The sequence below is a fragment of the Panthera uncia genome, chromosome B1 (assembly GCF_023721935.1).
Source record: "Panthera uncia isolate 11264 chromosome B1, Puncia_PCG_1.0, whole genome shotgun sequence".
In the NCBI taxonomy this organism is placed as follows: domain Eukaryota; kingdom Metazoa; phylum Chordata; class Mammalia; order Carnivora; family Felidae; genus Panthera; species Panthera uncia.
Window position 1 is genome coordinate 156,896,360 of NC_064811.1, and position 60,948 is coordinate 156,957,307.

The window sequence follows — 60,948 nt, forward strand, 5'->3', positions numbered from 1 at the left end:
CTGGCCCCAGAACCCGATATGCCCGGAAGTCCCCTGACATTCACCCACTGACGGTACTGCAACACCTAGCAATATCCCCTGGGGCCCCCTCAGCCTGGAAGGAGACCAGGACTACAGCATCTGCCCTGTGGCCCTCCGTGCCCTTGCCCTGTGGCCCTCTGAACCACGGCTGCAACACCTCAGAAAATAATCACTAAAAGCTAATGTTTCCTCTTGTGACTCTGTGCCTAGGGGTGCCCCTCCTGTGACCCGACCTTCCAAACCCTGTCCAGGAGCCACCAAATCTTCCCTGCCGAGGCCTCTCCTCTTTTCAGCAACAAACCGTTAGGGGCTTTTCCCACTAGCTGCTTCTTCTTCCCCCTCGCCAAATTAGGCTGTTCCCCCAGCTTCATTAAATGCTCCCATGACCTTCCATCCTGTAACTCGACCCCACGCTGACAGTGTAGGAGCGAGGGGAGCCTAGGGGAGCCAGGAGAACTGGGTCTCACTTCTGGCCCCTCTGGGCCCCCCACCCGGGGCAAAGCACTTCACACATCTGTGCCTCAGTTTCCTCCCAGTAGAGTGAAGGGATCGAAGGGATCGGATAAAAAGGGATGATCCTAAGGCCCTTTTTGACTGTAACAGTCCATGGTTTTATTTCAGAGAGTTATTGTGAGGGCCCAATGAAATGAGATAATAGATACTATGATAGACTGAAAAGTTTAAAATGATCCCCAAACAGCGTAACAAAGAGTCTCCTTTCCTCCAATCGCCAACCGGCATGTCTCTGCAAGTGTCCCATTGTTCTCGTGGTTCCAGTTTTTCTCCACAGATTGGGGGCAACGTGAGGGCAGAGCTGGCGGATTCGATTTCTTCTGTATGCTCTCTCAGTGACTAATGCTCACAGAGGCCACTCACCAGCATTGCTTACTGGGTGACAGACTGATTACCCTCCAGGCCGCTCATTCGCTTAAGTGGACTTGTAAGAAAATAACAGAAAAGTGGTCACCTTCGCTTTTTAGGAGGGGAAGGTAAAGGACCTTGAAATAGGCATGTCTCATTTCCCTTGAGGGAAAAAGGTAGTTTGCCCCCTTAAAATTAGTTGGATTTGGAAATTCAAGCGGAATTTTTAATAACGCCTTGCAAATTAGCACAAACCAGCATGCCAGCGGCTTAATTCCATTCTTACTAAGTATACTGTGCGCTGAGTGCCAAGCCCCCTCTCAGTAGTAGGGGAAATACAGAAGAAACACTATCAAGTCAGAGAACGTTTGCAACAAACGTAGCAGGAATTAGGTATCAGAATATATACCGTCCCATTCAAAACAGTTACTTTGGAAAGGATATATACTCATTCTAATACCTTATCTTGCTCTAACCAATTTGGCATTCTTTGAAAACCATCTCCAAACCCTGTTGCATTTTTTACTGACAATGACAAATCTTAATGTGTTGATTAGGTGAGAGAAATGTCTTTTGAAGCCAAGCCTGGTGAATAAGCTGGATGGTCAGGCTTATGCAGTCAGGTCAAAAATCTAAATAATGTGCATCTTCTAAAAAAAAAAAAAAAAAAAGCTTCTTCAAAAAAAAATTTTTTGAAGCCTATTATTTTGAGAGAGAGAGAGAGAGAGAGAGTATGAGCAGGGGACGGGCAGAGAGAGAGGGAGAGAGAGAGAGAGAGAGAGAGAGAGAGAGAGAGAGAGAATCCCAAGCAGCTAACAGTATAGAGCCCGATGCAGGGTTTGAACCCACCAACCACAAGATCATGACCTGAGCCAAAACCAAGAGTTGGACACTTAACCGAATGGGCCACCCAGGAGCCACATACAAAAAAAAAAAAGCTCTTAATGAGCATACAGGAATACTGTGCAGCCTTTGCCTGCGAATACTTTGAAGGTCTTTGACCAAGCTGTGTGCGTTTGGCTGTGTGGCTAACAATCAATCCCGCGGTAGACTTCCTGGCTTCTATCATTGCCCTACAGCCCACCCCAACCCCCATCCTCTACCCTCAACACAGCACCCAAGAGTCAGATCATGCCACTTGTCCACTTGAAACCCTGCAAAGGCTTCTGTCTCATCTAGAGTGGAGGCCAAAGTCCATAGGGTGGCTTCTGAGACCTCATGTGAGCCAGCTCCCATTCCCTCCTGGCTCCTCTCCCACCACTGTGGGCTCCAGTCAGGTGACCTCCCCGCCATCCCTCAAGCCTGTCAGGCAGGATTCCACTTAGGGGCTTTGCCCTAGCTGTCCCCTCTCTCTGGAAAGCTTCTCTCCCACAGATCCACGTGGCCAACTCCTTCATTTCCTTCAAGCCTTTGATCAACTCTCACTTTCTCCTGGAGACCTAGTCTAACCTTCTATTTTTTCTAAAAAAAAATTTTTAACTTTCATCTATTTTTGAGACAGAGAGAGACAGAGTGTGAGTGGGGGAGGGGCAGAGAGAGAAAGAAAGACACAGAATCTGAAGCAGGCTTCAGGGTCTGAGCTGTCGGCACAGAGCCCGACTTGGGGCTCAAACTCACAAGCCGTGAGATCATGACCTGAGCCGAAGTCGGACGCTTAACCAACTGAACCACCCAGGCGCCCCTAACCTTCTATTCAATACCTTCCAGGTGATAACTCTACACACATAGACACAGATGAAGACTCGGCTACACACATGTTCTCCTTATCCTACTCCTCTGTTTCTCTTTTCTGTGGTACATATCAGCTTTCACTAAAGTATGTAATTTACCTACATATTATTTATTATATTTATTGTTGTTTGTGTCCCCCTGCTAGAATCCAGGCCCAGGAAGGTCCAATGTCTTTGCCTATTTAGTTGAATCCCAAAAGCTTAGAACTGGCACTTAGTTGGTACTCACTAAATACATAGTGAATTGAATTGAGTTGAGTTGAATTCAACTGATTTCAACTGAATTGAATGACAGGTCCCAACTTACATGAAGTATAGTCCCTGCCTACCAGTTGCCGACAGATATGATGGAGAGAATGAGAGGCAGGCACATGAAAGCAGTTGAACAGTGCACATGGGATTCAGTCAGGCTGCAGGAGCAGTGGTCGGTGCAGGTGCAAGGAGGCTGAGGCTTCCATCTGGTCAAGCAAACCTTGTCCTTGTCCCCAACACCTGCCTGGATCATTTCAGCCTTGGGAATACTCTGCCTAAAGTCCTCTACCCTTGCTGCCCCCTTACCTATACCCTACCCGCCCATCAATGCTTAGCCCCAGTCCCCCTCCTCCATACCATCTTCCTTGATTATTCTAGCCCTCCCTGAAATCTCTGTCCTCTGAGCTCCCGTGGCACACATCTTTTGTATCAGACCATTTAGTCTTTAAATAGAAACGCTCTGTGTGATGGGTATTACTAAGGACGTCTTTGGCTGCTTCTCTGAACAACTCCAGCCCTGTCCGGTAGTGGCTCCTGACCCAAGTGGCTCCCATTGGTCGGTCAACAGTCAGAGAGAAAAGGGGAAGGTATTGCAGGCACGGGAAACCTCAGAAGCAAAGATAGAGTGGCGTGAATTGACATGATGAGCTTCAAGATATTACGCCAGTAGTTCTCAGCCTGGCTGAGATCTGAATCACCAAGAGGGCTTTTTACCAAGATCTCCAGGCGGAGGCCTGATCCCAGACAGTTTCATCAGAGTGTCAGGAAATGTGGCCGAGGCATCACTATTTTGCAGATGTCCTCAAGTGATTCTATTCTGGAGCAAGAGTTAAGAACAACCACACTATTGGGGCGGCGGGGGGTGGGGGTGGGGGAATGAGTAAAAGTAAAAGAGGTGTCAAGGAAACTGGAAAACAGACCAAAAAAAACCCTCTTGTTGTGCCTGTCCTTTTTTTTTTTTTTCTCTCGCTCTCTATTTTGTTTCTATTAATTTGTCATGGGAATTTGTCTTTGTCGGAGTAGTCCGGATGGATCAGCGCTGTGGCCAGATGATTCTGCCCCCTGCCCCGCAGAGAATAGGCAGCAGTGACATATGTGGGCCCAGCCAGGGTCCGTGGGTACCCATGGGAATCAGAAAAGCTTGGGGAAGCTAGAAACGTATTTTCGATCACTGAGAAATTTATACTGCAATGTCTCCCTTCCCAGGTTGTTAGAATTCAGTTTACTCTCTCGTGCCTGCCCATCCAAAGAGCCAAGAAGCACGCCAATTATATTCAGGCTGCCGGTTCAGAAATTCTTGCCTAATTCTTCACACTCCTCTTGCCCCCACATCCTCTGAAATCGAGCAGAAGTTACACCTCCTCACTCTAAAAGGCAGCCCGGCTCAAGGGCATTGAAGAGCATGCCAGGAACTTGGCGGCTATGTGAGTCCTCGCCCGTTCTGGTCTGTAGATGCTCTCTGGCACACCGCTTTTTCTCCTCTTTTCATTTCCTTGACCTACAAAACGCAGACCAGCAACCGAGGTGCACTTCCCGGGAGCTGCCTGCAGGGGCGCCAGTGCAGCCTGGGCCTGCCTTCCCACCCCAGTCCCGGACCCCAGTCCCCACCCACAAAATAGCACAGGGGCACCTGCGTGGCTCAGTGGATTGAGCCTCCGACTCTTGATTTCAGTTCAGGTCATGATCTCACCCTTCATGAGTGAGCTCCAGCCCCGAGTCAGGCTCTGTGCTGACAGCGTGGAGCCTGCTTGGGATTCTCTCCCTCTCTCTCTCTCCCTCTCTCTCAAAATAAATAAAACTTAAACAATTAAAAAAATTTTTTTAAAAGTTCCAGTCACTGGAAGTCACTATTCACCACCTGCCACTGTTAGGGATGAAGCTAACAATACCCATGCCTCTGGAAAAGGACGTGTGCTTACATTCAGGTAGGATGTAAAGGTCTTAGATGCAAACTTGTCCTGAGTGCTAGATCCGCTTATTCAGGAAGGGGGGGGGGGGGCAGGAAAGGGAGGGTAAAGGAACATGCACAGGGAAATATGTTGGCACTTAGTGGCTGAAGGAGGGAGGGAGGAGAGTGCCAGGGAACGAGGTGGAGGATGTAGAAAGACGAGGCTGGAGCTGGAGAGCTGATGACAAGCTTCCCCAACTCCGCAGTCTTGCCAAGGCCCAGCCCTGGATCCCACAGGGGTCACAGCCCAGGGCTGACCTCTGAGGCCACCTCCTTTCTCCTCCTCAGTCTTCCATCTCTGTGTAGAGCCATGGCCTGCCAGGCTCTGGCCAACCTGTGGCCTCTCCACACTGAAAAGGTTCCCTTGAAAAGCCAAAGGGGGAAGAAACCCGCCCCAGCAGCGAACCCCATATATACAGAGAGGTAACTCGAAACCCCGGAGCTGGGCCAGAGGAGGAGGGGAAGGGTAGAGGGGGATGAGGTTTTTCCACTTCCATTCGCAACTGTCAGGCGAGTGATTAATGACCAACAGGTTTGGAATCGCCTTTATTGCCAGATCAGTATTGTTGCCCGTGACAGCTAATGAGGTTGGACAGGCTTCTCCACGCTGAGCTTTATGGGGCCGGCTCCCTCCCCTGCAGAGCTCACAAGCCCTGCCAGCTTTTGTGCACAGGAATGTTCCAGCCCCCCCACCCCAACTTTGTTCCTCCATCACTACCTCCCCCCCCACAATGCCCTGAACCACCCATCTCACCCAGAACCTGCCCCATCCACAAAGGAAGCAGAGTAACGGGGGTTCCGATCTCCAGCCTGCTCACAGAGGTCCATCTATTATACCCATACCCCTAAGGGCCTCCTCCCCAGCCCTGCTAGAGCTGAGCGGTGGGACTGGGTAGAGGGAAGGGAAAGGAACAAAAGCAAACATTACAGCCCTTGGGTTTAAGACAAGGGGGAAGACGTTTCTGCATGCTTGCTCTGGACTGTCTGACCAGTAGCCTTCACAAGCCACTCCACAGTCAGCTGTAAAATTCAAAAATTTTACACACTTACCACTTCAATCCAGCAGACGTGTTGAGGAGGCCAGGATGGAGGGGTGAGGGAATTTAGGAAGAAGGGTTTAATAACAGTTAATAATGATTTTTAACCAACCGCCTCGAACCTAGATACACAAAGCCAGGTTTCAGAGAAGAAATCAACTTGGTCCGAGGTCTCAGGGTAAGGAAATATACTGGCTTTGTTTTCTGCTCTCTTACAAATAATCTTTACCTCTGTGCTAGTTCACATCTTGATACGGTTAAGCACGTGTTTGCCTGGGGTTTAATATTTGAAGGAGTAGGAGCAATGTAATAAGCAAACAGCTTAAAAGGCCCAGAAAGACCCCCTCAGCTTAAAACTCTATTACTTTTCAATGTGATATAAATGTATTTTGCTTCTGCTCAGAGCAATTTCCTAGTTTACTCTTATTAAACCAGGAGACGGCTTAGCAGAGTTCTTGATTTATGAAACACATACTAGATTCATTAAAACCTTAAAAGATTTAATACATTTTATCAGGACATTAAATCTGTGCAGGCTTTTTAAATCAAATACCTGCCATAATTCATCCCCCACACCCTGCACACTTACTTAAGAACACCAAAATGTGGACTGACAAACATTACGGGTGTTTCAGGCCTGATTTCTAAGTGGCATTAAAGTCCTCCCCTCTAGGATTTACAGCCCAGCCTCTCCCCAAGGCAGAGCTTCCCTCTTTGGAATTCGGTTCAGTAAGTCAGCTGAGACCTACATTTCCAACATCTACACAAATGTTTCCACCTCTCCCATCCCACAGCCAGCGGGGGTTATCCTGGTAGGTTCCCTAGGACCCCACCAGCAATACCTGCCCCCCATGCTTAACTCCTGGGCTCCACATTCATGACCTCTCCCTCCAGGCTCCGCTCCCCTGACTCTCTTAGCCCACACAGAACTGCATTGGCACATCTGTCGTGCCTGGAATGCCCGGAAAAGCTTGCTCTTTCATTCTCGAACCCCATTGCTATGTCTTGCTCTACAACAGTGGTTCTCAGCTAGGGGCAATTTTGTCACACCACCACCCCAGGGGACAGTTGGCAATGTCTGGAGATACATTTGGTTGTCACAACTGGGTATGGGGGAGGAAGAGGGCTGCTGCTGACCCCTAGGGGATAGAGGCCAGAGATGCCACTAAACATCCCACAATGCACAGGATAGCCCTCCCCCCCCACCAAGGAATCCCCAAAGAACCATCTGGCCTGCAATGTTAATAGCAGCAAGGCTGAGAAACCTGCCATTGGAACTTAGCAGGCACAGGTGGCCTCTCTCACTCTTCCATGCTTTCAACACTTAGGACTGTGGCTCATGGCTAGGAGGTGTTTAATAAAGGTTGATTGAATTGAACTAAATATTTGTCCTGGTGCATTGACATTTTCCACATTCACAAATATGGGGGAGAGGGGAAATACTGGATCAACAATCAGATGAGGAAGTGACTTACCCATCTAACCTGCGTGTCCTTGTTTGTAAAACGGGGTTATTGTCATAAAATCCTGGTGGACTGTCATAAGGATCACGTGAGCTCATGTATGTCCTAAAGGGACATACGATGTTTATTATTTTGTTCAACAAGCATTTATTGAGTGCAACTTATATACTAGGAATTATGTTAGACTCTCTGGGGTGGGTGTGGGAGACACAAAGACGGGTAAAAGAACTCCCTGCCCTCCCAAAGCTTACACTCCTGTGGCACATACTGACATAACCAGAATACTTCAGCATATTAAAGGGTGTGCCATACGAGAAAAGCGTGTGCGGGACAATGCACAAGACTCTGTGAAAACAGAGAAGAAGCATTGAGAAGGGTCTTAAGGGATGAGCAAGAGTTGGTCGAGCAAAACACAAACACACAATGGAATGGTATCATAAAAGCTGGAGGGGAAGGTAGGGGATCACATCATTGAAGGCCACGTATGACGAGGTAAGAGATGGGAAGTTGTTCCCCCGATATGATCAGGTTTCGAAGCAGAAAAGGTGCACAAAGGTCACACAGAGCACAGTGTGGATGATGCACTGATTTAAGGGTAAGCTTTTAGGCGGAGTAAGGAAGTCACTAACAGCAGACTCTCACAATAATCCAAGTGAGAAATGATAAAGCCCCAAACCAGGGCAATGCATAAAGAGGGTGGCAGCATAAAGGAACAATTAGAGCTTCGTATCTAAATGAAGGGGGCAGATTAAGATAGAGGCTGGGTGGCCTGCATAGTTGAGTGCATGGTGACACCTTTCACGGGAGGAGTATGTCTGGGGGGAACGTGTTTGCAACATGATTGGTTTGACCCCATCCCACATCCAAAGAGATGGTGGAGTGAGGAGGTCATGGAAGGCTCTTGGTCCCCGAGGAGAAAGGAGGGATGAATTTAGGAATCCAGGTGGAAACGGACTGGCTGAGAATGAAACATGGATTCCCTTATCCTTTGAGATGCACACACCAAGTATATAAGGTATCTCTGTCTATGCAAAAAGGAGTCTATCGGTGAAACAAAGAGATATCTAGAAAAATATATGCAGACAAAATTCTATAACGTCTTTTTCTTTAATTCCTAAAATTATTATGGATTCAGAGATGTCAAAAGAATGGTCATCCCAGCAAAACAGGCCAAGCCACACCTCCAACCATGAGGCATCTTGGCAGTTTCCCAGAGTAACAGGGCCTTTTTCTCACTCCCCGAATGCAGTGTGGACCTTGACCGAGTCCCTGCTCTGGAGACTTCCTCCCGTTTGCCTTCTGTTCTTCCAAGAGTGACATAGATGGGCTGTATTAAAATCACAGGCAACAACTGGGTCCATTGACAGATGAATGGGTAAACAAACTGTCTCATGGCACAATGGAGTGCTACACAACAGTAAAAAAGGGATGAGCTGTTGATATACTCAACAACGTGGATGAGTCTGTAAATATTCTGGGAAAAACAAAGCCAGCATTATGGCTCCCCCCATAAAAGAGCCTATACGGTATGCGTTCCATCTGTATAAAATTGTACAAAATGCAAACTAATCTATAGCGACAAGATCAGTTGCTGCTTGGGAATCAGGGCTGGAAGGTCACAGAGAGAGAGGGGTAAGAGGGAGAGTTGTAAAGAGGCATGAGGAAATTTGGGGGTATGATGCATGTGTTCATTATCTGGGTTGTGGTAATGGTTTCACAGGTGTAGACATATGTCAAAACTTATCAAGTTATACACTTTATATGCACTTTATTATACCCATTATACCTCAAGAAGGCTGTAAAAACACATCAGCACAACATGATCTTCAGGTGACTTCCAACCAACTCCCAACTCCCATTTTTTCATGACTCCCCTTTGATCCCTTTGATCCCTTTGTCCTTTGAAAAAAACTTTAGCCCCAAGCAAATATACTTTTGTTCTTAAAAGTCACCCAAATCCTGGAAGTGCAAGCTGGTGCAGCCACTCTGGAAAACAGTATGGAGATTCCTCAAGAAACTAAAAATAGAACTACCCCAGGACTCAGCAATTGCACTACTAGGCATTTATCCAAGGGATACAGGTGTGCTGTTTTGAAGGGACACATGCACCCCCATGTTTATAGCAGCACTATCGACAATAGCCAAAGAATGGAAAGAGCCCAAATGTCCATCGATGGATGAATGGATAAAGAAGATGTGGTAGATTTATACAAGGGAGTATTACTCGGCAATCAAAGAGAATGAAATCTTGCCATTTACAACTACGTGGATGGAACTGGAGGGTATTATGCTAAGTGAAATTAGTCATTCAGAGAAAGACAAAAATCATATGACTTCACTCATATGAGGACTTATAAGAGACAAAACAGATAAACATAAGGGAAGGGAAACAAAAATAATATAAAAATGGGGAGGGGACAAAACAGAAGAGACTCATAAATATGGAGAACAAACTGAGGGTTTCCGGAGGGGTTGTGGGGGGGGGGGCTAAATGGGTAAGGGGCTTTAAGGAATCTACTCCTGAAATCATTGTTGCACTATATGCTCACAAATTTGGATGTAAATTTTTAAAAAATAAAAATAAAACATGTTAATAAAAAAAAGTCACCCAGATCCTGGTTATTCCAACTGAAAATAAGAGGGGAATATTGTAACCCCCTTGATTATTATTAAGGATGTAGTTTTCCACTCCTCGTCTACCAACCTCACCCAAATCTTACTGGTATCAAATGTCTTGAAAGAAGACCTCTATTCCCTGTTTGAGGGCATGAGGAAGAAAATTTTTTTTAAAAGTTTTTTCCAGCAACTTCCAGTCTTGTGATGTAAATGCGGTGAAGCCAAGATTTTAAGACTTGCCTGGTTCCTTTGGGGCTAACCTGGTTATTAATAATTAGGGCTCTGACTGTGCACAAAGGGGGTCTCTTCTCTCATTGGAGTGGCTCTCTCACCAACAAGGAGCTTGGTAAGAGGACTAAACAAACAACAATCCAGAGATAGGGAGATGTGGGTGGCTGGGGTGGGAGCACCTTCTTATCCTGCTTCAACCTACAATTATAAAAGGAACTGGCCTGATGTAAAGTTTTGCAATTTCTGACCATTGGTCTACATTCCTGAAAGGTTATGTGCGAGAGATAAATGTGGTAACTCTGTATGTGTGTGTGTGTGTGTGTGTGTGTGTGTGTGTGAATGTGTTTTAGTTGAATCATTATGTTCTCATCATTTGCTGTAAGGAAGAAACAGACTTGGGATCACTTGAATTCTGCTTTGCAATTTACAAGCTTTGTGCTCCTGGGAAATCCCTTGACTTCTCTCAGCTTCAACTTCCTCCTCTAAAGTGGAGCTGAACTCAAAGGGCTGACCTGAGGATTAAATAAAAGGAGACTGGCATAGGGCCTGGTCCATGGAAAGCACTAGATCGTGCTTTATGAAATTTGTATTGTAAATAAATATCCGTTGAAGTGTAATTCCAGAGTCCCTTATCTCTCCTTCTGACAAGTCTTCATTTGGTTATTACTCAATGCCACATAACTTTAAGCTTATCCTTCTCAATTTCTGCCACATTAATAATCCAAACCCGCAAACAGACAAGAACACATTACAGGGATTTGTTATTTAAAACAGTGACAGCTAACACTATTGAACACTTAAAATGTGCCAAACGTTGTGTGTGCTTTTTTAATTGTCGTTGACATACAATGTTATATTAGTTTCAGGTACACAACACGGTGACTGGACAGGTCTATACATTACGCGGTGCTCCCCACAATAAGTGTGGTCACCATCTGTCACCATACAACATTATTACAATGTTATTGGCCATAGTCCCTGTGCTGTGCATTTCATCTCCGTGACTTAATTATTTTATAACTGGAAGTTTGTATGTCTTGATCCCCTTCACCTATTTTACCCGTCCCCCACCCACCCACCTCCCTTCTGGAAAGTTCCAGTTTGTTCTCTGTATTTAAAAGTCTGGTTGTTTGTTCATTTTTGTTTTTTAGATCCCACTTAGGAGTGAAATCATATGGGATTTGTCTTCTGTCCGACTTATTTCACTTAGCATAATGCCCACTTGGTCCAGCCATGTTGTCACAAATGGTAAGATTTCATTCTTTTTTTGGCTGAGTAATATTCCATTACTGAGTGTGTGTGTGTGTGTGTGTGTGTGTGTGTATATATATATACATACATATATATATATATATATATATATATACACATACATACACATACATACATACACACAGCCCCTTGGGCTGCTTCCATATCATGGCTATTATAAATAATGCTGCAGTAAACATAGAGGTGCATGTATCTTTTCAAATTAGTGTTTTCATTTTCTTGGGTAAATACCCAGTAGTGGATCATACGGCATTTCCACTTCTAATGTTTTGAGAAACCTCCACACTGCTTTCCACAGTGGTTTACCAACTTACACCCCTACCAACAGGGCACGAAGGTTCCCTTTGCACCACATCTTGGTCAGCACCTGTTATTTCTTGTCTTTTTTTTGTCTACCCATTCTGACAGTTGCAAGGTGTTACCTCATTGTGTGCGTGTGTGTGTGTGTGTGTGTGCTTTTCTTGATCTGTCATTTGATGCTCATGACAGTCCTGTAAGTCCTATAAGGGTCATACTATCATTACTCCCATTTCACAGATGAAGAAACTGAGGCACAGAATAAATCATTTTCCAAGGTCACACTGCTAACAAGAGGCAGGGTGGAGGGGGAGGGTGGTGAAAAGGCAGGATTTAAACCCAGGCAGTCTGACTGTGGAGTACCTGCACTTAACCACTACTCTACACTGCAAGGTTTTTTTAATGGATTTTTAATGTGCACCTGGGTGGCTCAGTCTGTTAAGTGTCCAACTTCAGCTCAGGTCATGATCTCCCGGTTCTTGAGTTCAAGCCCCACATCAGGGCTCTCTGCTGTCAGCATGGATTCTCTGTCCCCCCACCCCCTGCCCTTCCCCTGCTTGCTCTCTTCTCTCTCAAAAATAAATAAAATAAACATTTAAAAACTTTTTAAAAATGGATTTTTAAATACTTTCATTAAACAAATCATTACAGATGTACCTGCTTGATAATACTGGATATTGTCAGAAAAACCACAGAAGTCTTAAGAAAGGGATTTTTGGAAATGCTAGATCATCTGAAGTCCACCTGCTGCCTCTAGGCAGGGCTAAAGTTAAACTACTCAGGTCTGGCAAAAAAAACTTCCTGAGAACAGAATCCCAAAGCTTTCACTCATAGTTCATTCCAAAACTTAACAGTCAAGATATTCTTAAATTACAACAAATTCAAATCCTTTATACTACAGGCTAAGCCCCATTCCTTGGGCTGATAAACCCCAATATTTCTATTTCTCTGACTCATCCACTCAACCATTTAATAAACTTACTAAGTGTGCCCTGGTGAATTATTTCACTGAAGGTGGAGATAAAAAGCTCTTAAGTTCTGATAGGATCCATCAGGAGACTGACCAGCTGGGAGAGGGGAGATTTGCAGTGACAGGATGGGGAGAAAAGAGGTCCTCGCTGATGGAGGTGGGCACAGAGCCCCCAAGGCAGCACCAGGCAGCCCACTTGTGGGCTTAACCATGTAATGCTGAAACATCCCAGCACAGACTCATCCAGGGCAAACCCAGGATGAATTCCAAGCAGACATGCCCGGAAAACCCACGCTTTTCTTTCCCTGTGTCCTAAATCTGTCTAACAGCACCATCTTGCCATCTTCTCTGTGTAAAGGCTTTTCATTTACTGGGGGCTGCAATTAACTGGCCTCTTTTCTCTTCTGCAAACAAAATAAGTTCAGTGGCTGAATGAGAAATGTCCCGATGTGCTGCTGTTGAACAGCCACAGCTGCGGACAACGTGAGGCCCTGAGACCAGAACACCCAAACTCTAGATCCTGATCCTGGTGCCATTATGCCTTCAGTCTGCATTTGCTGAGTACCTAAGCTGCCCTCAGGGAACTTAGTCCCTCCAAGGAGAGTGCACCAGCCTCTGTGTACCGCAGTTAGGTGTTATAAAGGCAGTTAAGCTCCCGAAGTTGACGGAGCGCAAGGGAGGCTTTCATCCACCGTTACCCCCGCACCACACTGAGCTCAGGATCCTATTTACTAAAACTGGGATAACTCCTTTTTTTGTCTACTGTATGGTGCTGTGGGGACCTCAAAGGCCAAGGCTCCTAGGAAAGCAATTCAAAATAGGGACTGTTTGTTGATGAACGACGTAAAGGTGCTAATCCACGCGTTAAAAGACGTGTTTCATTCACCGGTGCTACAGGAAAGCGCGAGCAGAGGGCTAGAATGGCTGCAACTCGCTGGTACCTGCCCCGAAAAATACACTTGACCTAATGGCAGGGCTGGGGGGGAGGGGGGGCGGGGGGGAATCCAGGGCAAATTCCAAAGTCAAAACCTCGGAAAGCTACACGCTCAGTCACTCAGCACCCGCCGCTACTAGCTTCCTCTCGCTCGTCACTCTCCAGGCGCTCCGCACCGTCCCCGCCCTGGAAACCCTAACCAGAGGTCCCAACGGGCCGGACCAAGCCGAGGGCGCCCCCTGGCGCCCACGCGCGGACAACGAACTCGGGGAGCGCGGGGGCGGGGCTGACAAGCTAAGAAGGCGGGAGTCTTCTCGCGTGAACTAAAGGCGTCATCGAGGCGACGGACCCGGAAGGAAGTAGCGTGTGGAGGGGCGTGGCGGTTTCTACGGTTGCACGGGGGTTCGGACGAGTACGGAGCGCCTGGAGGGACAGCCTGGTACGCGGCCCCCGCCCCTTAGTGTGCGCGCTGGGCCTGTTTGAGGCTCCCGGCCCGAGCTGATCAGCCGTTCTCCCGGGCTCGAACCCCAGCAGCCTCTCTCCCTCAGGAGCTAGAAAGCAACCCCTTTCTGTTTCGTCCCTTCCCCCTCAGCCCCAGGGCGCTTGGGACGCGCGACCCTCTCTCGGAAGAGGGCTGGGAAGGGGCGCGATTTGGGAGCGGGAAGGAGGGCATTTGCAGAAAGGACGCAGCTGCAGATCGGTAGCTGGAGTCCGCTACGGTAAAATAAGCGCCTTGCAGATGTCTGAGCCCTAGCTAGCTATGTTAGTCCTGGGAGGCAGAATCCACGCCCTGCACGGGTGGGCCCGGGCACGCCTGTGAACTTTGCTGTCAGTTACTATCGTTTTTCCAGATCCTTCGGTGTTCAGAAAATGAGTCTCTAGATGCCAGCTCTTTCTCATCCTGGTGCCTGGACCCAATTGGACCCAGGAGCCCAGTCTTCCCACCCTTGGGAACCCTCTTTCTTCTCTAACCGTGGGGCTTGGGGACCTGTCGGGTGCAAAGTGCCAGTCAAGTGTATGGGAGGGAGTGTAGAGCCCTCCCCCATTTAGATCCAAAGGAATAACTGGGAAGGTGGACGAAAAGCCAGAGAATCCCATCATGGAATTCTGCTCACATGCTGTGTCTGTCGCTCCAGCATCTGGAAAGACTAAATAATGGTTTCTTTTGAAATGGCAGGCAATTAGGACTGGGAGGCTCTGACCAGAATTACATAGCCACAACTGCCTGTCATTTGACATCCTCTGTAATTTGGGCAACATACTGCAGCTGCCTCTCTTCCCTTTTACTAGCGTGAGTGGCTCCCGTGACAGCACATTCGTGTTCACAGGAAGAGAAGGCTGTGTTCTGAACGCTGCCCAATTGGCACTGGTTCTCTCTTGGGGCCCGGCTGTATCTGGAGCCACTGCCTCTCCAGCGAGGTGGGGAGTATAATTCCACAGCTAAGGAAGGAGTGGGAATGTTGCCTGAGAACAGGGATGAAGAGAGTTGTAGATCTAGCCTTGTGTTCATACTACAGCAGGCTGGATAGGAGCCACTTGCAGGGAGCCCAGCTTAGTAAGGTGCTCTCTCTGCTTGTCATGGCTTTTCTCCTGCATGTCGGACCACACACATTTTCTTGCATCTTTTTCCCTAGGATAAAGGCTCACTGATGGCTCAGTTGGGAGCAGTTGTGGCTGTGGCTTCCAGTTTCTTTTGTGCGTCTCTTTTCTCAGCTGTGCACAAGATAGAAGAGGGACATATTGGGGTGTATTACAGGTAAGGAAGGGACAGGGAGAAGCTTGCAACTTCCTGTTAAATGACTTTCTTTCCTACTCACTGTCTAGCAGATTCTGTTGAATATCTGTGTACATTGAATAGAGGAATCTTTTAGACTGAGCTGTTGTGTCAGTGACCAGGGGAGGGGGACATATACACACACGCTTATATACATACATAAATGTAAATATAAAACTTAGTAGTCTCAAGTTGATGCTGTGGATGGTGAATGATAAATGTGTATAGAGGTTTAGAGTTAAAATCCACAGGAAACCAGTGCTTGCAGGTTATCTCTGAAACCTCGTTTTCTCATATCCCCCTCCCGGCATCTTGGTGCCACAAGGTTACCTCCGATGAGCACCAGTTCTTGATGGCAACTTGAGCTAGCCTGATCTGCCAGTTTGTACCCACTCTTTAAAATTAACGTTTCAGGCAAAATGAGAAATCCTGCAGATTGATACATAACCATTCGGGCAAGCGCTAGGATAGTGGTTCTTACAAGAAAGCTCCATTGGGTAGCTGTTTTATTGCTCTTTTTAAAAAATATAATAATGTATTTTTTTCCTTCATAATATAAAGCAAAGAAGCACTTACAAATCTTGGGTTGCTTTCCTTTCAGTAACCTCCATGACCAGGTTTTTTGCTTTAAGTCTTTATGAACTCCTTCTTATATATGCTCAAGATGCCTATTCCTGGATTGCTGATAGCAAGTTCTAAAAGTCTCGTTGGGATCCACTCTCCCCTTTATTTCTCCCCACCTTCTGCTTATGTGTCCCCCCAAAAAGGCTTTTAACTTTGTTACCCTTTACATACAACTTGGTTATAAAGTAATGCTACTGCCTGGAAAATATTTGTAAATGATTTTTTAAAATTTTTTTAACATTTTTATTTATTTTTGAGAGTTAGAGACAGAGTGTGGTGGGGGGTGTGTGGGGCAGGGGCAGAGAGAGAGGGAGACACAGAATCCAAAGCAGGCTCCAGGCTCTGAGCTGTCAGCACAGAGCCCGACACAGGGCTCAAACACACGAACCGTGACATCATGACCTGAGCCAAAGCCGGATGCTTAACCGACAGAGCCACCCAGGTGCCCCTTGTTTGTAAATGATTTTTAAAGCATTTCTTAAAATTATTCTTTTGATTGTTCATGTCACTGGGATCCAGCATTAGTGCAGTTAATTGATAAATGTGTTACTGGACTTAACTGCCCTCCTGGATTGCCACAAGCTCAACAGATATGACAAAGACAGAGTTCCTCTTACGTTAAGTATTGCCAGGGATTCTGCCGTCTTTATTCCACTTTGCCCATGTGCCTATTTTTCTTGCCACAAAAGCATAAATAATGGTTTTATGTTTTACCATCAAACTTCCTAGAATATTAGGGTCGAGTTGAGAGGAAGGGGTCTGTGGACATGGCTGAGACACGTGGCACTCTATATGAAACGTTTATGGGGCCAGTGCAAATAGTATTGATGTAATAGATACCTCTTGCTAAACTGCCTCTCTCTTCTTCCTCTGCAGAGGCGGTGCCCTACTGACTTCCACCAGTGGCCCTGGTTTCCATCTCATGCTCCCTTTCATCACATCATATAAGTCTGTGCAGGTATACTTGGCTTATGGGGTATGTTTGGACCACTGCAGATTTGGGATGTTGACAAATGCGTGATTGTAATTACTTACCATTAGGTCAGTATAATGCCTTTCCAAGGAATCTCATACACACACACACACACACACACACACAAACATACACACAAACGCGTACACACACACATATATATGTGTATACATACATACGTACGTGTGTATGTATATATATGCACATGTTTATATACACGTATGCATATATGCATGTATATGTGTACATATATGTATATGTGTATGTATATATATCTAATGGAGAATGAGGCTCCATGAACCATGTACTCTAGAGCTTTATTTGGTTGTTGAAATAGCTGGATGGGGTCATTGCCTTGGCCCAGCAGCCCCAGCTGGGAATTATTTCTTCACTTCAAGGTAAAACCAAAGAAGAATATGTTCTGGATGTATAGAAGGAAAAGTAGGGTGCGTGTGTCTGTGTGTTTTAAATCACAGGCTACCAAGATAAATAGAAATAAAACATAGTAAATTTGCTGGTTCTTACTTGAAATTCATAGATGTGAACATAATTTGGTTGGGGTGGGAGGAGTTGGACTCAGTGAAGGGAAATGACATCTAAGTAGAAGTAGGATTAGTTATGACAGATCTAAAAGCCTGGCTAAGTTAGACTAGCCATCTTTGAAGTATGTCCAGCTAAGAGGAATAAGATTTAGAGAATGACTTTAAAACTAACCCAGGAAAATATCCCAGGATACCTCCTCAGCATTCTCCCTGTACATCACTTCTGCTATTTCCTCTGCTCGATGGTTTCTAGAGTGCATTTGTGCACATGACCTCACGAGTCTTACAATAAGGCTGAGAATGGGCTGAGCCAAATAAAGAATCCGCTGTTTCAAGACTGGTAAAGGAAGAGACAGAGATAAACACAGGTCTTAGGACTCCTAATGCAGGGTCTTTTTTACTAAGTCATTACTAAGCTCATCTGTATGGTGATTCACTTACAGTGAAGTGGGGGGAGGTGGGTAGGTACCTTTGTTTGGGTGTCACACCCTATAAGTAAGGAGGATTAGGTGAAACATTCATGTTTAACAAGAGCAAAGCTCATCCCAGATAACTTCAAGGACCAGGCCATTTGGGATTCTAAAATGCAGTTACTTTGCTTGTCACTGCCCATTTTACAGCATTTTATGTCTCCTCCATTTCTAGACCACACTGCAGACAGATGAGGTGAAGAACGTGCCTTGCGGGACTAGGTAAGGGCCCCAGGATAAAGCAGTTACACCTGCAGCAACAGAAGGGCTGTCTGGCTGACTGCAGCAAGAGATAGCGAAAAGGGATGCATTCCTTCCTGGTAGTTTTACCAAGTTCCCCACCTCCTAGCTCCCTAGGCTCCAATTTGACTAGGCGGTGCAGTGCATCGGGGAAAATCATGGGAGGTAGACAGATTTGGGAGAGCCTGGAATGCTGTGATAAGTTTGGACTTTTTCTGTTACAAGTGAAGATCCACTAAAGGCCTTCAGCAGGCAAATGACCCGATACAAGAAGATAGGTTTTGTATAACCAGCTATGGAGAATGTTTTAAAGGTAGGGGGAGGGGCGCCTGGGTGGCTCAGTCAGTTAAGCGTCAGGCTTCGACTCAGGTCATGATCTTACAGTTCGTGAGTTCAAGCCCCACATCAGGCTCTGTGCTGACAGCTCAGCGCCTGCAGCCTGCTTCGGATTCTGTGTCTCCCTCTCTCTGGAGCCTGCTTCGGATTCTGTGTCTCCCTCTCTCTCTGCTCCTCCTCCGCTTGCAGTCTCCCTGTGTCAAAAATAAATAAACATTTAAAAAAATAATAAAAAATAAATAAAAATGTAGGGGAGACCTCAGGGTCTGGCGATCCAAACAGAACACTGCTCTAGTGGTCCGCTTGGAAAGTAAAGGAGATCTAAACTGGACAGGGTGACAAACACCACCACAAGGAAACATGGGAGCAAATCCAGAATTAGGGCATCTCACGGGATAATGGGCCTGATCTCATCACAAGGAGGAGCTTTGGGTTGAAAAGGAGACTTAAAAGACATAAATGTGGTGGATGGTGAGCCTTGATTAGAACCTGGTTCAAAAATACCAGCTATGAAAGACAGAGGCCTGGATTCGTCAGCTCGGGCTGCTATAACACAGTGCCACAGACTGGGTGGAAACTGGTGAAGCCTCTCTTCCTCGCTTGCATATGGTGGCTTTGCTGTGTGCTCACACGGCCTTTCCTCTGTACATGCAGAGAAAAAGATGTTTGGTGGCTGCCTTTTTTCGTTTACCACTCTAATTGGGTGAGCGCCCCACCCCTAAGCCCTCATAACCTTAATTACCACCTGAAAGGCCATCTCTCAATACAGTCACCTGGGGGTTTTGGAGTTTACACTTATGGCTTTTTGGAGGGCACACACTTCAGTCCACAACAGGATCAAGTGAGGAAATTGGAATAAGGACTAGGTATCAGAGGCTGTTAAGGGATTCTTGCTAATTTTCTTACGTTTGGGGATGGAGTTAGGACTACATAGGAGAATGTCATTACTCCTAGGTGAGTGTTGCTTACTAAAGTATGAAGGGGTAAAGAGTATCATGACTGCAACGTTGAAATGTTCAGCATAAAAAAGATCAATCAAGAAGGTAAAATGTTAACAGTTGTTAAGTTTAGTGTTCGTGTATGGCCGTTAGTTGTACTATTCTTTTCACCGTTCCTGTATACCCAAAATTGTTTATAAAAACGAATATTTGCAGGGAAAGGGAAGGGCTGAACCAAAGTGAGGGTGGAGACCATGAGAAATGGTGACCGGAAAATCCCACTGTGACCTTTAAGTTCTGAGAACACCTTGACTTTTCCCTGCAATTGATTGCTTCAGTCAAAAGGCATGGCAGATTCAAAAGATACAGACTATTCTTTTTCTTACTGGTACCCCCAAAAGTTTCATTTTTCTCCGTCTGGAGATATTTTTAGGAGGTGTGATTTCTTGGGAGACTGTGTTCTTGCTCCAAACTTGGAAGATTCCTACTTGGAGATCCCTCCTGCCTTCTGACCTCCCTCGAACTCTTTCCTGCTGAGTCACACTTCTTACGCCATCGCCCTGGGACTGCACTGTGTTCCAGAGCCTACTGGTGACTTCTCTGTCCCTTCTTCCTCCAACAGTGGTGGTGTAATGATCTACTTTGACAGAATTGAAGTGGTAAACTTCTTGGTCCCAAACGCAGGTACGTTTTTCCAGTTTCCCTTCTCCACCGGCTTACTTTGCCCAGCATGTCCCCCCGCGCGCCCCCCCACCACCAGGGTCTGCTGCAGCACATCAGGCAGTGGTGGGGGGGGGGGGCTGCCTTTTCTTACCTTGCAATCCCACCCTCCCTCCCAGTGTATGACATAGTGAAGAACTACACTGCTGACTACGACAAGGCCCTCATCTTCAACAAGATCCACCACGAACTGAACCAGTTCTGCAGCGTGCATACGCTTCAGGAGGTCTACATCGAGCTCTTTGGTAAGGAAGCCTCTTCTGGCCATGGTATGCCTTGGCAGCTGTTCCCCCCACCACCGACTTCCGAGCCACCGTAGGGCAGGATGGGTACGGGTGGACAGGAAGTGCAAGCCCAGTGCTCAGGAACCGGTCTGTGCTGATAGAAGCAGAAGGTCAAGAAGACAGGTGAAGTTTGGGCACACAGATGACAGTGGACTGGAGGCCTCCTGGTTCACATCAGGACTGGAATGGTAGTCCCTAAAACACCTGCTGTCCCTAAAACACCCTTCTGTAATAAGACAGGGTCAGTTCTCAAGAACCTGAGAGAGTATCCAACCCAGCAGCCTCATTTTCAGATAAGGGTACTGAGTGAGGCTCAAAGAGACAAATGGCAGGGCTGAAGCTAGAACTCTCGCTTCACCTTGCTTCCCACCACACCACACCGAATGCAGGGAAGCCAGGAAAGGCGAGGAGGACGGCAGGAGTCGCATTTAATTCTGGAAGGGGGACAAGGACCATAGCTACTTAAAGTTCCCAGAGCTTTGTGGTGGTGGGTCTTTTTAACCCTATACCTGTAGGGATGAATAGGAGAATCCTTAAAAGAATCCACGTACTTAAGTGGATACCTTTTGTCCTCTTTAGCCACCAAAATAAACATAGTGTGACTTTAGCAGCAAGGGAGGGAAACAGTTCAGTAATCCTTAAAGCTCTTTCGCAAGAAGCGTTCTGGTTCAGCTTGCTGCCGGAAGTGTTCTAGTAGCCGGTGCCGAAAGTAAACGATGGTACAGCTAGTCTTGATATGAGGACTAGACAGTGACTTTTCCCAGGAATCTTCCTGAAAAAGGACCGTGCGTGAGGACGTTTCAGAGTAGACAGGGGAGGAGCGCCTGGTGCTGCCGGAGACCGCGATCAGAGCCCCCTGCACACGGTGTTCCAGATTTGGGAAATCGTCAGAGTCACTTTCAATTTTTCTGCAATAGGAAGTGAATCTAAATTCACTTTAGAGGGTTTGGATTCAGCATGCTTTTACAAAAAATGCAGTAAGTTTGCCTTATTTTTTTTTTTTTTTTACCTCAAACTGATTAGCATTTTATAAAATATCATTACTTTCTCTAGAGCCACTGTTTTAGAACTTGTGCCATTAAATGAACATTTTAAAGCATTTGAAACAACAAAAGGCAAAGGGGTCTAATTTCCATGAAGAGAAAATGAAAATGTGACATCATTTTGTGTTAGAAAACTTCTTACTGTCAAGGCGCCTGGCTGGCTAAGTCAGTGGAGCACGTGACTCGATCTCAGGGTCATGGGTTCGGGCCCCACATTGGGGGTAGAGATTACTTAAAAATAAAATCTTCAAGATAAAGTAAAAAGAAAGAAAGAAAACTTACTATCATAGAGATAAACTTAGTAGCTTAGTGAAGCTTCTTTTACAGAGAAGCTCAGAAAATATATTTGCTTTGAAATGTTTTTCTTTTTAAAGTTAAGTCTTGGGGTGCCTGGGTGGCTCAGTTGCTTGAGCATCTGACTTCTGATTTTGGCTCAGCTCATGACCCCAGGGTTGTAGAATCAAGTCCCACGTCAGGATCCATGCTTAGATTCTTAAGATTCTCTCTGTCTCCCTCTGCCCCTCTCCCTTGCTCATGCTCTCTCTCTTTCTCAAAAAATTAATCAATTGATTAGAAAAATTAAGTCTTGGGAGATCACTGTCTTGCTTAGAATCTATTTGCATCTGTAAAAGAGAAATTCATGTCTCAAATCCCACTCGTTAGGCATGGAGGTTTTCTCCTGGTTCTGTCCTCTCAGGACTCACAGCCCTGACTCAGCTTCGTGGCCTAATTCTCATCACTGCTTACCCTGCTGCGTCCTCTCTGCCCACTTTATAAATTTTTTTATGTTTTATTTTTTATATTTGAGAGAGAGACAGAGAGCGAGTAGGGGAGGGGCAGAGAGACAGAGACAGAATCTGAAGCAGGCTCCAGGCTCTGAGCTGTCCGCACAGAGCCCAATGCGGGGCTTGAACTCACAAACCATGAGATCATGACCTGAGCCGAAGTCGGACCCTTAACTGACTGAGCCACCCAGGCACCCCAGTCTGCCCACTTTATAAAAACATTACCTGGTACTTGCTCAGAAGTTGACCTGATTCAACCTCTTTGTGTAATATAACCTAATCAGAATTTATCTGCAGAACTATAATGTGTAAAAAACTTACTAGTATTGCTTTGATAATAAACCACCTTGCAAAATATTTCTTCCAGATTGTCCAGAAAGTTACTAGCCCAGGACCACAGGTGTCCACTAATAAATGACAATGTTATTATTAACCTAGGGAGGGCACAGAACATCTCAAATTTGGTTGATCTATCTAAAATAGAAAATATGAAACGTGATGTTTATCTCCATCTGTCAAATTGTTAAACACATATCAGGTCTGAGGTGCTGCCTTTGGGGCATTTCTCCCTCACGCTGACAGGCTCATGAGAGCATATCCAGTCCATAGAAATGTTAAAATTCCTTGCTGACTGATATGACAGCTGAAGAAAGTGCCATTTTAGACCTAAAAATTAAAGCATAGTGACCAAACAGGTTTATTAGTTTGACTGCTAACTCGCTTGAGCACATCACTGAACCTCCATGGGCCTCCATTTGGGCATCTGTTAAAGGCATTTGCTGTTCCTCAGTGGCTCCTCTTTGGGCACAGGTGACCAAGAACGGCTACTTCAAGCAGGTGACAGCTGACAGTAATAAGAGAGGTGATTCAGTTCCGATGTCCCAGCCAGATTTCGAGGTTTCATGGAGTCTTCTCAGGGCCTTGCAGGGTCTTATAGAAGACCTAGGGAGGGTGGTCGGGGGGGGGAGGGCCAGGAAGAGAAGCCCCAGGCCAGAGAGGGCAGCTGTGGCCCCGCACAGTCACAGCCAGAAGGGGCAACCAGTTAGAGCTCTTCCTAAACTTCCCTATGAAACGACTCCCATGTGAATTCTGACAGAGCAATCAGGGCCAAAGCAAACGACACATCAGAGGACTTGGGCTCATTTCCAGAACCGTAAATTTTCATTTTCCCCTTGTGTTATTTGATGGGAGTTCTTAATGGAAATAGTCTTCCCTGGGGCTTTCCTTGACGTCAGAGTCTGTTTTTCTGGTAGAAACTTCTAAAATTACCAGATTTAATGTGCTTGGCTCCCTTCGAAATACCTAACACAGCCACTCCACCTTCCTTCCTCTTGAAAATGGGGGCCCGCCCTCTGTTTCGCTGCTGTTGTCTAGGGGAAGGCTGCTGCCTGACTCAAGAAATGTGCTAGAATTGTTGTTTGTACTTGTTCTTTTGAAAGCTCAGTTTCCTTTTGGGCAAGGTTGATATTTTCAACAGCCTCGGTGATTTTATCTGGAGGCCACAGGAAAAGGACACTCTCCCATCTAGCTTATGTAGAGGGGCCGCACAGGGATGTCACTTTGAAAGATGGGTGGCGGGGGACGCCTGGGTGGCTTAGTCATTTAAGCATCTGACTTCAGCTCAGGTCACGATCTTCTGGTTCATGAGTTCAAGTTCCATGTCTGGCTCTGTGCTGACAGCTCAGAGCCTGGAGTCTGCTTCAGATTCTGTGTCTCCCTCTCTCTCTGCCCCTCCCCCCGCTCGTGCTCTGTCTCTCTCTCAAAAATAAATAAACATTAAAAATTTTTTAAAAACAAGAAAGACGTGCAGGGTATCTTTAGATTTCTGGGCTCTGCCTTGGAAAGACCTTTGGCCTGTCAGGTGCATTCTTGAGCTGGCGTGTTAGTTTGTACTCTGCCCTCACACTTTCCTCCACCCTGCCTAAAAAACGTAACAACAACGTTTTCGGTCTTTCTTGATTCCAGATCAGATTGATGAAAATCTCAAGCTGGCTTTGCAACAGGACCTGACCTCCATGGCCCCCGGGCTCGTCATCCAAGTAAGCATGGCCACTGTGGGACACCCCCTGGTAAAGGTGTATCCCCCACTCTTCCAAGGGATGTCCTTCTTGTGCAAGCAGATCAAGGGCTAGTGACAGCTGCTCGGGTCCCTCACCACCCTCACCTTCCCATCAGGTGCTATTTTTATCCTTCCCCAGGCCGTGCGGGTGACAAAGCCCAATATACCCGAGGCGATCCGCAGAAACTACGAGTTGATGTGAGTATTCCCTCTGCCCAACCTGTACCCCCCACTCTGTCCCACACCCCTCACCTCATCCCATCCCAGAGTTAACCCGTGCCACGCGTTTCTTCCCCTCCTTGAGTATTCGGCACAGCCCGCTGCACTGTAAGGTGGGGCGGGTGTGTCACAACAGTCACCTGGGCTCCGGAGAAGCCCTTTCAAGCAGTGATGCTTTGAAAAGGGCCAGGGGGCATTGTTTGTGCTTCATGGCTCGTGCCAAAGAAGATGGGAGGAAGAGGCGGTTCAGTGGGCAGGCAGGTGCATTTTACCTAAGTAAATTATGCTTTACTTCTCACAAATGAGTTATTTGGGAGGAGAAAGAGAGCCGCATTACTGCCTGCAACAGATCTGCTCTTACTTGGGACAGGGAACAGCCTTCCAGGCGAGAGTGAGAAAGCCAGGTTTGCCTCTCCTCAGCAGAAGTTTGGTTCCTCCAGGGGACAGTGAAGTTCCTCGGAAGCGTTTTCTGCAGCCGCCTCACGGCTGCATACTGTTCTTCCCTTCAGGGAAAGCGAGAAGACAAAGCTGCTCATTGCAGCCCAGAAACAGAAGGTGGTGGAGAAGGAAGCTGAGACAGAGCGCAAGAAGGCCCTGATCGGTCTGGATGTGGTTCTGGGATCCCCTCTCAGGGTGGAAGGGCTGGGGAAGGCGGGCAGATGGCGAGGAAGCCTCGGGCGCGGTTAGGTCACACAGTCCTGCAAACCCTGGCCGCGCACAGGAGCGGCACTTGTACTCCCGGAAGCGATACTGAAATTGTCAGATGGTGGGCAGGGCCGGTGAGCTTTGAGTCTCCCCCTATCTCTGAAATGAAAGGATCCCTTCCTAGTTAATTCTTAATCGATAATAGTAGTAGCTAATACTTCTCAAGCACCTACCATGAGCCGTGCACTTTTCTAAGCACTTACATGTGACTCGTCTCCTCACAAGCACGAAGGGACTAACTAACGTGCCCAGTGTCATATGGCAAGTAAGTGGTGGAAATGGGGTTCACCCGCAGAGACCCTGGCCAGAACCCGGCTCCTAACCTCTGCACTAGATCATCAACGACTACTGACTGCTTCCCAGAGTGAAGTGGCAGGAAGAACCTTTTTAGACACTACCGTATTCCTTAAAATACTCTTTTGGGAGAAACACCCCTGTGACTTAGGAGAGAGGTTGGGACTCATTCCTCGCTTTCGTGGGAGGGCCCAGGTCTCCCGGCTGACTGTCTCATGCCGATGTCGGGGTACTGCACTCACGGGTGCAGTCCACACGTGCCCACCGTGGTCACCCTCTGGGGCCCTCCCTCTGAACACATCCGCATCCCCGCATCAGGGACTCTGATCACAGGAAGGGTGGGATTTAGTCTAGCCTGTGAGATATCCATAGTGCTCTAAGCCTTTTCTCAACATCGTCACTACAGAGGCAGAAAAAGTGGCTCAGGTGGCAGAAATCACCTATGGGCAGAAGGTGATGGAGAAGGAGACCGAGAAAAAGATTTCGGAAATTGAAGGTGAGCAAAGCTGAAATGAGTGCCTGAGTTTTCCTCATGCCCCACTGTGTGGCTGGGTGGGGGTGGGGTCGGGAGAGCCCTTTTCCTTGGCTCTTTAACCTTTGTTCTAAGATGTCCGGATTTCTTTGGAAAATTCCTTTTTCACTGTGCTTTGACTCAAGTTTGGGGGAAATTTGGGCCAGGCTGGCATACGTTTTCCACTTCAGAGAGCGTTCACTGATTCAACAAATGTCCATGTAGTGCTGTTAGGTGCTCTCGGGTGAGGAGTAAGAAAAAGGGAAATTGTGTAAATCCCTGCTGTCTGGCAAGGGTCTCAGTGGCAGTGAACTCAGAGGCTAGGCCAGAACAGCCCCTCCTTGTGCCGTGCCTACCCCCCACAGCTGTGGCTTCTAAGTCTGCTCTCAGTATCCCTATGGTAGATACTGAGGCAGGTCTGAAAAAGACACCTTTTCAGTACCAACAACACTGGAGCTGGAGAAAAGTGTTTTCTTGACTGGCTTTTCTGAATATTATTCACCTTCAGTTCCCTGCCCCTAAGCCCTCAGCTCATTCCCACCACCTGCCCTTTCCTTCACGTGGTGCCTTATATCAAGCAAATTCTAGGACAAAAATAGGACCTCGAGGCCCAGCTTCGAAATGCCATGTCAACTTGTACTCACCATGGGGCTCTCAGGCTTTGCAGGGGCCCAGTGAGGAGCCAGCTGGGATTTTACAGGCCAGCAGTTCCTTGTTAGGGAGCTCTCTGCAAAACAACGCATTTTTATTTCTTATAAAAACATGTCATCAGGTGCTAAGACCACTTGAGTGGGCCCCATGCAGCCAGCGCCCCAGCCAGACTGCACGCTCTTTCCGCCCGGGGCCGTGCTGGGGGTGTGCAGTAAGAACCCACCCACAGGCTGACCTTTCTTCCAGGCTTTTTGCTACAGATACTACACGAGGCTGGCCGCATTCCCAAGGCAAGGGAGCAAGCATCAAAAGTTTTGCATCAGCTTGACAGAAAGCTGGTCTCAGCAGATTAAGGAAGTGTTTTGCTTGCATGGTGGAAGTTTAAATAGGTCTTCATCCAAACAGGTGTTAGTCTGGACCATGGCATGGACTTCTCCTGTTGGGAGTTGTGCCAGCTTAACCAGTGTTAACTAGAATCTTTTTGAAATGGTCAGTGGAAATAAAAGAGAAATGAAGGTGGAGAGGGACCGAGCTGTTTCATGTTCGTGGCATCCAGGTTTAGGGGGAGCCACTTCTGGCTGTCTTTAGAGCCTTCTTTGGGCTCCTCGCACTCTTGCTGTGCAGCACAAGAGGGGTGAAGTGGCACCCCACCCCTGTCTTCCCAGACGCGGAGCGACAAGGACTCAGCCTGTGGACACAGGAAGTGTCCCTTGGCAGCACTTTTCCCGAGACTGCCTTCGTAAGTGTCGCTGGGCATAGCAACAGACGTGCTCAGAGTTGGTCCCCACTATCCGGAGATGACTTCAAAGCATTTTTCACCCATGGTTGATTTTCACAACAACTTATGAAGTAGGAAAAAATGCCTCTTTCCACCATTTCACGGAAGAGGAAACCAAACCACAGAGAGAAAAGAGCAGTCTCCCAAGGTCACAGAGGCAACCAGGGGAACGTCACAGGGCCCAGGGTTCTGGTAACATCTACACTGCAGTTCACTGCGTTCTTGCCCTCAGATGCTGCCTTTCTGGCCCGGGAGAAGGCAAAGGCTGATGCCGAGTGCTACACCGCTATGAAAATCGCTGAAGCAAACAAGGTAAAGCCCAATGCACCTGGTGACAAGAGGGTATATTTGGCTTTGGGCTGATGTGGTTTGAGGGTTTGTGATGTTGGATGGCCACTGCCACCAAAGCCCCTCCTAGCCAGACGTGCTGGCTGCCATGCTGTGTGGGCCTGGTGCTCCCCTGTTCCTTAGCCATGCCTCAATAGAAGCTCAGTTGTCGTGCTAAACCCAGAAACTCCCTAAAACTCCCTTGCAGCTCTGACCTTGGAAATCAGTACCCGTTACTAACAGAACAGTGAGACCAGGAAGGGGTAGGGAAGGCACATTTCTTCGACAAAGACCCTCTCCTTGTGAAAAGTGAAGGGTGCCACCCAGAGTTTTCTTGAATCTGCCTCCACATAGCCGCCTTTCCTTTTTTCTTACAGCTGAAGCTGACCCCTGAGTATTTGCAGCTGATGAAGTACAAAGCCATTGCTTCCAACAGCAAGATTTACTTTGGCAAAGACATCCCGAACATGTTCATGGACTCCGCAGGCGGTCTGGGCAAGCAGTTCGAGGGGCTAGCTGACAAGCTGAGTTTCGATGATGACCCCTTGGAAGCAGACCCTGAGGAGAATTGAAATTTTTGTATACGACCTCAAATGACACTTAAAAGAGATCTTTATTTTTGAATGATGAACCAGGATGCTCCTCCCTCCCACATTACCTGCCTTGACTCTCTCCCACATTCGGTGGTGAAAAAAAAGAAGAAATGGATTTAAATAGATCCCCTCCCTGGGAAGGACGGGAAGGGGTTGATGATTTGGGGTTTTATTCAGGTAAGTGGGTCAGATGACTTCTGTTAAGACTGGGAAACCATGGCTTTGACCTTTGCCCTCTAGACACTAATTTTAGCCCTTTGAAGCAGATTTAAGGAGGGACTCAGTCATTACAGAGTGGGAGAAACATAGGGTGTTGCCTCCAGGTGATCTGATTTCCCTTATTTGGGAAAACGGGGTCCAGTTTTCTCTCCCCTGCCTCCAAGGTGGGAGACACCTGGGGGTGAGGCCCAGCAACTGAGCAAATGTGTGCTTTTGAGTTTGCCAGCAGAGCTGCGGGGGGACAGCTGCAGGGGATGTTGGGCTTTGCTGGCATTTCTCTCGGGGCGTCTGTGAGTCACGTTGGCACGCTTTTCTGGAGTCCTCTTAAGGAAGAACCTGAGCTGTCGGCTCTGCAGACCTTTCTGTCCACTGCCCTCCTTGCCCCAGGGCTCAAAGAGCGGTGGTTTCCAACTACATTCCAGAGTCAGGCTTTGGGCACCACCACACGCTTCTTTTTAAAACTTTTCACCTGTTCTGTGATTTGGTTTTTTCCTCTCACGTCTGTTCATTAATTCCACTTGGCATCAGGAAGACAGGAACAAACAACCCAAGTGTCTTAATAGCTGCTGACGTGGGGTTGTCATCTCTCTCAGCCACCGTGGCACCTGCTTGGCAAACTGCGTATGTTCCTTGAGATCAAGTGTCTTTTCTATTGTGGGGATTCTACCTTGAAGAGCTCCTGTGGGGGAGGAGGACGGTCCCCTGGAAGATCTCCTAGTCATAATGCTTCTAGCTTGTGCTGGCATTAGTCTGACGCAGCGATAAAAAGGGAGCCCATTCTCTAAGTAGCACGTGTTTTTAAATCTAGGGCACTGACAGCCACACAGGGGTCAGACTGAGTGCTAAATCTCCAGAGACAGCGATGGGGGTACATGCCCGAGGCCCTGCCCCGGCCCCTGGGTTGGAAGGGCTGCATCAAAATCTGTTCAAATGTTTGAGTTTGGTTTTAGTTTTGTTTTTGTTTTTCCATTTCTAAGTAGGAAAAATTTGAGTCACTCTGGGAGATTTGGGATGGAGGAGAACAAACATGAAAGGTTTTCTTCTATCCTGAAATGGGGGGTGGGGTGGCGTTCAGCTTATGTAGCCTACGAGTCGTGCACCAGATTGTTAGGTTGTCTCGAGTTAACTTGCAAACACGTTGGTATTCTCCATGACAAGCTCTGGTTGAGAATTCAGCCTTGTTATTAGCCTCCCCCCCTCCCCACACCACCAAAGAAACTACCACTGTACCCCCTCAGCGATACTATGAATGATACTTTCTGGCACAGATCCCCACTTCATTTTTGATCCCATGCCCAGACCTGGTTTATCGAACGGTCCCAAAATTCGGGCCAGCTTGCGCCCAAGTAGCACCAGGCTTGTCTAGGGTCCTGGGAACAATCAGCCTGCTTAGGTAGAAACAAAATGTGAACTCCTCTGAAATGCTGCCCTTCTCTGTTCTTATCTCTGGGACTTAGAATTTTCAAACCACTGGTCCTGGTCACACTTTGTGCAGGCAACCACATGTTCGTGGGAATGATGGGTTTTAATGTGCTCACAGGCGCTTGCAGAAGACAGTCAGTCTCCCGAGGCCAACAGGGTAACCGTCATTAAGATATACTCACCCTCCTCCATTTCGGTGCCATTGATCCCTTGTTAGGAGCAACAGGACACATGACATCCAGCATCCCCAGTTTTCATATTTGTCAGCTCCCCCTACCCTGAGACTTGCCGCCTCAGCCTCAGAAAATGCTACCTTAACAGAACCCAAGGCAAGGATGTCTCAGCCTCTGAACAGTACGTTTGCTCAGGTTCTTAACTTGAAAGTCTCCCTAATACCAACATTCTGTGATAGTTTGTCCCTTGCACTAGATACACTTTAACCACAACAGAGCCTCAGTAAAGTCTGCTGCACCTGCCCCCCTCACTGCTAATGTTGCTTCCTCTTTAAACACAAAGTATAAATGTTGCAGTAGCCCTCGGTTCAAATTCAACGGTTATCTATAACCTGCCTAAATGGTGAAATCATGGAGGTCAGCGGTTTCCTCAGCATGGGACTAACCAGTCTGTCTGTGCGACTTTGTTTCTTTAACACTCACTAGAAAATCCAATCTTAAAACATTTGAGTTCTAAACATGTAAAATGTGACAGCCTACAATTTTGTAGGCAGCAAAGTCATGGCTGCTATTTATTAATGGAACTTCTATCAAAATAAGTAACTGTTTATAAAATTCAGTTTTTGTAGGATTTTCCAAGGAAAAGTCACCTTGGCTGAATGTTTCTCACTAAACTTTACAGAAGTGGTTCATATTCGGTACTGTTTTTAATCACTTTTTTAATATAAGGACAGAATATTTGCAAGGAAGCCAAAGTTTGTTAATAATTTTTATAAGACTAAAATAACATAAATCTGAAGGTAACTGTGGTCATATTAAGTTGAAGGAGGAAAAAAATTGACAATTGTAGCACTATATTGATCCAAAAAAAGTTGTTTTATACATGATCTGTTGTAATTTCTATGGGTGTGTGTATCTTTCAGCATTGATAACTTTGCCATTTACAGAGAGTAAGTAGTGAAAGTAAGATCACCGTATTTACTGACTTCTCTAAGTTTGATTGAAGATAAACCTCCCTCAGTTGAAAATAAACCTGTATCTTGGCTAGTGGCTGCTCTGTGTCCATGAACTTAACCTCTACTTTAGTGCTCAGTAGGATTCTAGCCACAGTTTCTATTGCTTCCTTAGAAAAGAGTTAATAGCCAATCAGTTTGTGTTTGTATTTCCATTTCTGTGTAAGCTGGTAATTGAATAGTCAAACAAACTCTACTTTGAAAGAGCCCCAACAGTTTAATGACCCCCTTTGTAAATGAGAAATGATTCTTGTTATATTAATAACTCTATAAATTATATGCTGGATTAATTGCCTTAGGTTGATAGCTGGAGGAATTGTTTTAGACAACACTAAAGGTGTGAATTTATATCTGAGTTTTATTTTCAGTCTTGCTAAATAAAACAAGTCTTTGTATTTACTTTTTATTTTTTTTAACGTTTATTCATTTTTGAGAGAGACAGAGCACAAGCAGAGGAGGGGAAGAAGAGAGAGAGACACAGAATCCGAGGCAGGCTCCAGGCTCTGAGCTGTCAGCACAGAGCCCGACGCGGGGCTCAAACCCACAAACAGTGAGATCATGACCTGAGCTGAAGTCAGACGCTTAACTGACTGAGCCACTCAGGTGCCCCTGTATTTACTTCTTTGTTAAAGTGAAATTCAGCAATAGCTCATGTTAGGATAGGTGATATAAAGAAATAAAACTAGTGGGGCACGTGGGTGGCTCAATAGGTTGAGAATCTGAGTCTTGATTTTGGCTCAGGTCATGACCCCAGATTCATGATGGGATCAAGGCCCTTCTGGCTCTGCTGAGCATGGAGCCTGCTTAGGATTCATATTTCTCTCTCTCTCTCTCTCTCTCTCTCTCTCTCTCTCTTTCTCTCCCTCCCCCCACCCCCTCACTTGTGCGTGCTTTCTCTCTCTCAAAAGTAAACTTTAAAATATATATATATACATAAATATATTCAGACGAATACCCCCATCATCAATGTGGAAACAGTAAACAACTAACCTGTAAACTTGGCATGATTCTGGGTAGGTGCTGTAGAGGTTGCTGATTTTAAAGAATCCATAGCGGCTGCACTTCCCCAAAGGGCAGAGATTCCTTGAGTTGAGCCAAAACTCATTTTGATATCAATTTAGTGAGAAAGTTACAGTCTCTACTCCGGAAAGCCGCCCAGCCTAAGGCTGCCAAACAAAATACGGGGTGCTCCGTTCAGTCTGAATTTCACATGAACAACTAATAATTTTTAGTGTAAGGATGTCTCAAACACTGCATGAGACACTAAAAAAATATTATTCATATGAAATGCACACTTAACTGGATATCCTATATTTTTATTTGCCAAACTTGGCAACCCTAGCCCAGGCTTTCTGAGTTTTTTTTTTTAATGATGCTCCCAAACTTTTTCTATTGGTTTGAGAGCTGCTACGCAAATACTATGAACTTACAATTGAATAGGTAAGTTAAGAATGTAGTTACTGACGTTAGACTGCCATGATTTAGATCCCTGCTCTACCATTTCTTAGGTGTATGGCCTTAAATTCTTTAACCTCTCTGAGCCTTAGTTTCCTCATCTTTAAAATGGGTTGAGTGGAGGAAATGAAATAATGCACGTGAAGGGGTTAGCCCTGTGCCTACTGTGGGTAAGCACTCAGAAATAACATTTTCAATCATTTGGAAAAACAGGCCTAGGAAGCATACAACCATAAAGTGGGTACCACTATAAGATTACAGACTGCCCGGCACAGAGAGGGAAAGGGGAACAACATGAGAATGCAGCAAACAGTATTAAGAATACAGCTTCTACAGAAATGGCATATGTAAAAAGTAAGCAGGTTTGGTCCTGTGGAGAACTCCCAGTTCTCTGATTTAAAAAGAGTTGAGGTGGGGCACCTGGGTGGCTCGGTCAGTAGTAAGCATCTGACTCTGGCTCATGTCATGATCTCTTGGTTCGTGCATTTGAGCCCCGCTTTGGGCTCTGCGCTGAGCTGACAGCTCAGAGCCTGGAGCCTGCTTCGGATTCCCGATCTCCCTCTCTCTCTGCTCTTCCCACGCACAAGCTCTGTATCTCTCATAAGTAAAATAAGACATTAAAAAATTTTTTTAATAAAAAATAAGAGTTGAGGAGGCTAGCAAAGCAAAATGCTAAGACCAAAATTTAAAAAGTAAGAAAATAAACCCCATGGGTTGACCCCATAAAAGGCATAAGGGGAATTTAGCAACTTCACATTCATAGAAGTTGCATAATGGTTGGCTAGGTATCCTCTAGCTCCCCAGAGATCAGAGAAGAGGAAATTAGTTTGCAGAATGAAGTATTTTTTAAAAGATTCTACTTGAGATAAGACCGGCTAAAATTTGAAATCCAGAAAAATAGTTGTGTGCAAATAGGAAATAAATCCAGGGATTAACATGAATAACATTTTCTCTGATGCTTTTCAAAAATTGGGGAGATTCTATGCTGTTTGGAGGGTTTAAATGTCATTCTAATTCTGTATGAAAGATCAAATGATCTCTAAAGGTCCTCCCTAGGTCTGTGGTTCTAGAATCTATATTCACATTTCAAAAGCCAAATGTGACAGTATGTTTGCTGAGGGATTGTTGTCATGGTTTCTCTACCTCAATTCATTTAAACTGGGGCACAGACATTATTTCTCCATTTCTCTTTAGAGCCAAGTAACCAGGCAACATTAATTTTCTATTATTTTATCTCTTTTTATCCCCGATAGAATCACAGTACGCCCAGAAGGAAACAGTTTTAAAATCCATGAATGCATTTCCCATAATTCAGGGCCTCAGACTATAGAGGTGAATGTTTTAAACACTTGATGGCCTTTAGGATGAATAAGTATACTAGATTTTTATAAAATTATATAATCTGTTCCTCTGGGTATTTGGCTTTTTTAATCTTTCTCTTCTCCCCTTTATCCTTGCAAACTGTCAGAGCAATGTAAAGACAGTTGCTGGTGATGATGTGATTGTGGACTTCCATTTTTTAAGGATTAGGTGGTAGGGAAGAATGAAAGGTTAAATAAATTACATGGTTGATGTCCCAGAAAGAGGAAGAGAAGAAATTAAAAAGGAAAACCAGGAGAAAAAAGTGGAATACAATTCATTCAAAAGCATAGCTAAGAAGTAAAGAAATTGGAAAATGTGAAATGATGAGACCGGGGTCACCTTGATCTTTTTGCCTTTACTTCCATTTATTTCCGTAGAGTTATAGAAGGTTAGCGATGAAAAGCATCTTAGAAATGAATCCGTAGTAAAGCCTGTCTTACTCATCCTGGTCTCCCCAAAGGTACCTTTACAGAGAAATGCCTCAATAAATGTTGACTGAATAGATAAGAAGGGTGGGGTTACTCACATGTGTTGAACGTTTTTGCACTCGCTTTGGCAGAGCACTCTACTAAGGGTGTTAACACGTTATCTTGATTGATCCCCCCTGCAGCTCTGAAGGAGATTGTGACTCCATTTTATAAAAGAAAAACTAAGAACTTCAGTAACTTATCCAAGATGCCAGTTCAACAATGAAACCAAAATTCGGTGTGTCAATCCTGTGCCACCACTACCCAATCTTGGCACCACTATCCTTATTAACTTGAAAGTTCAAATCACTCTCCTGATGCCTTTTTGGGAGCCATGCACACATTCAACAGTGGAGGCCGGGGTGGGGGAGGTTGACCTTAGAATTCAAAGATGACACCTGACCTATGAAGTTACTCCTACTTGTTATCGTAATAACCTATCACCTGGATTGTACATCCTTTAGCTCTGATGAGGTGTTTATGGTTTTTTAAATGTTTTCCAAATAGCGTGTCACTTTATGTCAGGTTCACCCAATGCTTCCTCTATACATCTCTTCAACATGATCTCCATCACTGTAATCCCTTTTGTTTCACCAGTGACCGCTGCCTAGCCCCAGACCTTTCAACTCCATCTCTCTAGAGCAAAGGTCTATTATATACACACCATGAATAATTATTCTAGTCATTTTTAAAATTTTTATCATTTTGTCAGGAGTAGAAATTATCAAGTCCAGAGCCATTTTGACAACCCTAATTTACAGATACCCCCAGTTACCTGTAAACAGAAACTTCCCCCAAAGTAGTTCTTGATGGCAAGTACCCTCGGTTCTGCTCAAAGTGATTTTCCAGAACACAACATATGAAATTTTATCTCAGTTCCTGGGGTCTGGGGAGATGATAATAGAAGAAAGAATATTGCCCTTTATTTCCTGAAGATTTGAAGTAAGCCCGGTCACCCCAAGACAACCTGGGGACGCACTTTGGCCCTTTCTCCAACATAATAGCGTCCCACTCCATCCAGTTGAAACGTTTGAGAATCTTTAAACAGTACAGCCAAAAGCACTTTCCGTAACAGAATTCTCTCTACCCACCCACAGCACCTACTATTTCACCATCTATTAAACTTCGTATTTTACTGTGTTAGCCTTTACATTGTTTGGCTCCTCGCCATGTTTATGACCTTCACACTGCCGAGAGCTGGACACATAAGGACACTCAAGACTGGACTGAATGTGTGCGGAGCTCATGCTAGGCGGTCCAAGGCCACCTGTGCCCTCTGATAAGGCAGCGCTACCGCAGGTGGTCACCAATCTCTTGAAATAATGGATAGCCCGAACTGGGGCATGCGGTAAGTCAAAACTCTGCACCGGGTTTTGTAAATTACGTACGCTTAAAAAGATCTCAGTAAGGTTCCCTATTGGTTACATACCGAAACCTTACCTTGGAGGTACTGGGTTTTAACGTGGTGTTTAAAGTATTCATTAAAATGTCTTACTTTTTCTGCGCCTATTGGTAATTCTTTGAATACATGTGTGGATCGCATCATATTGCTATTTGACAGGACTGGTCACAAGGATGACAAGAATAGCCATATAATTGAATCGTGCCGTTTCCTTCAGAAACTGTTTTCTGTCTCTTAAGGGTTCCTCACGAGCCTCATCTGAGCAGCCATGTCTCCGGCTCTAGCAGCTTCGAACCCTGGTCCCCGCGCACAGGAATCTTAGCTCACAGCTCTCTCAACGCCAGGGACCGGCAAAAATGTGGGTCTTTTAAGAAAGGAACCAGGACCCCGGAACAGGCCGCGTTTTTTGCGTCAAGAAGCTCCCGCGGGGACGGGGACCGTGGCTCAGGCAGGAGGACTGGCAAGGCTTGCGAGGGGGCACCGGAACCACGTCAGGCCGGCCTCCCCACACCCACCCCCCGCCTCCGGAGCGCCGCCTCCAGAGCGGGGCCAGGCTGTCCCCAGTAAGGCCCGGGACGACCTCCCCAAGATGGCCGCCGCGGCGGGGTGGGGCCTCCCGCCACACTGCCCCCGTCCCGCCCCCGCACTGCCCGGTGTGGATTGGGTGAGACGACTCAGTGGTGAGCTGCGATTGGGTCACACCAGACGTGAACTGGGCGGGACCGGAAGGTGGTCTCTGCCTGTGGGGGGCTCCCGGGTCTGGGGCTCTGCGTTTGTCCCGGGGATGTGGAGAGCTGGCAGCATGTCGGCGGAGCTGGGAGTCGGGTTCGCACTTCGGGCAGTGAACGAGCGCGTGCAGCAGGCGGTGGCGCGGCGGCCGCGGGTGAGGAAGGGGACAGCGTGGGGACGGTGGGTGGCTGCTTTGAGGAGGGGGAAACACCTGCGTGGGAATGGGTCGTCACGGTGACGCAGAGGGGTCTCCCGGAGGGGCGGGAGCCGTCCTTCCGCCTTGGCTTTGGCTCGGGTTGCAGAGCCCCCAAAACGCTTAGCGAAGGGTGTCCTCAGCCACCTCGCCGTGAGTCTGTCAGGTTTTCTGGAGGTTGGCTTAGTTGGAGCAGAAGGTATCCACTACCCGGGAAGATGACCAGTCCCCCAGCAGCGCGACCATTGCCCGTCCCACCTCGTGTCGTGGCCAACAGCCTTAGCGGACAGGAGCAGCGCCAGTCCCGTGCCCAGAGGCTACAAGAGGAGACGTCTACTACAGGAGCACCCAGAGGAGGCCAGATCCCCAGATCACGTGTGTGGCAGCGTCTGACTGCTAGTAGGTGCTCAGGAACAGTCGGCTCCACCCGGAGGTGAAAGAGACGGTGGACGGGCCGGGTTCTGAAGACCCCAGAGCTGCATGGCACGTTTGGACTCGAGGGGAGCTGACATCCAATCCCAAGCAGTCTAGAGGGAGATTCCCCCCCCCCCCCCCCCCCAGTGTATTTTGTCTCCTCTGGGAATTTCATTAGATCAAGGGTCAGTGTCTGCTCCCCCTCACTGCAAGTTTAAGCCAATGGTGTGGAGTGAAACACAACTGAACAGAGAGGTCAGAGTTTCTCCCATCAAGCATTTATGGTGTCAGAACTCAGAATGCTCTTCTGGAGACAGAAGATCTATATCAGTGTAGTCTTTCCTTGGCTTACCTTGAACTAAGTCACTCAACTGCTCTGGCCGGGAATTTCCTCACCTGGATAGGCAACGGAATGAGCTCTGACTGCCTTTTCAGCCCACCCTTGGCATTAATGTTCTATGATTCTCGGCGATTCTCCAAGGAAAGCTAGGGATGTCCCTAATAAACATCACTCTGGGAAGTTCTCCCAGCAAAACTCCACAGGTGGATGGGCCGCCTGTTCCACTTTTCTCTCTGGAAGTCATCAATTCGTCAATGTAATCCTAGGAGCTATGACATGGTCTCATAAAAGGCTGGTGATGCATCATCCCTCAGAAGGAAGCTGGAACTTTTTGCTAATGGATCTGAATCTTTAGAGCCTTTGAAAATACAGTGATTCTGTAAAAATTGCAGAGGATCATTGGCTCTGTGAAAACTGAGCTATGTGAGGATAGGTGGATCTCTTGTTGCCTCTGTATAGATTTGGTTGCAGCAGAGTTCAGGGAAGCCCTGCTCTTTACGTGATGGCCGTAAGAGGGTCATATGGGCCTAACCCTCAGTCCAGAGTTTGTGGTGTCCCTGCCTCAGTTCTCCTGCTGGTTCTTAATTAGATTGAACAATAAATTACATAGCTACCCTACACAGGCCACTTTTGGCGGGGGGGGGGGGGGGGCAATATTATTGAATATACCAGGACCAGAATGAGTTTCCAAAATTTAATCTTGGGGTTTCAGAAGCCAGAAGTGGTATCCCCTCTAGTCAGAGAGTAATGCTTTCCCTTAACAAACTGATTCTTAAACCTCCAACGTTGGCATGCAAGAGCATCATCCGAAGAGTTTGTTTAAAAAGGAGATTCTCAGGGGCGCCTGGGTGACTCAGTCGGTTGAGAGTCCGACTCTTGATTTCAGCTCCAGTCATAATCCCAGGGTCATAGGATCGAGTCCCACATCAGGCTCCATGCTGGGCATGGGACCTGCTTAAGATTCTCTCTGTGTCCTTCTAACCCTCCTCCCCCACTTGTGCTCTCTCTCAAATTTAAAAAAAAAGGAAATTCTTAGACTCCAGCCCCAAAGATTCAGAGTCAGTAAGTCTGGAGTGGTACCCAGATGATGCTGATGCAGTTGGTCAAAGACCGCATTTTAAAGAAATACTGCTTTTACTTACCTTCCCAGGTCTCCTGAGAGAGAACTGTGTTTTACTAGGTATTAAAGTAGCTACCATATTAGATTTGGATGCCATGCATTTGAAAGACATTTGATCAACATTATTTGATACTGGTCCCCCCTCCAGTATAAGAATAATGGAGCTTACCAAATGTCAAGTTAAGACCTATGCCAACTGATCCTACAGGGTCTATCTTATAGAACTCACTGGAATAATATTCCTAAACGTTCACCCACTGGGCTCTTTCTCTCTTGGCAGGATCTCCCAGCCATCCAGCCCCGACTGGTAGCAGTCAGCAAAACCAAACCTGCAGATATGGTGATTGAAGCCTACAGTCATGGCCAGCGCACTTTCGGGGAGAACTACGTAAGATCCCTTTTCCAAACTCCCTTTGGAAGAGTTGTGATTGCCAGGCTTCTCACTTGTTCTGTTTTTACCCTTCAGGTTCAAGAACTGCTAGAAAAAGCATCAAATCCCAAAGTAAGTGAATATCTGAATTCTTGAGTTTGCATCTAATCTTGGTTCCGCAGTTGAAAGTTAGACCCTTGTTGGTGGTGGGTTTTATAGCAAGGTTGATGGCAGTAGAAATGTCTCCATTCACCTCAAGCTCCAAATAAATCTCAGCTAGATTTTCTTTCTTTATTAAAACTAAGACTATAGTCATCTCCTTTGCAGCTTTTTGGATATGGTAATTTAGGAGCTTGCTGTAATCCTGGATCCTCTGAGATTGGAAAGCTTTACTCAGTTCATCTTTCTTGGGGTTTTTTTCATTTTTTGTTTTTTAAAGAAGTCTCCACACCCACCATGGGGTTTGAACTCATGACCCTGAGATCACAAGTCGCATGCTCTACCAACTGAGCCAGCCAGGTGCCCCATAATCAGTTTGCCCTTAATGGATGATATCTAAAAGATGGAGGGAGCTGATGGGAATAAGGAAGAGGAACAGAGCAGAAGCCTTAGGTAGTAGTATCCTTAGGAGCCCAGCTGAAGAAGGTGATAGCAGTTTATTGCATAGACATGAAAAGTCAGAAGGGAGTGTGTAAGGTATTTGAGCCGGCATGGCCTTCATAAATTCTGAGTCAGACATGGTTACCTTTTTTCCTTCAGATTCTGTCTTCGTGTCCTGAGATCAAATGGCACTTCATTGGCCACCTACAGAAACAAAATGTCAACAAATTGATGGGTAAGATCAAATTCTAAACATGAAGACAAAATTTCTCTGTCATACTACTTATACTACTTTCTGTGGAAAAGAGAACAGCTTTTAGAATAGTCCTAATTCACCGTTTGTGTTTTGGAGTTTTGGGAGAAAGAAATGTTAGTGCTTAGTATAAGGAAAAAGCCTCATACCAAGAATAGAATGAATTCACCATTTACTGGGTCGTATGTACTTGGAAACCTACCCTACTTTGTGTTAGGTATCATTTGGTGGTCTTCCAAATAAATTATAAGGAATTGTATCCCATAAAATTATTAAGTGGGCAAGGGAGACATTTTTCTCCTTTTCCCTCTGGATGTAAGACTATGGTAAATAAAATATAATAATATACAGTAAATCAAATACAGTATATATTGTATATACTGTATATAAAACACAATATACAGTAAAGTACAATTAAGAATTAACTACAAAAGAACTTAACCATATGACAATGACATGTGGAGATCTGTCTGAGGAACTGAATACTTATTTCTCTCAAGGTTTCTAAAATAACCTGTATTTTTTTTAAGCAGCTTTATTGAAGTATAATTGACCTGTAGTAAATTGTATATATTTAAAGGGCACAATTTGATTAGTTTTGACGTATGTTTGTACTTGTAAAACCATCACCACAGTCAAAATAGTGAACACATCCATCACCCCAAAAAGATTCCTCATGCCCTTTGTAATAACCCCTTCTTTCCGCTCCTCCCCACTCCCCTTCTTCAGCACTACTTACCTGCTTTCTGTCACTGTAGATTAGTTTACCTTGCTAAGAGTTTTATATAAATGGAAATATAAAGTATGTACTTTTTTTTTGTCTGACTTCTTCCACTCAGCATAATTATTTTGAGGTTCATCATGTTGATTTGTGTATCAGTAGTTCACTCCTTTTTATTGCTTTATCCATTCACCTGCTGATGGACAGTTGCTTCTAATGTGGGGCCATGACAAATAAAATTGTTATGGCAGTGACGGAAAAAAAGCTGCTATGAACATCTTTGTATGGACTCTTTTTTTTTTTTTTAATATTTATTTTTGAGAGAGAGAAGAAGAAGAAAGACACAGAGCACGAGCAGGGGAAAGGCAGAGAGGGAGACAGAATCTCAAGCAGGCTCCAAGCTGAGAGCTGTCAGCACAGACCCCAACGCAGGGCTTGAATCCATGAACCGTAAGATCATGACCTGAACTGAAGTCAGACGCTTAACCAACTGAGCCACCCAGGCACCCCATATGGACTTCTTCTTATCTCTTAAAATAAATACCTAGGAGTAGAATGGCTGAATCTCACAATAAGTATATGTTTAATTTTTTTTTTAATTCTGAGAAAGTACACATAACATAAAATTTATCACCTTTAACTATTTTTAAGTATTCAGATTAAAGGCATTAAGTACATTCATATTGTTTGCAGCCATCACTACTTTCTATCCTCTAGAACTGTTTTCCTCTCTCAAAACTGAAACCCTGTACCCATCATCATGTATGTTTAACTTTCTAAGAAACTGCCAAGCCATCCTCCAAAGTGGATGTGCCGTCGTACATTCCCACAAGCAGTGCTCAAGTTCTTCCACATCTTTGCCCACACTTAACACAGTCTTTTAATTTTAGCCGTTCTAGTAGGTATGTGGTAGTGTCCTTGCATTACCTTAATGGCTTATGATGTTGAACATCTTTTCACATGGTTGCATCTGTTTATCTTCTTTGGTGAAGTGTCTGTTGAAGTCTTTTGCCATTTTCTAATTGGATTTTTTTACTTTTAAGACAAGAGAATTCTTTATATATTCTGACTAGTCCTTTATCAGATACATGCTTTGCAAGTGTTTTCTTCCACTCTGTTGCTTGTCTTTTCCTTCTCTTAACAGTGTTTTTTGAAGGGCCCAAGTTTCTAATTTAATGAAGCCCAGTTTATCAATACTGTGCTTTTGGTGTTGTGTCTAAAAAATATTTCTCTATGGTTCAAGTCACAGATTTTCTCTTAGCAGTTCTATAGTGTTCAGTTTTATATTAAGCTTCATTATTCACTTTGAGTTAATTTTGTATGTGGTGCAAGGTATGATTCCAAGTTCTTTTGGTTTTCTGGGGGTTTTTTTTGCATATAAATATCTAATTGTTCCAACACTACTTGTTGGAAAGTCCGTCCTTTTTCCATTGCATTCCTTTGTACCTTTATCAAAAATCGATTATCTGTGAGTTTATTGCTAGACTATCTACTCTGTTCCACTGATCTACTTATCTACTTTTACACTGAAAGCATGATATTTTGATTCATGGAGCTGTATAATAATTCTTAAAATGGAGTACTGTTAGCCCCCAGCTTTGTTCTTTTTCAGTCATTTTGGCTATTCTAGATCCTCCCCATTTCCATATAAACCAATTTGTCCATTTCTACCAAATATATATATATTTGTTTTATATATATATATATATATATGTATGTTATATATATGTATGTTATATATATGTTATATATATGTTTTATATATATAAATATATGTTATGTATGTTATATACATATGTTTTTATATATAAATATATAAATATATATACATATATAAATATATATACATATATAAATATAAATACATGTATAAATATGTGTGTGTGTGTGTGTGTATATATATATATATATATATATATATATATTATATATCAAAAGCCCTGCCAGGTATTTGAATTAGGATTGTATTGAATCTATAGATCAATATGGGGAACAATGACATACTAAAAATATTGAACCTCCCAACACATTAACAAGGTACAGCTCAGTAGTTCTTTAGGTCTTCTTTATTTTCTCTCAGTAATATTTTGTAGTTTTCATTGTGCAGGTTTTCTTCATCTTTTTTCTGATTTATATCTTTGTTTTTCTTATATTTTGATGCTATCTATTATACTGTTATTGATTCTGTTTAATTTCTGATTGTGTGTTGCTAATATATAATACAGTTGATTTTTGTATATTCATCTTGTATACTGCAACTTTGTTAAACTCACTTATTCTAGTAGCTTTTTTTGCAGATTGCATATAATTTTCTACGTAGACAATTATGTTATCTATGAACAAAGACAATTTACTTCTTCCTTTCCAATCTGGATGCCTTTTATTTCTTTTTCTTGCCATATTATACTAGCTAATACCTTCAATACGATGTTGAGTAGAAGGGCTAAGAGTGTACACACATGTTTTTCATGATGTGCTTTATCAGAAGGAGAAATTTCGCTTCTAATCCTAATTTGCTGAGAGGCTTTATCAAGAGTAGATGTTAGATTTTGTCAAATGCTTTTACTGCATCCATTGAAATGATCCTACAGTTTTTCTCTTTCAGTTTATTAACATGTTGAATTACATTTATTGATTTTCTATTGTTAAACCACTCCTATATTACTAGGGATGAGCTCACTTGGTCATGCAGTATTATCCTTTTACTATAATGTTGCATTTGATTTGTTAAGTTTGTTTAGAATGTTTGCATCTAGGGGCGCCTGGGTGGCTCAGTCAGTTAAGCACCCAACTCTTGGTTTTGGCTCAGGTCATGAACTCATGGTTCATGGGTTCAAGCCCAGAATTGGGTTCTGTGCTGACAGTGTGGAGTCTGTTTGGGATTCTCCTCTCTCCCTCTCTCCCTCTCTTTGCCCCTCTCTTGCTCTCTCTCAAAAACGAATAACTAAACTTAAAAAAAAGTGTATGCATCTATAGTCACAAAGGACATTGGTCTGTAGTTTTCCTTCCTTATAATATCTTTTTGTAGATTTGATAACAGGATAATGCTGTCCTCATAGAATGAGTTGGGAAGTATTCCCAACCCTTCAGTCTTTTCGTAGAGTTTGTGTGGAATTGGTATTGTCTCTTTCCTAACTGCTTAGTAGAATTCACCAGTGAATCCTGGAGTTTCTTTGTGGGAAGTTTTTTGTTTTTTTTTTTTTGTTTTTTTTTGGGACAGAGAGAGACAGAGCATGAACGGGGGAGGGGCAGAGAGAGAGGGAGACACAGAATCGGAAACAGGCTCCAGGCTCCGAGCCATCAGCCCAGAGCCTGACATGGGGCTCGAACTCACGGACCGCGAAATCGTGACCTGGCTGAAGTCGGACGCCCAACCGACTGCGCCACCCAGGCGCCCCATGTGGGAAGTTTTTTAACTGTAGTTTCAATTTTATTAATAGATTTAAGACTATTCATATAATCTGATTTTTCTTGGGTGAGCTTTCAAGGTTCAAGGAGTTTGTCCATTTTATCTAGAGTAATGAATTTAATAGGGCACCTGGATGGCTCAGTTGGTTAAGCATCCGACTTCAGTTCAGGTTATGGTCTCGCAGTTTGGGAGTTCGAGCCCCATGCTGGGCTCTGTGCTGACAGCTCAGTTCCTAGAGCCTGCTTCGGATTCTGTGTCTCCCTCTCTCTCTGCCCCTCTCCCACACTCTTGTACTCTCTCTTTCTCTCAAAAATAAATAAGCAATAAAAAAAATAATGAATTTGTGAGCATTAGGTTGTTTGTAATATTCCTTTATTATCCTTTTAATATCTGTAGGCTCTGTAGTGATGTCAGCTGATTCCTGATGTTGGTAATGTGTGTCTTCTCTTTTTTTTTTCCCCTAATCCATCTGGCTAGAGGTTTATCAGTTTTATCAGTCTTCTCAAAGAACTACTTTTAGTTTCAATAATTTTTATCTATTGTTTTATTAGTATATGTTATATAAACAAAAATAATTATGTATTGTGGGATTTATAACATATGAAAAAGTCAAAATGCATTGCAACAATAGCATACAGAATGGAAAGTTAAGAAATAGAAGTACACAATTATAAGGTTCTTAAACTATATATGAAGTAGTATAACACCACTTTAAGGTAGACTATGCATAAGTTCAACTTTAAAGCAACCATTAGGGGCGCCTGTCTGGCTCAGTCAGTAGAGCACATGACTTGATCTCAAGGTGTAGATTGGATGTAGAACTTATTTAAAAAATAAAATAAAGCAACCAATAACACAGAGAATTATAGCTAATAAGTCAGCAAAGGAGATCAGCTGGAATAATAAAAAAATTTGTGAAATGGTTTCTCATTGTGGTTTTGATTTGCATTCCCCTAATGACGAATGAAGTTGAACATGTGCTTATTGGCATTTGTGCATCTTCTTTGGAGAAATGTTTATTCAAATCCTTTGTGTATTTTTTAATTGGGTTTTTTTTTTTAATTTTTTTTTTTTAACGTTTATTTATTTTTGAGACAGAGAGAGACAGAGCATGAACGGGGGAGGGTCAGAGAGAGAGGGAGACACAGAATCCGAAACAGGCTCCAGGCTCTGAGCAGTCAGCGCAGAGCCTGACGCGGGGCTTGAACTCACGGACCGCGAGATCACGACCTGAGCCGAAGTCAGACACTTAACCGACTGAGCCACCCAGGCGCCCCTAATTAGGTTTTTTTATTATTGAGTTGTAAAAGTTCTTTATATATCCTAGGTACCAGGCCTTTATGATATATATCATTTGCAGATTTTTTTCTCCCATTCCATGGATTGTCTTTTGACTTTCTTTATGGTATCATTTGTAGCACAGAAATTTTTCATTTTCATGTACACTTTAATGTAAAATGGACATTTTAAAGTACATTTAGTGTACTTTGTCTCTTTTGTGTGTGTGTGGCATGTGCTTTTGGTATTATAGCTAGGAAATCCAAGGTCACAAAGATTTTTTTTTTTTAATAATCTCTATGCCCCATGTGGGGCTTGAAGTCACGACCCAGAGATCAGGAATCACATGCTTTACCAGCTGAGCCAACCAGGTGCCCCCAAGGTCACCAAGATTTACTCCTGTTTTCTTCTAAGAGTTTTATAGTGTTAGCTCTCACTTTTGGGATTTTTTGAATTCATTTTTATGTATAGCCTAAGGAAGAGGGAGGTGCAACTTCATTCTTGTCCGTTGAACTGTTTGCACCTTCACCTTTATTTTTCAGAGAAATGTTTGCTAGCTATAGAATTCCAGCTTGACGGTTTTTTCTTTCAGGACTTTAAAGATGTCACTCCACTCTCTTCACTTACATTGTTTCCAGTGAGAAATAGGATGTCATCTTTATCTTGGTTCCTCTGTATGTAACGTGTTTTTTTTTCTTCTAGCTATTTACAAGATTTTCTCATGATCACTGGTTTTGAGCAATTTGATGATGATGTTTCCTGGTGTAATATTTTCCACATTTCTTGTGCTTGGGGTTCATGGAGCTTCTTGGATCTGGAGTTTATAGTTCTCGTCAAGTTTAGAATATTTTCAATCACTGTTTCTTCATATATATGTTCTGCCTCCCCACTCCCTCCCCACCACAACTTCTCTTCTCCTTTGGGGACTCCGGTTACCTGTTCGTCTGCTTGAGGTGTTTCGGCAGCTCACTAATGCCCTTTTAATTTTTATGATTTTTTTTCTGTTTCATTTTGGATAATATCTTCAAAGTAACTGATCTTCTTTAGCATTGTCTAATTTGTCATTAATTCCATCAGTGGATTTTCCATCTCCTACATGTGGTTTTCATGCTAGAAGTTCAATTTGGGTCTTTTTTTAATATCTTCCCTGTCTCTCTCTATTTTTTAATAGATGGCACACAGTTATGGTAACTTTTAATGTGCTGTCTACTGATTCTATCATCTTTGACAGTCTGGAACAGTTTCAATAGATTGATTTAATATATCATATTTTCTGCTTCTTTGAGTCTTTCAGTGCCTGCTTTTTTGGGGGGAGGATAGCCAAACGTGAATTTTCTTGTTGGGGGCTGGTCAGTTTTGTATTCCTATAAATATTTTTGAGCTTTTTTGGAACACAGTTAAGTTACTCGGGAACAGTTTGATCTTTTTAGGTCTTGCTTTTAAGATTAGTTGGTGTGACTGGAGAGAGCTCAGTTCAGGGTTAATTATTCCCCATTTCTGAGGCAAGGCCCTCTGTATACTCTAGCCAGTGCCCCATGAATCCTGAATGTTCCAGCCTGTCTGATGGAAACAGGCACTATTCCATGCCCTCTGTGAACATCAGGCACTGTTTCTTCTAATCTTTTCAAATAGTTCCCTCCCCAGCCCTGGGTGATGCACGTGCCAGTCTATACCCAGCTGAGTTCTGGAGGGGAGCCCTTTTCAAATCACCGGTGATGCCTCTGTATGCAGCTCTCTCCTCTCCCAAATTCTGTCCTGTGAACTCTAGCTGCATAGTCTTTCCATATTCTTAGCTCATGTCCTCATTCTAAGGCCCACGCTCTTCCTCTCTTCCCCTTTTCTGCAACACATTCTAGAAACTCTCCAGGAAAGAGAGGTGGGGCAGTCACTTCATGTGTTTCTCATGTCTCAGAGATCACTATGTTTCACTCTATGATACACAGGTCTTGTAAACCATTGTTTCATATATGTTTCACACATTTTGTCCATTTGGTTGTTCAGGTGGAATGGTCATTCTGGGCCCCGTACTTACTCCATCTTGTCAGGAAGCAGAAGTCTACTACATTATTCTTAAAAGCTATTTCACACTAGGTATGGGGCAAGTAGAGAGACTATTTACACTTAATAAACGCAGCAAGACAATCAGCTTTTTAATTTGAGAAATAATTAAATTAGCTTCCCTTCCTCACAGTGTAAATTCCAGCTAGATTAAAGAATCCTAATGTGAAAAATCAAAACCCTGAAAGTGTTAGAAGAGGGGCACCTGGGTGGCTCAGGCGGTTAAGTGTCCAACTCTTGATTTAGGCTCAGGTCGTGATCTCATGGTTCATGAAATCAAGCCCCTCATTGGGCTCTGCCCTGACAGTGTAGAGCCTGCCTGGGATTCTCTCTCCCCCTCTCTCTGCCCCTCCAGGGCTCGCGCACTCACACGCACCTCCTCTCTCTCTCCCTCTCTCTCTCCCTCTCTCTCTCAAAATAAATAAATAAACTTTAAAAATAAACAAGTATTAGAAGAAAACATAGGAAAATATTTTTATTTTTTCAAGCTGGTGAAAGGCCTTTCTAAATAAAGTATAAAGTCTGGAAACCATAAAAGAAACAACTAGCACATTTGCTTACACAAAAATTAAAGCAAAAAGAAAGCACAGATTGGTATTAAAATAATAGTTTTTAAAAGCAAAAGAGGTTAATGTCCATAATGCATAAAGAACCATGTGTATATATTTTTAATCAATGAGAAAAACATAGGGAAAAACGAACGGGTCATTTACAAGGATAAAAAATACAAATCCAGGAATCAAGTGAAAAATGCTTAACCTCAGTAAGAGAAATGCAAAACACAATAAAAAATTCTACCTTTCACCAGTCAGGTTTGCAAAAAAATTAAAAAGCTGCTAACATGCAATGTTTTGAGAGCATGAGTACGTGAGCACTCCACATTTTGCCAGGAGGACTCTAAAATGGTAGGGTTTTTTGAATTTCTCATATCCAATACAATTTAAATTGTGCTTCCTCTTTTAACTAGTAATTTCAATTCTCGGACTCATGCAGCCTATAGCAACATGTATATGTGTGCAAAGGCCTGTGTGTAAGCTTTGGGTCTATAGTAAAAAAGAAACAATGTCCATTAACAAGAACAATGTTAAATAAATTGTGATCATCTGTTCTGTGGAAAGATGCAGTTGTTAAAAGTACAGGTGGATTTATGGTACTGATGTAAACAAACTCCAACATGTATTGCTAACTGGAAGCAAGCAACCCATAAAACATTTAGTAGGAGCCAATTTGTATGTTATTTCAAAAAATAACAGGAAATTCTATGTCTGGGGAGTGTGTGTGTGTGTGTGTGTGTGTGTGTGTGTGTGTGTTCGTTTGGATGGAAATACACTAAAATAGATCTGGAAGAATCCTTATCCTAGCAGTAATAGTGATAGTTTCTAGGGTGAGAGGCTTGGAGTTTTTACTGCATATATTGCTTTTACTTCTATATTGCTTCTTCTTTTTTTTTTTTTTTTCCAACATCAAGCATGCGTACTTTCAGTCTGTTTTTTAAAATATATGTAAGTTTTTAAGTGAAGTAGCCTGAACTCAAATTCAGTATGAAGAATATGGAGTCAGTTTGCCATCATTTCAAGTCACAGCTCTAATATTTGTTAATTTTGTAAACTGGAATAAACTTTATCCTTTCTGAGCCTCAGTTTCCCCATCTGTAAGATGGAGATAATAATAGTGTTTCATGAACCATGATAAAGATTAAAAAGAAATGGGCGCGTGGCTGGCTCAGTCACAGGAGCATGTGACTCTTGATCTCAGGGTTGTGAGTTTGAGCCCCACGTTGGGTGTGGAGATTACTTAAAAATAAAATCTTTTAGGAGGCCAGGATGACTTAGTCAGTTAAGTGGCTGACTTGATTTCAGCTCAGGTCATGATCTCATGGTTTGTGAGTTCGAACCCTCTATGGGGGTCTGCGTTGGCAGCATAGAGCCTGCTTGGGGCTCTCTCTCCCTCTCTCTCTGCCCCTCCCCTGCTCATTATCTCTCTCTCTCTCAAAATAAATAAACATTTAAAAAAGTTAAATAATAGAATAAAATAAAATATTTTTTAAAAATAAAAAAAAATAATTAAGAAAAAGATTAAAAAGAAATCATGCATATACAACAGTTAGCAAATTGCCTGGGGGATTTCAGTGTTTATAAATGCAAGCTGCTGATGCTGCTTCTGTCTTTGTCGTTCTTTACCTGGGCAAGACTAATACTTCATTTCACATGCATCTCTGGAAAAGAAGATGGCTTTGATGATGTCAGCATCTCCCTTAGCTCTCCGTATTGAGGTCATTCTGATGTTCTTGTTGAATGAGAGCACCCCCAGCGCACAGTTTAAGAACATGGTGTTAGCATGCCAGGGAAGCACTTTGGCCTCCATTGGTTATCCTCTCTTTATTGTCATCTTGACCTGTTTCTCGCTGTGTGAGCTGCAATTTAGTCAGATCAAGCCTGCTATTAGGAATCTCTGCAATTCCCGACCCTCAGGAAGCTCTTAGAGTTGGCATGCTGCCGGATTGTGGTGCGTCAGCGTTCCCCCTGTTCGTCTTCTCTGATTAGATAGCAATGGGCCGACATCCGAACTCACATCTAGTAAAACTGTCACGTGAGTCTTAGCAGAACTGAGACTTAACTGTCTTGTTCTTTTTCTGGAAAACTGTCTTCCCATCTGCCAAGTCAAATATTGGTTGCGCGTTGCTTGCCACACTGGGACGAGTAGAGAATTACCTTGCCTCTTTCTCATTACAGCTGTGCCCAATCTCTTCATGCTGGAAACAGTGGATTCTGTGAAGTTGGCAGACAAAGTGAACAGTTCATGGCAGAAAAAAGGTTCTCCTGAAAGGTTAAAGGTTATGGTCCAGGTTAACACCAGTGGAGAGGAGAGTAAGTGACCAGACCTAACTATAGATTTTTCTTCCCTTAGGATGGTTGAAGGTCAGCAAGAATGGCAGGCCTAAGTATCTGATAGCTAAGGTTATAGAAGGAAATCATGGGCCTGTAAGTAAGACGTTTCATGCCTGTAAGTAGGATCTAGAAGGCACAGTGACATCTAAGCCCATCCACATATAATTCTTTCATAACATCATGGGTTGTTATTTCTTAATTTTTTGGTGGCCCAAAATTGGACAAGTCAGGAAGGGGATTGTGATTTTGATTTCCAGAAAATTCCCAAAAGTCACCATCACTCCTAAAAGAGACGGCATAGCTACCTGTATAACACTTCTCCAGTGTTAAAAAAAATTTACTTAGCATTATCTTGGGAGAGAACAGAAGAAAATCCCGTGAGCACCCGTTAATGAATACCTTCAAGGGGCTTGCGTTAACATTGTAACCTAGTGAACAGAACAGGAGCTTTGAAATCAGATCTTGGGTTTGACCTCCAGCACTGTCCGTCATAACTGTGGGTTAGTTACCTAGCCTCTCTGTACCTCAGTTTCCCTGGTGGACAGTGCTGTCATAATGATGCCTACTTCAGAGGGTGTTGTAAGGATTATACGTCTTAATGCGGGCAAAGCTGTTGGCATAGAACCCCACCCATCTCACTTGTTAGCCACTTGATTGAGTGTTTACAGATTAGTCGTTTGCTTACGACCATCAGACCAGTGTTCATCAAACCGTAATATGAAGGAGCACAGTGCCAAGACTATTTTCTAGATGGGCCCTCAGGTCAGGCTTCCTGGACTGAAATCCCAGTTGCACAGTTTCTAGTTGTATGACCTTGGAAAAGGTACTTAGCTTTCCTGTGCCTCAGTTTCCTCATCTGTAGAAGGGGGATAGTAAGAGTACTTATTACTTCATAGTTACTGTATTAAGTGAAAGGCTCTTAGGACTTGGCATGTGTACCTGGCAGAGAAGTGTTCTGTAAATTTTAATAATTGTCATTATTTCTACACATACCTAGATTATATCTTACATTACCAATATAGGTAAATCTGAAATTGACTTCAGGTCAAGTCTGTGACATCATTTCTTGGTAATTAGCTATAATTTGCTGTAGTTAAAGATTAAAGTGAATGTTCTTAGCATCTCCATTTGATAAATGAGGGAAAGAGGATATCAATATTCCTTATAACTGCATAACAAATAATCATTTGCTGCAGATTCCTCCTCTAGTTGTTAATTGGCAAGTTCAATTAAATTTTGAAAATATATAGTGAAACCCGTGTGATAGATACTTTATTTTTAAATGTTTACAGTCTTGGGGCACCTGGGTGGCTTAGTCGATTGAGAGTCTGACTCTTGATTTTGCCTCAAGTGATAATCTTCATCAGGCTCTGTGCTGACAGCATGGAGCCTGCTTGGGATATTCTCTCTCTCTCTCTCTCTCTCTCTCTCTCTCTCTCTGTCCCTCCCCCACTTGCACTCTCTGTCTAAATAAATAAATAAATAAATAAACATTTAAAAAAGTAATAATTTAAAATGTTTACAATTCTAATAAATTAATGAAACTGTAGAAATACCAGACCTAGGAAAAGAATCCTCAGATAAATCTGGTGTTTGGCAATGTGAGTCTTGTTGGTGTCCCAAGAAAAGCAGTGTTTTTTCTTTTCCCTGTACTCTAGCTGCTCTTGGCTCATATCACTGAGATTCAGATGGTTATTATTCAGAAGGGAAGCAACATAGACAAAGACCTCAAAAATTAGGTTACTCTTTAGGACTTGAGGATATGTGTTTTTTAAGAAGTCCTCTTGTCCGAGAGTCACCTCCTCTGTTACAAGGAAGGGATGGAAACTGAGCCTTCCTCTGGCTACTTAAAACATTTTGGTACAAGTGTCTTCTGTTTCTTTTTGTGAAGGTAAACATGGCCTTTTGCCTTCAGAGACAGTAGCCATGGTGGAACACATAAATGCCAAGTGCCCCAGCCTGGAGTTCGTGGGGCTGATGACCATAGGAAGCTTTGGACATGATCTTAGTCAAGGACCAAACCCAGATTTCCAGGTACTGGGGTCCAAGGATGGCGGGATTGCTCATGCACTAGAGAAGCATCTGAACAAAATGCTGTTGCAGGGCTGGCTGTTGTAATAAAGTTGAAAGCCCTCCCAGATATTGCCTGTCGGGTATTATGACCCTCTTCTGAACTCTCCTCAACTCCCCTTGAACCTGGCTAAAACACAGTCTCTAGAGAAAATGAGCTCTTTTCCTCCTTTCCAGTGACTGATCACTGTTTTGAAAGTAGGAGCATTTGCTAAAAAACTTTAGGTAACTTCTGGAAATTTGGACAGGGCTTGAAACCACGAAGAACCAATAGTCTTTGTCAGAGATGTTCAGATTCAGCCACTCTCAGACACCCTTGGAGAAGGCAGGAGGAAATAATGTGACACTTGTCCTTCTGTTAGGCGTTACTGTCCCTCCGAGAGGAGCTGTGTAAAAAGCTCAACGTCCCCACTGAGCAGGTTGAGCTGAGTATGGGCATGTCCATGGACTTCCAGCATGCGGTAAGTGTCCTCCTTGCCCTGTCCGCCCAAGGGGAGGGCCCGAAAGGCCGCAGGAAAGCAATGTTTGCTGGAGAAAGCTTTGAAACGCCTCATCATGGCAATAGAGCAGCCAACAGCAGTGGCCCTCAACTGTCCCAACATCCCCCACCCCCTTCTTTTCTGAAATGAGATATATAGAAATTACAGTCTGACACATAACTCTCCTAAACTCCATCTAATTCCCTAAAGAAAAATCAGAAGGGACACCTGGCTGGCCCAGTTGCTAGAGCATGCGATTCTCGATCTCTGGGTTGTGAGTTCAAGCCCCATGGTGGGTGTAGAGATTACTTAAAAACAAATAAATAAACTCTTTTAAAAATTATAGCTCAATTTTTATTTTTCTTTCTTTATTTTTGGGGCACCTGGATGGCTCAGTCGGTTAAGCATCCGACTTTGGCTCAGGTTGCCATCTCATGGTTCGTGAGTCTGGGCTGTGCGCTGACAGCACAGAGCCTGCTTTGGATCCTGTCTCCCTCTCTCTCTGCCCCTCCCTGGCTCACTCTCTCGCACGTGCGCGCTCTCAAAAATAGACTTTTCAGGGGCACCTGGGTGGCTCAGTCAGTTAAGTGTCCGACTTCAGTTCAGGTCATGATCTTGTGGTTCACGAGTTCGAGCCCCGCGTCAGGCTCTGTGCTGACAGCTCGGAGCCTAGAGCCTGCTTCGGATTCTGTGTCTCCCTCTCTCTGACCCTCCCCCCATTCATGCTCAGTCTCTCTCTGTCTCAAAAATAAATAAACATTAAAAAAAAATTTTTTTTTTAAATAGACTTTTTAAAATTATAGTTTAATTTATTTTTCTTTCTTTCTTTGTTTTTAAGTAATCTCTACACTCACTGTGGGGCTGGAGCTCATGACCCTGAGATCCAGAGTCACACGCTGTACCGACTGAGCCAGCCAAAGGCCCCTAAACTGTAATTTTTTAAAAAAGCATCGCACTGTATAAATGTTTGGGCATGGATGTGTGACAGTGAGTCCTAATGAAATAGTCTGGAGTTCATCTTACGGGTAGATTCACAACAGCTGTAACTATATGCTGAGAGAGGTGTGTGGCTCTGGAACAGTAAATAACTTGATCAAGTTCTAAAAACTAAAGTGTCAACCTCACTGTGTGTATCTAGTAGTCGCAGTCTCGGAAAATCATATATATCAAAACGGTGCAAAAATGCTTTGTGTTTATAAGTGAACTGGAATTCGGTCCCGTGCTCAAACAATTACTGGGAGGTTTTTTCTTCTGACAGTGGAACGTTAGAAAGGGGTGTGGGCTGTCAGACAACCCTTCGTTGTGCCACTGTGTCTCAGTCACACAGGGTGACACGTCTTAACAGCCCCAACTCCATGGCAGTCATGTCCCCTAGTCACTGTGACAGCCAAGGAAATCCTGACTTCTTATACACACCCCCGGAGGTGCTGTTGTCCCAAAGGGAACCCCTGCCCTGCACCCCTCTTCAGCTGCCTCAGCCTTGTTCTTCATAGAAGCCTCTCCAAAGCCAGAACGAGAGGCGGGACTTCAGCATTTGCTGCATGATTTTAAACTCAGCCCTTGATACTCTCTCTTCTTTCCCACAGATTGAAGTAGGATCTACGAATGTCCGAATAGGAAGCACCATTTTTGGAGAGCGAGATTACTCCAAGAAACCTGCCCTGGACAAGTCCCCGGCTGACCTGAAGGCCCCAGTGGAGGTGGCCCAGGCACACTGAGCCCAGGCACAGCCAGCCGTGGCCCGTGGGCCTGTCCAGGAACACTAACTATGCACTTACCTGGTCTCCATTTTGGTATTCCCCGTGTCACAGCACAGCCATGCTCTCCTTGTGACCTGGAGAGAGCGCGCTAATGATTGTGGGTGTTGATGGGAACCGTGTGTACTTAGGATCTGACATAAGAAGCTCACTTCAGGTAGTGGCTTTGGATTGGGTTTGAGAAATCCAGACATTTCTGCAAAACAGGTATCAAATCAGTAGCCAGGAATCGAGTTCAGTATTGAATCCTGCCCAGGAGCACCAACCAACCCACAAATGCCTTCCCCAGGTTAAAATGTGGTCACTCATGCCTATAATCACCAAAGTGAGAGGGATTCCCATTTGTCATCCACATTAATGGAAAGTCCCTTCATGCAGACCCCCTACTGAGTAATCACCTTTGCTGCTCTGGGGCAAAGTGATTTCTGCGCCCAGGTTTGACTCCACTCAGTAAATATTTGTCCCTACTCTGGAATGACAGTGCAGGTAACTTCAGGAGCTGGCTCAAGGTAGTGCTGCAAACCCAAATCACAATGATCAGAGGTTATGTCTTTGGTTACCTCGGTGGTCCCTGTGGACCCTGAAAACTGCAGGGGTAACCTAAAGGGACTTGGGCCTTTCAAATATCCTCCTGAAGAGACAGGGCTCTCCTCAATGAGAATTAAATGCTATGATTTGTTCTCCACTCTAATCCTCTTAACGGTGATTTCTTATCTCAAAGGCCAGTGACTCCTTCTCAATCTCTAGGCAGCCTCAAAGACCAGCCCCACAGTGAGTGTAGCTCCCCAGAAACTCCTTTAAGGCCATTTCAGGCCCACAGTTCCAACAAGACCTGGCTTTGAGGTTCCTGTTCCTGCAGAGCATTTTCCAGGCACCTCTAAAGCCCTTCCTCGTCCCCACTGCCCTGCTATATATATAAGCCAGAATTTGGCAACTTCTTGATTGTTAATAAAGTAGCAGCAAGGTCTTCAAACACCAGAAAGCACAATTCTCAGATATCCATAACAGATGACTTCCGTCTGGGTGGTTTATTTTCTAGATGTTTTTTTCCTTATTTATTCAAGCCCCAGTCTTCATTTTATGAAATAACTTTCAGAACATGATGCTGCTGTTGCTGAATGTAATTTTGTAAAACTTAAACCATTATGATTCCTGCACTGTTTCAGTCAGAGCTATAACATGTCTCAGAGTCTAGTAAATAAAAATGTGAGTTTGAATTATACCATCTGTGCCAATTACAAAGCAATTAAAAGATTTATTTTTTATGACCCTGTGTAACGAGTGAGTATTAACAGGAGCGGGGCATTGGAAGCAACAGGTAGCAGCTGTGCCCATCACTTGACATTGTGCCAGCCTGGCTTCAGGGGAGGACTTCCCTTAAGTCCCAGATGCAGCCAAAGCCACACTGTGGATGAGAGAGCAATTCTGAACTTCTAAAGGCAAGAAAAGGAAATGTTGGCATTTTAGGAATTACCAAAATCAAGAGCTTACTAACCTCTTACTGCAAGAACCTGTATTCTAAGTGGCCTCTAGATGGCGACATTGGCTAACCTGTGGGCAAGCATTGGGGTTCCCAGCTCAGCAAATTTCCTGGGAGGGGCCCCTCACCCTTAGTCTCACCCCTTCAGAGAGCAGGAGTGGAGGCCAAAGAGCACGATTTTTCCAAGTGATGTGACTGACTCTTGCGGCGCCGCTAGGTTCTTCCAGATGCCTCATTTCTTTGCTACCTGGGCTAGTGGCCTGACTGTGGCCGTGGAGCACTTTGGGAGAGGGGAACTGGTCTAACTAAGCTTAATAAAGAACTCTCTGGATTGTGCCTAGAGATTGAGAACAATGAAAGAGGCGAGCCAGGGCCTGATCAAATGCAGATAAGGAAAGGGAAACCACGGTAAGTCTGTCCAGTGTACCCACAGCGGAAAGAAAATTGAACAAAATTGTGACTTTGGTTTTGTTACACGTGACAGGCAGCAGGTAGAACACTCCCAGATTTTCATCAGATCAGTGATAGCATCCCCAGCAAGTTTCCCGGGTCCCCACAGCATGCTGTTCGGGGCTGACCCACCACTCAGCCTAGCATCCTCTGTGCCACCAGCTGCCAGGGCCGGTGTCTGCCTCAGAAGGTTTGGATGCTCAGAGGCTCCCAATTAGCCCGCAAGGCTTTGTCCTGGAAAACTTCCTCCTAGTTTCCAGCTACTGCATCTCTATTGCTCGAATCATACTCTGCTCCTCGCACCTCACTTTCTAAACATTCCAGGCACATAGAGTGCTCTCCCCTATATTCTCTCATTTTGCCCTCACAGAAGTTGGTAGGATAATTTAGGCTACATGGTGGTGTCCCTTTGTGGACAGAGTGCGGAGTCCCAGAGAAGGTTCTGCACTCCTTTTTTTTTTTTTTTTTAATGTTTATTTATTTTGGGAGAGACATTGGGGAGGGTCAGAGAGGAGAGACAGACTCCCAAGCAGGTTCCACACCATCAGCGCAGAGCCCGATACGGGGCTCGAACTCATGAACCGTGAGCTCATGACCTGAGCAGAAATCAGACACTTAACCAACTGAGCCACCCAGGTGCCCCTCTGCACGCTCTTCTGAGGGTAGAGTGGGTCAGTGGCAGAGTAAGAAATAAACTCCGGGCTCTTGATTCCCAGTCCAGAGCAGGCTTATAATGATTGGTAAGCGGCATATTCTTAGATCTATAGGTTTCCCGTTAAAGAACTGTATGCTTTTAGTCTATTGCAGTTGTGGAAAACTGACACATCTTTAATGCAGAACAAACTCTGAAACCACAAGCAGTGAGGATGAGCAGGGAGGAGAGAATTAAACCCAGCCTGAGTGGAACCCAGCCTCTCCCTTCTGTCATCCTGTTTCCCTAACACACATCTCCACACACCCCCCCTCCCCCCAGATTCAAACTATCCCATGGGCCGCGAGGCCCAGATCGGGTCGTGCAGAGCAGTGCCCTTTTCCCCTTTGAGCCAGACTGGCAGGAAATTGTGTTCCCCACGGCTACATGGGGGAATGAGGTCAAATGGGACATTCTTAAAACCCAAGGCACTTCTTTCCTTCTGAAAAGCAGTGGCCCCGTGCTTCCCACCAAAGCTCTGCACAGGAAGGACTCGCCCACCAATTCCTGAAGGGCTGTGATAAGGGTGGATGTTGTCAGTGGTGCAATTGGAACTGATTTGCTGTGGGAACTGTGACCGTCTTTACCATGAAATCAGTCGAATTGCTATTACATCAGCCTCATGACTAAGGGCAAAAGAATCCAAACCGTCCACCAAGAAGTTGTACTAATCTGCCCTCTCCCTGCAAGAAGCCTATAGGTAAAAAAGAAAAGGGCTCCCTTTTCCAGCCAGTTTTCATCAATGGGCATCCGCCATGGCCGTGGCCGCGTGTTGTTGAGGGGCTCTACACAACGTAGGGGGCCCTTGAACTTCACCTCCTGTCCTTTAATCACTTCAAGGGTGCAAGAGACCTCAGAGCTAACACTCTTTGCCTGGTAAAGTCCAGCACAGATGAACATTTAAAATGGAATATGCTAGGGACAAAGGGGAGGGGGCTTTGGGTACCTTTCTTGTATTTCAAATAGGTTTTCCGAGCTCACAAAGGAGCAGAAGCCACTCCTTGGGTGCCTGAGTGCCTTCCTAAGCTGCACTCCGGGGGCTCCGTGCGCCCCCTGCCAGCACCTCCCCCCCACTCCTCCCCACCCCGCCCAGGCGCCCCAGCTCAGCGCCGCCCTGAGGCTCTCAGACTCCGCAGCAAAGCTTGACCCAGCTGCCAATCTCCACAATAAAATCAATGTGTGACCTTACTCGCCAGCTGTACCGAAGAAACTAGCACAAACCAGGGCCAACTTTGAAGCCAAGAAAGGAAGATGAGAAGTTGGGAGAGAGAAAAAGAGGGGGGAAAACTTGGCTGGACTTGAAAGGTGTCTTGTCTGTCTGTTCCCCATTAGGCGCAATCCTTTTGCAATCTGCCGCCTCGACATAATTCTCTTGACCAGAAACTCTCCAGAGAGATAGTGTCAGAAGGAAAAACAAACAGAATAGCATCTCTGACAGCAAAGTCACTTAAAAACCTATTTGGGGGAGGGAGGGGAGAGAAGAGATGTCAGCACATAGGGGAGGGCGCTCCACAGCAGGCTACGTGTGCAGACACGGCTTACCCTGGGAAGGGACAAGGACAGGAAGGGGAGCCCAGGCGAGGACAACCCCAGGAAGGGAAACTCCAAGTCCTCTGCCCTACGAGCCCCTCTCATCAGAGATGCACTTTGTCTGGCTTTCTCACCTGTGCCCTCAACACCAGAATCCACAGTGCTGGGCTTTTTACGGCCCCGTGATGCACCGAGAGAGATTCAGAAGGACTGTCTTCAGGGGGGAAAAAAGTGGTCCCAACCTCTCCTGCCTCACTTTCCCAATGCTTACCGCCACCTGCAGCGGAAGGCTGAGAACCCAGCTCTCCCTGTAAGCTGGCAGTCAACTCCCCCCGCAGCAAAGACCCTTCTCCCCAAGACCCTTTGACTTGACTTTGAGCTCAGCCACCTAGTGGCCTAGTGTTGGGGAAGGCAGGCCCCACCCTTCGCCGCCGGCAGAAACCCAGAGGGTAAGGGGTGGGGGTACAGGGGCAGGAGAGGGCACAATTCGGGGCTCAAGTTTCTGGGGCAGGCGTCCTGTTATAGGAGAAAACTTTTTTTAAAGGGAAGAAAAACTAATCAGAAAAAAGAAGCAAGAGCCTTTCCCTGCCTTTCAGACTTGTTTATTACTAGGATATCTGATTTCAGCAGAGGAAGCCGGCACTGAAGCAAGGTTTTTATTGGCCGTGAGCAAGAGGAATTCAGGGTTTGCCTCTGATTTGGCTTCTCCAGAACAAGCAGCGCTGAAGAGTGTTCACTCGCTGCTTTCATGGAGCAGCTTGGTGCTTCGGGGGCCCCCAGAACTCCCGCTTTCTGCAGCATCGACTAAAATTCCCTTTGGAGAATGAGGGCGGAGCAAGGGGCCCAGCATGGAAGGTGGCCTCGTAAACATTTCAGAGAGGAGAGCAAAATCTTAACTTTTAGTTAAGAAGTTCTGAGAGTGGCTCCAGGGGGGCACGAGTGAGGCTGTGCTCACTGCCCCCTGCCCCGGTGGGGGGAGGGGTGGGGGGAACCAGAGGAGGGAAGGTCTGGTTTGGATGAAAGCGCGGTGTCTCTAGCTGACAGGGCCAGGCAGGCTGCAGTCGGAGGGCCTGATGGTTTCAATGTGTGGGGAAGATAAAGCCAGGATCCGCAGAGGCAGCCTCCGCCAACAGCTTTCCTCAGCTGGGGCGGCTGGCCCCCGGGGAAGAGATTACCAGCTGGGCCTCAGGCTGGAGGGGCTGCCGCTGATCCCCCAGGGCTCCCCACAGACACCTCCATACCAGACAGCCCAGCCCGCTTGGTCTCACCCTAGTGGGGCACAGCCTTCCTGCCTCCTGCTGGCTTCCGAAGAGGGGCGTCTCCTCCACCGGAGAAAGAGGGCGGGTGTCCCTCCATTTGGGGGGGGGCCTCTGGGTGAGCCCAGCCCTCTCCCTGTCTCCCCTTTTTTCCTTCTTTGCATCCTGTCTCTACTCACCTTGGCCTCTGATCCCTTTCATCACCTTTGCCCCACAAACTGTCTGCAGGTGAGGGCAAGAACCTCAAAGCTGAGGTCTCTCAGGGTCCCTGCTTTGCTTTCCTACTTGACCTTGCTGCTGACGGTGCGAGGACTTTGGGGCCTGCAGGGACTGTAAAGGTCCAGGTTTGGGATGCATGTGAGAGCCACCTTCTTCCTCTGCCTGGGCCTGGGTCTGTGTGCCTGGTCACGGGCCTTCTCCCAGACTCTGCGTCTCGGCCGTGGCATAGGCTGTCCACAGTATGGCTCTGTTCACCTGTGAGGCCCGGGCCAATCTGGCAGCCACTGTGCCCCTGAGAGCCCTGAGCTGACGCCCAAGCCTGGGGCAGTGGCAGGGTGGGGGAGGGGGGCGGGCAGCGACGGAGGAACAGGGCTCTCACTGTGTCTACTTCAAGGAGCCCAGGCATCAAAAGGACATTATGCATTTCATTTAGGAACATGCTCACAGGGAGAAGAGCTGCAGAAGTGAAATGAGAAGGCCCACGCCAGGGGTGGGGAGCAGCTATTGCCCACAGGCACACACACATGCACACGTGTGTACCCATGCGCGCGCGCACGCACACACAGAGCCAAAATGCTTGCTCCAAGACTCTGGCACCAGTCTGTCTGGGTTTGACTCCCACATCTGTTCCT

The 60,948-nt window shown here is 45.2% G+C and overlaps 2 protein-coding genes and 1 non-coding gene across 5 annotated transcripts; 2 read left to right on the top strand and 1 right to left on the bottom strand.

Moving 5' to 3' along the window:
- Positions 1-13,989: 13,989 nt before the first annotated feature.
- ERLIN2 (ER lipid raft associated 2) lies at positions 13,990-31,724 on the top strand. 2 transcript variants are annotated; one of them, XM_049631415.1, is made up of 12 exons: positions 13,990-14,071; positions 15,267-15,388; positions 16,907-16,988; positions 18,191-18,237; positions 20,152-20,213; positions 20,369-20,494; positions 24,327-24,400; positions 24,560-24,618; positions 25,149-25,240; positions 26,045-26,134; positions 27,811-27,890; positions 28,283-31,724. In XM_049631415.1, exons 2-12 carry the CDS (start codon positions 15,282-15,284, stop codon positions 28,475-28,477), a joined length of 1,014 nt encoding a protein of 337 aa, XP_049487372.1. In that variant the 5' UTR covers positions 13,990-14,071; positions 15,267-15,281; the 3' UTR covers positions 28,478-31,724. The 2 variants fall into 2 exon arrangements, with proteins under 2 accessions (XP_049487372.1, XP_049487373.1); XM_049631416.1 differs by lacking the exon at positions 13,990-14,071 and adding an exon at positions 14,106-14,351.
- Positions 31,725-36,585: 4,861 nt separating this feature from the next.
- PLPBP (pyridoxal phosphate binding protein) lies at positions 36,586-55,958 on the top strand. 2 transcript variants are annotated; one of them, XM_049631413.1, is made up of 8 exons: positions 36,586-36,894; positions 39,088-39,195; positions 39,274-39,309; positions 39,937-40,012; positions 50,229-50,363; positions 52,276-52,418; positions 52,817-52,915; positions 54,520-55,958. In XM_049631413.1, exons 1-8 carry the CDS (start codon positions 36,601-36,603, stop codon positions 54,649-54,651), a joined length of 1,023 nt encoding a protein of 340 aa, XP_049487370.1. In that variant the 5' UTR covers positions 36,586-36,600; the 3' UTR covers positions 54,652-55,958. The 2 variants fall into 2 exon arrangements, with proteins under 2 accessions (XP_049487370.1, XP_049487371.1); XM_049631414.1 differs by lacking the exon at positions 50,229-50,363.
- Positions 39,626-39,698, bottom strand: TRNAT-UGU (transfer RNA threonine (anticodon UGU)). The gene has a single exon. It is a non-coding gene; the product is annotated as a tRNA-Thr (tRNA).
- Positions 55,959-60,948: the final 4,990 nt, after the last annotated feature.

Coding starts and splice junctions, on each gene's coding strand:
- ERLIN2 (XM_049631415.1), top strand. CDS start 15,282: ATGGCTCAGTTGGGAGCAGTTGTGGCTGTGGCTTCCAGTTTCTTTTGT. Junction 20,495..24,326: donor GGTCTACATCGAGCTCTTTG/GTAAGGAAGCCT, acceptor TCTTGATTCCAG/ATCAGATTGATGAAAATCTC. Junction 26,135..27,810: donor AAAGATTTCGGAAATTGAAG/GTGAGCAAAGCT, acceptor TCTTGCCCTCAG/ATGCTGCCTTTCTGGCCCGG.
- PLPBP (XM_049631413.1), top strand. CDS start 36,601: ATGGCCGCCGCGGCGGGGTGGGGCCTCCCGCCACACTGCCCCCGTCCC. Junction 40,013..50,228: donor AAATGTCAACAAATTGATGG/GTAAGATCAAAT, acceptor TTCTCATTACAG/CTGTGCCCAATCTCTTCATG. Junction 52,419..52,816: donor GACCAAACCCAGATTTCCAG/GTACTGGGGTCC, acceptor TCCTTCTGTTAG/GCGTTACTGTCCCTCCGAGA.